This window comes from Lactuca virosa, chromosome 3 (assembly GCF_052849685.1).
Source record: "Lactuca virosa cultivar CGN04683 chromosome 3, Lactuca_virosa_CGN04683_v6, whole genome shotgun sequence".
Classification (NCBI taxonomy): Eukaryota; Viridiplantae; Streptophyta; class Magnoliopsida; order Asterales; family Asteraceae; genus Lactuca; species Lactuca virosa.
This window is the reverse complement of record NC_136428.1, coordinates 101,503,548-101,575,636: the sequence shown is the minus strand read 5'-3', so window position 1 is coordinate 101,575,636 and position 72,089 is coordinate 101,503,548. Positions and strand designations below refer to the sequence as shown.

The window sequence follows — 72,089 nt, the reverse complement described above, 5'->3', positions numbered from 1 at the left end:
GAATGTGAGACGATAATATCTTATATTCTTGAAACCAAGACGTGTGAGTTGTAGTTGCAAGTCGGTTGCACATTGACATATGTAAACACACCAGTAACTTGGTGTTATAAAACATATTGTTGTGTGTAATTTGATGAGTAAGTACAAGCAAGCATTTGAGTCGAAGTTTATCCGTTCCTTTTACCCCATGTGGATAAAAGCGATATTTGTGGGCCCATCGATGATTTAGTGATGACAAACCTAAGTGTTTGGCCAAGCCTGGACTGATTTGATTTGTTCAATTAGTCGGTCGTCATAAATCGGAAATCGGGAAACAACAATGGACAGAGAGAATGATTATAATCCATGTCTCAGTCCATATGATATCTAGAATGGAGGAATATATGATCCCTTATCTAATGGACACGTCATTGACTAGGTCAGAGTTCGACAACGGCTTTTAAGAACGATGATTGCTAGTCGGGATTCTGGAGTCGTACTTGCAATAATAGTTCTTAGATTTATCCAAGTGGGAGACTGTTGGATTAGGTGTCTAAGCCCATAACTATAATTGGTATGTACTTGACCCGAGAGTAGCATGGTCCATTTGGGTTGCATATCACCAGGACAATTTGATAGGATGGACTTTTGAGAAGAGGTTATGTAACATCCCAAAAACACAGTCTGAAAATTTCGTTTTAAATCAGTAATAAAACCATATTCATCAAACATCATATAAGAATCATAGACAATGTATCTCAAAACATCATAACAACTGTCAAATATATCAGAGTATAAACATCCTAGGCTGAACAAATGGTGTGTGCACTGCAATCTTCCCGAGCTCCTCCTTTGAAAACTTAATACCTGAAACCAAAACTGAAAACAGTAAGCACAAAGCTTAGTGAGCTCCCCCAAACTACCACATACCATACAATAACATATAAAGCAACTACTAGGCCTTGCCCACTGCATCAGACCGAAGTCCGGAAACTGCATAGGACCGAAGTCCGGAACTAACCAGGGCCTTGCCCTCTGCATCGGACCGAAGTCCGGAAACTGCATCGGACCGAAGTCCGGAACTAACTAGGGCCTTTCCCTCTGCATCGGACCGAAGTCCGGAAACTGCATCGGACCGAAGTCCGGAACTAACCAGGGCCTTTCCCTCTGCATCGGACCGAAGTCCGGAAACTGCATCGAACCGAAGTCCGGAAACTGCATCGAACCGAAGTCTGGAACTGACTGAACATAGCATAGCATAATCACAAGTACTGGCAAAAACACATGTACTGCATACTGCATCGGACCGAAGTCCGAAACACATAACACAAAAACATGCTTGAATCACAAAGACATCAAGCACACTGAACTACTGCATCAGACCGAAGTCTGGAACTACTGCTAACTAAACGGGCCGGCATTGTGGCCGTAGACCCGTTCCTACTGGAAGGAAACTCACCTCACACTGCTGAAGTCCCGTAGACACAATCTCATACTGCTGAAGTCCCGCAGACTCAACCTTAGCTGCGGGATGACAGATTCCCGAACTGTCACCACCAAAATAACACCCAATTAATACTTGGGTTCTAACACATAACTATAAATACATACTTTGGGTAATTACTACATTACCCCTAGCTTGGCTTACCCAAGCCCAAGGCCCAATCCATAGGCCCAAAGTCAACTAGGGATCAAAGCCCAACATATGGCCCAATTTTCCAAATTGATCCTAAACCTCTACATGGGCTTCCCTTAAGGCCCAATTGTTCAGTCCAGTCCAACATGTCTCATTCTAAGGGCCCAATATCATACAACCATCTTGGCCCAAACTATGGCCCAATTTTCCAAATTGGGCCCAATCCTTCATATGGGCCTTACCCTAAAGCCCAACTAATTACTCTAGTCCATTTAATTATTCTTGGATGGCCCATTAATAAACCAATTAACAAAGCCCAATGGAAAGGCCCAACTCACGGCCCAAGTGACATTAGGGTTTCACATAAAATGACGATTAGGCTTAAGTGTTTCTTACTTAACCCATTAAGGACTTAATCCATTAAGTCGTTTACTCTACTAGATAAATGATATGGTGAAATTGGGCTTAATGCACAATCCAATCTCAATGGCCCAAAAGTGGGTCCAATAAGTCTAAGGCCCAATTACTCACAATTAGGGTTTTCTAAACCCTAATTAGGGTTTTTCACCCAAACGTGGCCCAATAAGCCCAAAACTAATCCTTAAGCCCATTAGGGTTTTGCTAGGTCAATTAGGGTTTGCTTGTGTGGCACCACCCACTACCACCTCGGGTAGTGGTGGTCCATGGTGGCTCACGGCGGCGGCCACCACCTTACGGTGGTGGTTATTTTTATTATTAACCAAAGCTGATTACAATTACAATGTTTAATCCAAACATAAACAGAAACACACTAACTAACACACACACACACAGTCACACCATGGTGGCCGGCGGTGGCGCTTGGCGGCAGCCACCACCTCACGGTGGTGGTGGTGGCTGTTCTCATTTTCCGGCTAAACAAACATGCACTAAACAGAAATCCATGCTCACACACCCGCTGAATGGTCACAAAACGACTCCCCAGCCACCCACCAGCGGTGACTGGCAACGACAGCAACCACTTCAGGACGGCAACGCAACAGCCGACGTCACCGGGAAAAAGGTAGAGGCGGCGACGCTAGACGGCAACACCGCTGCTCTTCAGCGCCACAATGACGGACGTGGACTGAGTCAGCCACCCAAACGCGAACAGCAACGTACCCACGAACGAGCTTCCTAATCCCTTAAGCCTCTTCGTCTTGCCGGCGACGGAACTAGGTGGCTGCTCTGGTGGTTCTTTGGTGGTGGCGAGGAGATGGCGGCAACGGGCCCCTGCTGGTCGGAACAGCGAACGGCAGCAGTCTTCACGCATGGCGGCTGGACTTGGTGGAGAAAGGATGGTGGCGGCTACAACACACCCGACGACGAACAGATGAGAGGAAGAAGAAGTGGCAGCGGTCGATTGATACTTCGTCGGTCGGAAAACGAGAGGGTAGCGGGAATGGCGGCTGAAGATCTCTCATGACGGCTGGAACATTTTTGTAGGTTTAGGGTTTCATGTATGCGACCAGGGTGAGGAAAGGTGGTGACGGGTTTTAAACCCCGATTCCATATAAACTTTATTCTATTTGTACACAATCAGTCCCTGTCCCACAAATTCCTTTCAAATCCATTCAATAAATTACCATTCGGCCCCCAACCATCTAAAACCTTTCCAATTTAAGTCCAATAGTTACTAAACAGCCCCTCTCCCATGATTTATTCTCAAATTGAATTCAACACTTACAGTTTATCCCCTGCCTTCATAATATATTTTCAACTTTAATCCAATTTTACCAAACACACCCTGACTTCTGAAATTCTTCTCAAATCAACTCCGTAATTTACTAAACAACCCTCAACTATCAAAATTCTTCACAAATTAATCCGGGAATTACATTTATTAATTTATTTAAATAAACGGGGCGTTACAACTCTCCCCCACTTAAATTAGATTTCGTCCTCGAAATCATTCCTTACCATTCCTTTCACTTCAAACCACTCTAGTAACATGGTCACCATCATGGGCACACCCTAGCTTTTCTAGGGTAACCGTGACCAACCCTCGCAGGGTTCTAAAATCCACAGATAAATGAATTCCTCGCGATAAGATCACATCGACTCCGTCCGAAATCTACTGTATCGAGATGGTGTGAATCCCTGACAGACCACTCTTACTGAATCATTATTGCCGAATTCGGTCCTCTTGTCTCTCAGCTGCCTACCCATCTCCTGATAACTCAAGGCTCCCACTAGAAACAAAATCACAACTCCATTATCCCTGTGATTCACTTATACTTGGGCAATGCTCAGCTATTTCCACTGTGAGTGACTTGTCACTATCCATCTCAACCAGCTATTATGCCCGCACTTGCAACCTAAACACAATTACTAACACTGCCCAAACACTGAAACTGTACGAACACTGATCTGCCTGAAGCAGTATGTTGCCACATGGCTGCTTCCTGAAATCTATCTAGGCCTTCCTCGTCTCGACTGATTCGCCAATCATCTGAAGTACCGGGTTCCGGCCCGGTTGCGGAGCCAAAGGACTCCCACTTAGTCGCCTCACACGACTTTTGAACAAATTCCTTCTCTAGAACTAGTTGCCACTAGTTACCATGCTACTGAGGCTCTAATAATTTTCTGATCTAAGTGATCGAGTCCATACGTCGAATCCTGACGTCACCAAACCCAAGGCTAAAAGTGATTGCTACATGACCATTGGTAGCCTCATGTCATAAATGACCTTAAGCAGTCCACTGCTTCCTTGCTCTCATCTCTGTAGTGGCGCTTCTACAATCTTATCACTGGCTTAACCAGGTCTAATCCGTCTGGGAAACTCCGAAATCCAATCTGTGGATTTCCATATCCTCACTACTATACCCGAACTGGTGGGTACTACTGTCCTTCCCGCGTCCTAACGATGCACTCACGCTATCTAATAACCTAGTGAATGCTACAGCTACACCCGTAGACTTACAACACTTTATCACTATCTGCTGCTAGTGAATGCTAACTCCCGCAGACTTACAACATTCTAACTCTATCTGACTGCTAGTGAATGCTACGACTACACCCGCAGACTTACAACACTCTAACACTATCTGGCTGCTAGTGAATGCTACGGCTACACCCGCAGACTTACAACACTCTAACACTATCTGGCTGCTAGTGAATGCTACGGCTACACCCGCAGACTTACAACACTCTAACACTATCTGGCTGCTAGTGAATGCTACGGCTACACCCGCAGACTTACAACACTCTAACACTATCTGGCTGCTAGTGAATGCTACGGCTACACCCGCAGACTTACAACACTCTAACACTATCTATACTGGATCGAACACGCGCTTGACCCGCACTCAGCTGAACTCATGTCCTGACTGGAATCCCCAACCGGATTCCTTAAGGCTTGCTAGTAAACATTCCGAGAACGCGATATCATCATTGGCAAGTTTTTCCGAACTTCCATATCACACTCTCCTCGAACCATACAGCCACATGGGCTGTCTTCCTCTCAGACAAGGATGCGAAACTTATCCTAGTCGCAAAACTGCTTCCGCTTCTGAATCCTTGGGCGATTCTCCCCCACTTTGATTCAGCTAATGCCTTACAGCACACAAAACTTGAAGAATTCCCAATCCTTCTCACCACCCATGACCAATCTGCTAGAAACCACGCTTACCATTGCTAGTGTTTTCAACACCAGCTAATCCAAAAGATCACACAACTTCTAAAAATCCGAATAAATCTCCGGTAATAACCTGCAAGACCCAGGAAGCTCTGAATCTCAATTGGAGACCTCGGAATCTCCCACTGCATCACAGCCTCTGTCTTGGCCGGGTTGACTAGAATATCCTTCTGATTAACAAGGTGCCCAAGAAATTTCACCCCGCTCAACCAGAACTCACAATTGAAGAACCTTACGAAAATTCTCTCCCTCCTCAAAGTCTCTATCACCTCCCTCAGGTGCTTCTCGTGCTGCTCCTCAGTCTTGGAATAAATCAAGATGACGCTGTACTCTCCCAATCTCGTATACTGGGTAATTGCTCTACCACTATTCGCTAGTGCTTCTCGGCAGATAATTGGCATATGACATCTCTTGAAAATATAATTCAGACACAAACCAAGGATAACTCAGGGTTACACTTACTCAACCCTTGGAACAAAAGGCTCCCTTGTGCAATTTCCCGCAAGTGTTGCACCGAATCTGACCCTGCTGGTGTCTCGAAAGCTAATCTGAAATCCTGGGTCTCCTCCCGAGACCCTTCTATATAAACAACTGATCTGGTTCCCTTTTCCTAATGTGCTCTAAGTCACTACCTCGTTCTCGTGCTCTAGAACTCATATCATTCAGGGTCTTGCACCCCGAGATACTCACGATCCCCCTGCTACTATTCTACAGTACGTTCTGATAACTTACCTTCTTCATTTCCTCATCTGCTGCATGCTGTGGTACCAACTAAGCTCTCTCTCCCGAGACTTGGCAGTGATCTCTGCCACAATCTCAGTAGTCTGGCGAAGATCTAACAATTCCCGCGCCAACTGTTGCGCCTCAAATGCTTGGGCACACTCTGCTCAGAATCTGGTCTAAAAGTCATCCCATGACATAGCATCAACCGCATCATCACTCAACTCACTACCAACCTCTTCCTATCAATCTCGTGCTCTATCCCTCAGGAGACAGGAAGTAAGCCAGATCTTGTCTCCTTTCGAGACAATGTCTGGTACAAAAGTCTTGGCGACATCTGCCAACCATCTGCTGCTAACAATCGGGTCTCTAAACCCCATGACAATCTGAAGCCTCACAAACTCTGAATTCCCGAAACATCAACGTACGGGTCTCTATCATGACTGTTATCTTAGTATAGAATGCACTCGGCCTCTCATCACAAATCTCTATAATGCCCTCCTTGATCACACTGAGGATCGCAGGAGTCTGGTCAATGATACTGCGCGTGATTCTCAGATGGAATGAACTCCCTCATCTGATCATCAATCTGCCCGGCTCTAGAGTCCAAGCCTGATCCCTCGTTGACACCAAAACTACCATCTGGTCTACCACGTAGCGCCACTATACTCAGCAACATGTCATCACTAACATCACAATACTCATCCAAACTCGAGGGATCTTACACACTACAAGTTCCCTGGGTTCATCTCAGCCTTCCTTGATTCGAGTACGGATCCTCTGCTTTCAGTAGTACGGGCCCATACTACCTTCCACATCTATTCGTACTTTCCTCAAGTACTGCCTCGAATCCACCAAGTCCCTTCTAATACTACTGCTGATCTTATGTTAATCTCATCGTAGGCTTGCCCTAGGGAAATCTCTGACTCCACCCAATCCAGTCTTCAGCTGCTGAAGGCCTCCTTGTAATGCCAATTAGCCATCACCTGAACACCATCACATGTGACGAGGCTCAGATAATCCTTCGAGTAAAAGACTCGTCCCTACAATGATTAGACTCAAACAAGAGTTGTGCAATAAGGCCAAATCCAGCACTCTGAGATTATTCAACCCTGATCACATGTGACGTGATGTATTCACCTAATGGCTAACTCCCATCACTCCGAGTTCTACAAAGCACGAAGCAAGCAGCATTCGGACATAGGAAACTACTCAAGCAAATCTATCCTCATAACGAGAAACTGTACTAGCATACAATGCTAAGCTCATACTATCAGGCATAACCTAAACAGGCTATCCTACTGCTGTCTACTCAATACTAGCATGCAATTCTCAATAAGCTGAAACACATATAACAGGCACATAAGGCATCCTCCTAGATCCTTAGTCCTATTCTAGCATGTTGTTCTACTGAAACTGGAACTGATAATTATAACATAACACGATCTTGTATGAGTAATTTGGGAGTACTTACTTGAGCTCGGCTATTGCATGCACCACACCCTTTTTCTCTTTTCAAAGTTCTTTTCTTTCTAAAAATTCTTTTTGCTTTTCTAAAACTCTTTTCTTTTTAAGCTTCTTTTTGCTTTTCTAAAACTCTTTTCTTTTGAAAACTTTATACCACTTCCTTAGTTTGAGTTCAGACACACTCGGGAGTGCGCCCGAATCCCTCAAACCAAGGCTCTGATACCAACTTGTAACATCCCAAAAACACAGTCTGAAAATTTCGTTTTAAATCAGTAATAAAACCATATTCATCAAACGTCATATAAGAATCATAGACAATGTATCTCAAAGCATCATAACAACTGTCAAATATATCAGAGTATAAACATACCAAGCTGAACAAATGGTGTGTGCACTGCAATCTTCCCGAGATCCTCCTTTGAAAACTGAATACCTGAAACCAAAACTAAAAACAGTAAGCACAAAGCTTAGTGAGCTCCCCCGAACTACCACATACCATACAATAACATATAAAGCAACTACTGGGCCTTGCCCACTGCATCGGACCGAAGTCCGAAAACTGCATCGGACCGAAGTCCGGAACTAACCAGGGCCTTGCCCTCTGCATCGGACCGCAGTCCAGAAACTGCATCGGACCGAAGTCCGGAACTAACCAGGGCCTTGCCCTCTGCATCGGACCGAAGTTCAGAAACTGCATCGGACCGAAGTCTGGAACTAACCAGGGCCTTGCCCTCTGCATCGGACCGAAGTCCGGAAACTGCATCGGACCGAAGTCTGGAACTAACCAGCGCCTTGCCCTCTGCATCGGACCGAAGTCCGGAAACTGCATCGAACCGAAGTCCGGAACTGACTGAACATAGCATAGCATAATCACAACTACTGGCAAAAACACATGTACTGCATACTGCATCGGACCGAAGTCCGGAACATATAACACAAAAACATGCTTGAATCACAAAGACATCAAGCACACTGAACTACTGCATCAGACCGAAGTCTGGAACTACTGCTAACTAAACGGGCCGGCATTGTGGCCGTAGACCCGTTCCTACTGGAAGGAAACTCATCTCACACTGCTGAAGTCCCGTAGACACAATCTCATACTGCTGAAGTCCCGCAGACTCAACCTTAGCTGCTGGATGACAGATTCCCGAACTGTCAACACCAAAATAACACCCAATTAATAATTGGGTTCTAACACATAACTATAAATACATACTTTGGGTAATTACTACATTACCCCTAGCTTGGCTTACCCAAGCCCAAGGCCTAATCCATAGGCCCAAAGTCAATTAGGGATCAAAGCCCAACATATGGCCCAATTTTCCAAATTGGGCCCAAACCTCTACATGGGCTTCCCTTAAGGCCCAATTGTTCAGTCCGGTCCAACATGTCTCATTCTAAGGGCCCAATATCATATAACCATCTTGGCCCAAACTATGGCCCAATTTTCCAAATTGGGCCCAATCCTTCATATTGGCCTTACCCTAAAGCCCAACTAATTACTCTAGTCCATTTAATTATTCTTGGATGGCCCATTAATAAACCAATTACCAAAGCCCAATGGAAAGGCCCAACTCACGGCCCAAGTGACATTAGGGTTTCACATAAAATGACGATTAGGGTTAAGTGTTTCTTACTTAACCCATTAAGGACTTAATTCATTAAGTCGTTTACTCTACTAGATAAATGGTATGGTGAAATTGGGCTTAATACACAATCCAATCTCAATGGCCCAAAAGTGGGTCCAATAAGTCTAAGGCCCAATTACTCACAATTAGGGTTTTCTAAACCCTAATTAGGGTTTTTCACCCAAACGTGGCCCAATAAGCCCAAAACTAATCCTTAAGCCCATTAGGGTTTTGCTAGGTCAATTAGGGTTTGCTTGTGGGGTACCACCCACTACCACCTTGGGTAGTGGTGGTCCATGGCGGCTCACGGCGGCGGCCACCACCTTATGGTGGTGGTTATCATTATTTTTATTATTAACCAAAGCTGATTACAATTACAATGTTTAATCCAAACATAAACACAAACACACTAACTAACACATACACACACAGTCACACCATGGTGGCCGACGGTGGCGCTTGGCGGCAGCCACCACCTCACGGTGGTGGTGGTGGCTGTTCTCATTTTCCGGCTAAACAAACATGCACTAAACAGAAATGCATGCTCACACACCCGCTGAATGGTCACAAAACGACTCCCCAGCCACCCACCAGCGGTGACCGGCAACGACAGCAACCACTTCAGGACGGCAACGCAACAGCCGACGTCACCGGGAAAAAGGTAGAGGCGGCGACGCTAGACGGCAACACCGCTGCTCTTCAGCGCCACAGTGACGGACGTGGGCTGAGTCAGCCACCCAAACGCGAACAGCAACGTACCCACGAACGAGCTTCCTAATCCCTTGAGCCTCTTCGTCTTGCCGGCGGCGGAACTAGGTGGCTGCTCCGGTGGTTCTCTGGTGGTGGCGAGGAGATGGCGGCAACGGGCCCTGCTGGTCGGAACAGCGAACGACAGCAGTCTTCACGCATGGCGGCTGGACTTGGCGGAGAAAGGATGGTGGCGGCTACAACACACCCGAAGACAAACAGATGAGAGGAAGAAGAAGTGGCGGCGGTCGATTGATACTTCGTCGGTCGGAAAACGAGAGGGTGGCGGGAGTGGCGGCTGAAGATCTCTCATGACGGCTGGAACATTTTTATAGGTTTAGGGTTTCATGTATGCGACCAGGGTGAGGAAAGGTGGTGACGGGTTGTAAACCCCGATTCCATCTAAACTTTATTCTATTTGTACACAATCATTCCCTGTCCCACAAATTCCTTTCAAATCCATTCAATAAATTACCATTCGGCCCCTAACCATCTAAAACCTTTCCAATTTAAGTCCAATAGTTACTAAACAGCCCCTCTCCCATGATTTATTCTCAAATTGAATCCAACACTTACAGTTTATCCCCTGCCTTCATAATATATTTTCAACTTTAATCCAATTTTACCAAACACACCCTGACTTCCGAAATTCTTCTCAAATCAACTCCGTAATTTACTAAACAACCCTCAACTATCAAAATTCTTCACAAATTAATCCGGGAATTACATTTATTAATTTATTTAAATAAACGGAGCGTTACAGGTTATTTATGATTTGTTAATATATTATAAGTTCTAATATATTAATATGAAATCATATGATTTAATTAGTATTGATCAAGAATTAATTTGGAATTAATTTTGTGATTTTGTGATAAAAAGAGACTAATTAAATATATGGGGATTGATTTGGTAAATCAATGATTCTTATAATGTAGGCCAATTGTTATTTAGGATGGGCTAAACCAATATGGTAGTCCATGGATAGTCCATGGAGGTTTAACCCATGGATCCTAGGTAATATTAAGAGTCATGGGCATTAGGGTTTACATGGTGCTAACCCTAATCTTGCCACACTATATAAGAAGCCCCTTAGCATCCAAAACGGCACACTAGTGATCCTTGGAGTTCCATGAGCCGATTTTAGGTGCAAGAATATTCTCTCAAAAAGTCATCCTTTGTCCAAAGGTGTGTTGTGATTCCATTTGAGGCGCAACACTTGGGGCACTAAGTTCTTAAAGGCCAAACTCAAGAAGTTCTACAAGCTACAACAAAGAGGTAATTCTATAACTCTATTTTATGTTGATTTTGTCATTTGCATGCTAGTTGTAGGCTTAATGCTTTGGAAACAATATTCCATGTATAATTAGAGAAAACATAGATCCAAAGCATTTAGGGTTGTATGTGCACCATAGGATGTTGTAGTATACGAAAACCCATCAGTTGACCCGACTCGTCGAGTGCAACTATGTGACTCGTCGAGTCCCCTCGTTCCTTCAGAAATGTCGTGAAAATCCAACTTAGCTCGTCGAGTTGTCTCATCAACTCGTCGAGTTACTCATGTCCAGACTCGTCGGGGAAAACCCTAGTCGACTCATTGAGTTGGCACATCAACTCGGCGAGTCCCTTAAGTCTATTTGCTCATTCAGACGTTTTAAGAAGGAGTTACAATCCCAAAATCTAGATCTAGCTTCCCAAGGCTGAGATACCACGTAAAGTTGCAAGCTTTACGTCCATGCATGGCACTTAGGGCTTGAAATGCCCAAAACAAGTTCCATTTTGGGTTGGATGCACAAAAGCTTGCCTCTAGCTCAATAAAGCTCGGTTCTTTGGGCTCACCAGACCTCATACAGTCCAGATCTGAGGTTTCAACCTCATGATATGCTCAAGTGACTCAATAACACAAGATGGATGGGAGAAAACCCTAAGAACTCCCTAAACTAAGATCTCACAAAGAAATGATCAAGATAGTAGCTTTTTACCTCCATACAGAAGCTAATCACTGAAGAACACTGGATCCACAGCCCCTCCTCGATCTAATCCGCAATGCTCTCCAAATCTCCATCCAAAGATGCACAAGAACACTCAATTTAGTCTCTCTTTTTTTTTCTCTCTCTCTCTCTCACACACACACACAACGAGTGGAACTGGTCTAGGGTTTCTCACAGAGCTCTAAGGTGACAAGGGTGACGGAAATGAGGGCTTAAGGCCCTTTAAATAGGACACAAACTCAGAAAATTAGGGTTTCCTCTCACAGCGCCAACTCGTCGAGTTGGTCGTAAAACCCACGCGGCCAAAACCATTCTCTACTCGACGAGTTGGGGCCTCCAACTCGTCGAGTTGCTCAATAAAAATCATGAAAATATAAAAGTATTATACTTGGGAGTCGGGATGTTACAGGAATGGTTTGAACTACATTACAAATTCTATTGTGATTTCGTATCATAAAGACATACATGTGTGGGATTCATAGTTTTCAAGATATTATATAATCTCATCTACTAGGAGGTTCATTGATAGTGGTAAGTAGGGGTTTTGAGTACTTCTACTCAAAGGAATAATATAATTCTAATTAAAGTGAACATTTTAGCTTGGAGGGTTCACTTAGATATATTACCAAATACAGATAATTTACATAAAATGGATATGGATGTGATTATCTTCTTTTCCCCTTTTTTGATCGTTTTTACAAAAATCTGTATCACCGTTTTGTTGGTTGTGTGATGCCTACTAAAGTGTGGAAGAAAATCTATTCATGGTGGGGATTGTTTTTCCTACTTTACATACGATCACTAAGTTGTTCAATTGGATGGATCATTCAAATATCAGGATCTTCAAAGGAAATGTTTAGAGGTTGTGTTCTCACGCTTTTATGTTGAGGTTTCACAATGTCATTCTTTTTCAACCGATCAAACTAAATTAGGAATTGCTTTTTAAAAAACTTCTGACTGGGTTTGTTGGATTTAAAATCCAACATTTTCTTTAACTTCTTTGTAATGTTCTTTTTCTAGCATCTTGCAAGTTTTGATAAAAGTTTTTGTCGTTCAAAAAAGTATTATATATGGGCATTTAAGTTGCGTTTGGTGTACATTTGATCTCCTTAGAGGTCGATTGGCATTGTGGAATGGAAGTGCATGTATAACAAAATCCAAAAGATGAGTATATTTCCAATCAAGTTCGGTGGCTTGACTTTGCTGCTAAGGCGGCTCGGCCTTGGCTTTGGTCGGCTCTTCTTGACCTTGGCAACTCAATCTTGGCCTTGATAACTTAGCCTTGGCTTAAACCAACCTTGGTTGTTGCTTCGAGATTGGTGTGTTGCTTTAAAATCATGTTTTTTCGCTTGTTAGGTGGTGTCCATTATTAACTAAAAAGAAACAATTTGTGAGCCTACATTATCAATGGAAATAAATTTGTTTTACTTTCACAAGTGGAATTAACCAGGGGCAGATTTACTATGTTGCACGGGGTAGCACAGACTATCCCTCAAATTTTTCGTCAAGTGTAAATTTAGTGAAAATTCGTCAAAGTCCATCACAAATCCGTTGGAAATTTGTTATGAATCCGTTGGCAATCCATCATAAAGTCTGACAATTGTGAATTTAGTGTAAATTTTTTGGTTTATTGACGATTTGTGACGAAAACTGCCTTCAGAAATTATTTTTTTATTAATGCAACCCCTAAAAAATTTATACAACCCATGACTTTTTTTTTTCTGAATCCGCCAGTGGAATTAACAACATTCAAAACATTCAAATATGGATAAACAAAAATTTAAAAACACACAAAAAAAATCTTATAAAATCATACCCTTAATAATGTTTTCGTTAATCTCAAGAAAAGTAACCGTCTATTTGTTTATGGGCGCTAAATTAAGCCTACAATGATGGAGATCTTAGCAAAAGTGAATTCAGTCTTTGTATTATTATTACTAAGTGTAAGATCCATGTATTACATGAATTTATTTTAAAGAAAAAAAATGAAATTCTAAACATTTGAGAAGTTTGAATTTATAAGAAAAAAATAGAAAAATATTGAATTATTAAAATTGAATTGTTTGTTTTTTTTAAATTAAACAAATAATTTAGATAAATAAATAAATGAAACTAATGAAACTTTAATTTAGAAAATTTGAAATTAGAAGAAAGTCAATTAATGAAATTGATATGCATTTATTATTATATTTATTGTAATTATTACATTTAAATATTATGTGCAAATTAATAAAATGAAAAAAACCACAAAATGCCGTGGAAAAAAATTAATTGAAAATAACCACAAAATGACATGTGGCCAAATCAATAAGAGTGTGACATGTGGCAACAAGTTCTTTATTTATTATGAAGAATTATTATTTTTTTTACATTCAAGTTATTATTTTACAAAATTTTAAGAAATAAGTTTTTTTATTAAAGTATGACTTGAAATTTGATGATCTGAACAAATAAACTGACTCAACACAAACCGAAGAAACATGAATGACTAATTTGAATGGATAAGTGTTTGAGGTAAGCCGATGGCCATTAGTCCCGAAGCCATACATTGTTATTTCGGATTTTATTCTATGTGACCGACTCAATAGTTGCTAGAGTTTTCGGTTATAAGTATTCGTAGCTAGATTTTATGTGTATCACTTTTGAAATAGTTGAATAATATAAGAGAAATCTAGCTCCTGTGGGCATAGGTCAATTAACTTCTTTTTTTTTTGCCTTGATTACTTGCACAACGATTTTGTATTTCGATGCTAATGTAAATCAGTAAAAAAAAAAAAATTGGTAGTTTTACATATATAATACTTGTATTTCTTGAGTCATATTATATGTAAAATGCATAACACTGAATTTGTTAGATGCCTTTGTGGGGACAACAAAAGTTAGGTTTTGTTTGTCTCTTTCAAAAACATTCTAAACTCTTGTTGCCAAAAGAAAGGAGCATTGAAAAGACATGGTCCTCCTGGGAGTAGGTTTCTTGTCTATTGTTATTAAATGAGTTTTGTTTCTTTCACCATAGGCTTAGAACAAATCACAATTGACAATATAAAATCTTGGGTTTAATTTATTTGAATCTTTATTTTTTTAATAAAAGAAGCATGTATAAGGATAAATAATTAGGGAATAATAAGTACAAAGTACATGTTGATCTTCTTGATCATGTTTGTGAAGTTAGTATGAAGTTTCCTATGAATAAACAAAACACATTGCAACTATTGATATTTGTTCTAGAACTAGTTTTCTGGCACGATGAATGAATCTTGATATCTTAATGAGGAGCTTCATGGTTCATGATTTCATTTCAACAAAAGTTTGTGAATTTTATGATGTTAAAGATCAATCTTAATTCTCTTTGTCTCTTTACCAACCTTCAAGTTAAACTTATTAACTTACAAAAATGGACACACTTCCTAAAGATTCAAGTGTAAGGAACGGAACTTCTTTGTTGTCGTTCAAAAAGTTTACCTTTTAAATGCCGATCATGGTAGGAAATCAAACCTCCGCAAGGCGATGGAGTTTCATATGATAAATAATATACATAATATTATCCAATAGAAACAATATAAAATATAATAGTGTGTGGTTTAAAAGTATAAAAGATTTTTTTTTTAATTTTAAAAATGAAGTTGATGATTATGATTTCTAATTTTCTATATTATGAAAGTCAAAGAAGTGGAATGGTCAATCCATGCTAAGGGTACTATTTCACTAAACAAACCCGATATGTTGCCTTTTGTAGTGGTCTAGTGGATAAGCTCTAAATTTGATTAAAAAAAAGACTAAAATGTAAACTAATTATCCAAAACTTCCCAAAAAAAAAAAGTGGCCTTCAACTAGAAGTACAAATTATTTTGGACAATAAAACTATTGGTTTTTGAGTTTTGAAATAATTTAATGTATGCATAATAATCAGATTTTGGCTCTTTTTCTTTTATATGGCATATTGAGGAATCTTATACCATTTCATTAGAATTATCACAAGATCTGGTGATTGATCTTATAGGTATCATAAGATAAATAATTGGCTTTTTTTAAATGTAATAATCATAATGAGTCAATAAATCATATGGTGCTTGGCTCTAGAAAAAATGTGGTCAAATTTTGCATCATTCACGTCCAATTGATTTATTATATCATGTTTATAGAATGAAACTCCAGGGCCATCAAACTTTTCAATTAAATGTTGTAAAAATTAAAATATACCAATAACATATTTTCTCCAGTAATTGAAACACCTTGCCAATTTAGTTAATTTCTCATACAAAAAGAGCATTCCCTATCTTTAGGGGTGGCAAATCGGGTCATCGTATTGTGTTTTTGTCTGACACGACACGACACGACAAGGTTTTAAGTAACACGAACACGACACGACACGATATCGTGTTTTTTTTAACTAACACGAAAACGGACCGATTAAAAAACGACAAACACAACACGACACGAAAAAGATAAAATAAAATAAAAATTAGTTTATTTAACTAATACTTAAATCATATATAACACGAAAAACACGAAATACACGACAAAAAAAAATGCTAAATCGTGTCAATTTCATTTCCAATTTTGAACACGAACACGACACAACACGACGTCGTGTTTCTTACACTTGACACGAACACGAATTCGAATTTCAGTTTCGACCCAATTTCGTTTTGTGTCGTGTATTTTTTTCGTGTCGTGTGATCAATTGCTATCCCTACCCATCTTAATTAATTCGTTGTATCATATTAGCAAAATTGATAACACGAAACCATAGTAGGGAATTTTATTTTATTTTTTAAACAGCAAACAACCTAAAAAATAAATATGAATTCATCGTGATGAGAAAAGCCACGTCATATTTCAGTTGAGTTGAGCAATTTGTAATGGAATCATACAACCCTTCTAACTATTAACTGTGGGTCCTACTAATTGGACCCCATATTTTCTTAGAGGACCCTTCATTTTTCAGGTATAAATATACTTTTTCCTATTCCCATAGTCAAAATTAGATTTCCAAGAAGTCATTCTTATTAATTATGAGTAATAAACGGATAGTTAAAAATAAAAGTCAAATGTTAATAAAAAAGTAGGAACCCATGCGTTTTTTTTCAAATGCTCTTTTTTTCCATTTCTTCATATTAATTAAATATTATAAAACGTTAATATATATATTATTGTTGTATTTCTAAAATAATAACCTTAAATTTGGGCTTAAAACCGTTATAACTTTTTTTTTTTGATTAAAAGACTTTTCGCAAGCCAAGTAATAGATTTTTGTTGTATTACAAAAATCATCATTTTTATCATATTATAAAAATAATATTATTGTTTTAATATTTAAAATTTTAAAAAAATAAAGATTTATTTGGATGTTCACTGCCTAATACACACACTCCCATCATTGGAAAACATGATATGAAAATACGTAAGTATACACCAATCTCAAATGAAAATCCACACACACCAAAAAATCATATTTTTTCCACCGCTAGAAGCTGCCGGGAAAATAAAGAGAGAATGAGGAAGAGAGAGGTGGTGAGTCGACTGTTAGGGTTGCCGACGGCGGCGTCAAATGGATGGCTTCCGTGGTCTGATGAGGCGACGACACATACCAAAAAATCCAATTGTTCTACTAGAATTTTATGTATGAGTATATCTGAGTTATTTTTATGTACGAATATATTTGAATTATTTTGATATGTATTTACATTAGAATTTTATTTTATAATTATTATATCGTATTTGAATTCATTTATTATTATACTTTCATATAAAATTATTTTAATAAATTGCATATAAAAACAGAAAAAATAATTAATTTTTTTATTTAAATTATTTTATTTTATAGATTTGAAAAAAATAAATATATTTTTATTTTAATATTTTTTTTGTAAAAATGGTATTTTTTTTTCCTATAAACAAATCTTTATATTGAATCCTTTTATTATGTAATGATTAGTTTGTTTATTATGTAATCATGAGGGGTATAATATTATATAATGATAATTAAAAAAAGGTAATTATTTTGTAATGATTAGTTTATTTTAGGAAAAAAATTAAAGTAATTATTAGGGGTCCTTTAAGAATGTAAAAGGGGTCTACATAGCTTGACCCTTAACTGACCCTTAACTGTCAGAGTATGATCCGAATTCTATTATTGTAATTTTTTTAATGCGGCACTTTGACATAATTATTGTTGTTTGCATGATGATTATTTTTGTTAAGGCAATTTCCAAAACTATGGTTGCATAGAGGAATTTCTATTGTTTGGGTAGTTGATTATTTCAAAATTAATAATTCTATGATATTATTTCCTTTTATTTATGAATTTTAGGATTTTCTGGAACATTTATAAATAAAGCCTTTCTTTGTCATTATTTTTTCTGGTCCCTTTATCTTTTCTTTCATTATTATCGACTTTATACATATGATAATTTAGATAATTTAGAGAATATCACCCTTGCTTTGGACTTTGGTGATAGAAAGTATACAAAAGAGATAATATGGGCTAACATCCCTCCACAAGGTACAAAGTATATGGGCTAACATCCCCATCAAGGTGAAATGTTGGGTTTTGAGAGCTTTGATCAAAAGAACAAGAACAACGGACGAAACAAGCCTTTGGTAAAGAGTGGCGGAGCTTCAATCTTTATTTTGGGGGCGAAAATATAATTTTTATAAAAATTTGTGAACAGAGGGGCCATAGTCAAAATTTAATATTTGTTGGCCTAATATGTAAAAAATTAAAAGTATAAGGACTATTTCTGCCAAAAAAATCAGAGGGGGGGGGGCACAGTCCCCCCTAGTCCTATATAAGATCCGCCCATGTTGGTAAAGAAGTCGGCAAGCTGCAGGAGAGACGAACAAATTGAACATTGAGTTTGTCGGAAGCAATTTGTCAGTGTGTAAATGTGTAATGACCCAAATTTTACATTTTAAAAACAGAATAAAACATCAAACCATTTTCATAAAACCTAAGTTTCAATTTGTTTCATCACCTCCAAAACCATACCATAAAAATTGTATCAGAATTATCATAAAACAGCATAAATCTAAATCATAAATCATCATAGATGCATGTGCAGTATAGTCAAGTTGAGCTATTTCCATGATCAATGGAACCACCTAAAGTATATTTAATCAACAACTGTAAACACAAAACTAAATGAATTCCTCAAGATATCACATACTTCAATACACTTACAATGCATACAACAAAGGCTCTCGGCTCCAGATCCGATCCACTTGATCAACAACGACTCACGGCTCCAATGTCGTTCCGTCATCAACAACGACTCATGGCTCCAGTTTCGTTTTGTCATCTATAGTGACTCCCTGCTCTAGTGTCGTTCCGTCATCAACTAGGGTTGTTCATTGTTTTGATAAAACCGAATTAGGCAATTGGACAATTTGTATTGGATTATTTGGTTCGAATATTCAAAATTTTGGATTGGTTTTCAATTAAACCAAATTGTTATTTTAGATTTCGGATTGGTTTTGATTTTGAAAAATAAGAACCGCATAGTCCAATAAAAACGAATTATAATTTATTATTTATTTATTTTAATATATATATATATTTACTTATTTATTAATTTACTAGATTATTTGTCAAATAGATTTAAAAAAATCACTTTATAAAAAACCTTATTTTTCTTATAGATTTTTTTATCTATAAAATATTAAACTATAATATATTTTCCTTATTAGTTGTTTATAAATTATAATTCTAAATTAAATAATATGATTTTGTTTCTTTTATGAAGTTTTCAAATTATATTTGTTCTAAATGTTTCGTTCTTGAAAACCGAATTATAAAAACCAATCCAACTGAATTGTAATTTGGTTAGATCAAATCAAATTTACTTTGAGTTTGGACTATTTAGATTCATGTTTTAAAAACCGAAATCCATTTAGATTCACTTGATTGGATCGGATCGAGCCGATCCATCCAAACGAACACCCAAATGATATATCAACATATCATACAATCGAGCAATGCATATGCAAAAGACTATACTAGCCTACTTGCATAATCAACATACTACAATATATCTAGATCCTATCATGCAACTGATATATACTGTAACACATAGTATAATGAGATAACTCAGTTGATCTGAAGAGTTGAAACAGCACACCAGCAAGCTTCCACAAATAATCAGCTACACGAACCACCTAAATTGAACAGACCTCAGACTATAACTCAATTCCTTAAAGTTTGACCAAAAGTCAAATTAGTCAAAAAGTCAACTATTAACGCGTCGTGACTTGTCTTATGTTCGCGTCGCTAACGCTAAATAACAAAACAACTGTGACACCATAAGGGTCACGTCGCTAATTTCGGTTAAAACAACAATCTCCCATTAAGCTATTAATCTCTTAATTCCAGAGCCTAAAACTTTAGATATGGATCTTCTAAGGATTATAATGGATAAAGTTTCCAACTTTATCCAGATCCAAGGCTCAATCATTCACAAACTCTAACCCTAACTCAAAGTGAGTTCCAAAATGACTTGGTTCCTTGCATGGCTCCAAACGAGCCTCAAACATGCATTAAAAAGGTCCTAAAATGTCCAGAAGTCCATGAATGACAAGTCTACGGCTATGGAATTCTCCAAACTCCAAAAGCTTCTAGAATAAGGGGCCAAAGAGACCAATAACACATCTATATCCTAAATCTTAGCATGAAAACATATAAAGCAAGGATCTTGATCACTTATAGAGGACCAAAATCAATATGGAAGGTTGGATCTTCTCTGAAATTGACTCCTTAATGCCCCGATTGACACCAATTGCTTCTTTTCATCACCAACAATCCACTCAAGGCTCAATATCTTTCAACACACTCAAAGAGGGTTTGGATTTCACTATCTAAGGATGGAGTCTGCAAGATAGAGCAAACCATAAACATCATGTTCCTTAAATAGGGTCCAAAATCAGAGACTTGGGGTTTTAGTCCCTGACAGCCATGCGTCGCGACTCACCCCAAAGTCGAGTCGCTACTTATGACGTGACTATTATCGCAAAGCCTATAACTCGCATCGGTAAAATTCCGAAAACCCCTAACTTCTCGACAATAAAACAACTTAATTTGAGATCAAATCATACTAGGGAATAGATCGTCGTTCTAAAAAAAACCCAGGAAATAGATGTTACACATCATACAAAATGATTATCTATATCAATGTGTATGACACCGGATTTTGGGACAGAAACATAGTGCTTTTTTTATCATAAAACAACATAGGAGAGATATGTAACTTTACACGCATATCTTGTAGAAAATGAACAACCCAAGACAACTTAGAGGCAGTATTAGCAAGAGCTTGATATTCACACTCATAGTTGGAACAAGAGACAATGGCATGTTTTTTGGCGCAAACATAAATAAGGTTATTACCTATATAGATGACATAACTATAGATGGAACGTCGAGTCTCTAGGTAATGAGCCAAAAAATATTAGAGTAACATAAAATTGTTGTGGAGTTAGCGGAACAAGTAAATGTAAAGCCATAATGAATCGTACGCTTAGCATATCGTAGAATGCATTTTAACAACCAAGAATTGTGAATCAATAGGTTATTGGATAAATGGACTAACACGGTTCACTAAAAAGGAAAGGTCGGGGCAAGTAATATTAAGATACTAAAATTCCCCAACAAGAGAGTGATAAAGAGTATGGTCATGAAATTGTCAGCCTTGTACACTGTGAAGTTGAGCACCAGTTGATCACGTAGTAGCAATAGGTTTGGATGTAATCATTTTGAGTGTGATTAATATGTTTACCATTATTGTCTTCAGCATTATAAATGTTCCCGAAATCATATTGGTCGTCTGCTTTAGTATGGTGGTCTTGATCATGTCGATATTATGCTTATTGGCTTCATTTTTGTTGTGATTCATAATAATAACTTCAATGGATGAAAACCTAACTGGTGATGATAATGTAATGTGAAATTAGTTCCACATTGATCGATGTTATGTAAGTATGTAAATGCATCCTGGGGTGAAATAGGAGGAGATGCCAGTTGGATGGTTTGAATTCAATTGAAATTTTTTAAGAAGAGATAAGTTTAGATGAATTTTACTAAAATGAAAAAAATGAAAATGCAATTCTTTTAGAAGGAAAATGAAAAGTAAACCAACTTTTTTTTGGGAGGGGAATTACAAAGGGAAACTTAATTTCGTTAATTAGGCAAAGAAAATTGAAAATAATGTGATTTACTTAAAATTATATATATATATATATATATATATATATATATATATATATATATATATATATATATATAAAGAAAATTAATTTGAGGTAAATCAAATATTTAAAAATATTGTTTTATTAATTATTTATAATTATAATGTTTATTTATATTATATTTCAATGTTCTAATGAGAAATATTTGCAAGGTATATTTTGTGAAGTGTAGGTTGCATTTGGTTGTGGAAACCTGTTTTCAGTTTTATTGGAAAAGTTTTAAAAAAAATGAGTAAGTGTAGTCTTAATTTTCACTGAAAACTAGGAGATATACCCCGCACATTGCGGCGGGAGTTATTTATATGTGCAAAAGGCAAAATGTAACTTATTGTATACATTCGTGTTGTAACTGCGAAACTAAATGTCTTACTACACCCAAAATATATCAACATATGACAAAAGTTGTGAAATTTATCGTCATTCAAATGAGTGAAGACTATTAAGTTGTTCTTTCTGAAATAAGTAAAAAGAAACACTCATATATTCCACGATGCAGCCGAAACTCAGACCACTTATGAAATAAACTTTCATCTTGTAACCTTTTTGTTGTCTCGCCACTCTGTTGTTTTCACTTCAACAACTGAATTTTGACATTAACAAAACATTTCCCACACATGATATTTCCATATTAAAATTCATTTCACATCAAAGAACCATCAAAATATCTATAAACTGCATTAATATCAAATAATAGGGCATACACCGAGTAGGGTTAAAGTCCAAAGGAAAAAATGTTTTTTCTTGGTCTGGATTGTCTATTCAAGAATAAGCGGTTATTTTTATTAAAAAAAATGGTTATATTCTTCAAATACATGTTAAAAAGTTGTTAGATTACTCAAATCGGTAATAATACCCTTTTTTGGAAGGATGTTTGGTGTGATTTTTTGCGTTTTAAATACAAATATCCTAATATGTATGCGGTTGATCAAAATAAGAATTGTACTATTATCGAGAGGGTCAAAATTGGAGATGATTTGAATTCCCACTTTATTGTGCAATGGAGTCGTGATTTAAGAAGAGGTAGAGAAATGATCCAATTTGAAGTTTTGCTTTTCTCCATTGATGCTTTTCATGTTTCCAAAGGCGAAGACAGATGGTAATGGCTTGGAGATAAACAAGGCAATTTCTTGGTCAAGTCTTTGACGAGTTTGGTGGCTGACATTGATTCATGTGTCACTGATTCGAGTTTGTTTGGGTCAGGTGGATCCCGTTAAAAGTTAACTGTTTTGTTTGGCGGTTGCTTGGAACAAGATTCCTCTTTCATCGAATCTTATTAGGAGGGGAGTGCAAGTTACTTCGAATTTATGTTGTTTCTGCAACAGGGATATTGACCATGTCGATCACGTTTTCTTTGGATGTAACTTTGCTAAAGTTATTTGGAATTGGTTGGTTTCGTGGTCGTCTATCTTTCCTCATAGTCCGGTCAATGTAAATGATCTCCTCTTGTTGCTCAACTCTCCTCTTCGTAACAAAAGGTGTTCCCTCAGGCTTTCATTGGTCTACACGACTTTGTGGCTTATATGGAAGACTAGAATTTGGCTCATTTTCAAGAAAGTTAGATTGAGCCCCTTAAAAAAGGTGGATGACATTCAAAGCTTGACTTTCAATTGGATTAAGAATAGGTCTAATTTTGAGAACATTGATTAGCAGCAATGGTGTTGTTCTCCTTTGTGAAACTGTTTCTTGTAATTCCATGTTGTAGCATCTTGCTAATTTTGTTTTTTCTTTAATATATCGTCGGCCTTCTAAAAAAACTTAATATCCCTAGAAATTATGAGTTAATGTGTTCAGCAAAAAAAAGATTTAACAATTAGAGGTCAAATATTAATTCAGTTTTCAACAATTACACGATAAACTTTGATACTACCTGCAACTAACCTAATCATCAAATGGTCAAAATTTCAGTTTTAAATGATCAATTTCATTGCAGCTGCAACAAACCTAACTATCAAATGGTAGAATAAAATAACATGTGTCTATTAATTCCATGGATAATCAGAATTTTCACTCGATCTAAACCATCAAAAGTGATTATTACAACTATCTAGCTAGGCACTATCAACATTGTATTATAGTTATCAAATATCAAATAATCACTCTATAACAGATATGTGTTATGGGATTATAATTATCCAATTTCACAATTACTTCCAAACGGCACATTCAAACACCTTCTATATGTATGTACAGATAAATGTTTAATCTATAATGGTTTCTGGGGCAGACCATCAGAAGAAGAGGATGATGATACACTTTACCAAGTACAAATAGTTTATTGACTACATTTTTCATTAAGGATTTATGTCGAGCACTTTGTGTTCAAAAATAAAAAAGCACAAAGAACATAAGACTTATATTCCATAACTGAATTCTTAGCCTAATAAAGAAAGGTCAAATCCAGATCAATAGTAAGTTACGGAAATATAGGAATTTCACACCTCATTTACAGACTCACAAAAGTAAAAAATAGAAAATAAAAAAACTCATCTTGCCAAAAGGTTCTTTTGATAAAATTTGCTAATGATTATAGAGTACGAATGGCGACTATTTCACTAATTACTGCCGATCAGAATTCAATGCTTCCCTGTTTTCTCCTCCATCTTTTTTCTCGCTCCTCCTAATTGCTTGAGCTGCGGACTTAAGAAACCTCTCTCTCACATTCAGTTCACCGAAAAGTTTTCTACCGAACCTCCTATCCCTATGGTATGCTATAAGGAGATGTTCAGATAATCATCAGACTATAAGCTTCCCAGAAAAGAGGAGAGAGATGACATACAGGAGCAGTCTTAACCTGCAAATTAATGATTACTTAAGCAAAGCATGTATGTATGTTTGGTCAAAATACGTAAATACTAGACATGCCATGTGTAAGGATGAATCTGGAGGGAGCGGGAAATGACATTTTCCGACAGTATTTTTTGCATCAAGCCACAAGTCAGCCTCCATGGACTCCATGCAAAATAAAGACTGATTAATAACTAGAAAAAATTAATGGTAAATTAGTGAGTAGGTAATTTGTGAAAAGTTAGTAATGGAAAATAATAAATATATTTGCTGGATTGACGTGTATAACCAAGTTTGAAGTTCGTACGAGTTTAATTTTGGACAGAAAAACACAAATAGTCCTTGTGGTTTATAAAAAGTATCGTAGAATGTAGATGGTCTTTATGAGGAATTTGTTGCATTGATGGTCCTTAAGTTTGAAAAATCTTTGCACTGTGAGACTCCGGCAACACCTTATAATGCTTGTAAAATAACATAATTTACCAATTACCCCTCTGTTTTTATTTATCTTTATTTTTATTTATTTTTTTGCTATTATATTGTTTAAAACCTTCATCCCATAGACACCCATTCACCCACTTTGTACATACATCACTTAAAACGAAAAAAAAAATATGTTTTCCTTTCAAAAAAAAAATGATACAATTCATGCTAAGAGATTTGAGTATCATTGTGAGGGAGATGTAATCTGCTCTTCAACATTTTGCAAAAGAGGCGCCCCTTCAAATTTCAATAACTTGATTATTTATTTGAAATATATAAATAAAAATATATGTTGATAATCTTAAAAATTATACTATTGACGGGTATTTATATTTTATATTTCTTATTTCTTATTTGGTATCATGTACATTAGTATTAATTTATAAAAATACAAAAATCCAAAATGATTATAAATTTTAAAAAACTATCCCAATAATAAAAACCTTTAAATAATGTAACTTAAAAACGTCCGGTATTTTATTTTTAGTATTGCTTTCAACTTATATCCATTTTCAATAAAGTTTATATGTTACTAAATGACATGTTTTATCATTTTAAATTTATAATTTTAACGACCGATCAATTTATGACATTTTTATCATTACGAAAAACAATCAAGATATGTTAAGTTAAATTTAGCAAGAAAGTTACTAAACTTAATCGCGTTGTCAGCAACTTCAGTTTGTGAAGTATTTCTACTTATAATTTTAGCAAGAAAGTTACTAAATTTATAATTTGAACGGCCGATTGATTTATACGAATCCAACATCCTTATAGACGTAGTATTTCTACCTATATGCCTGATTATATAGGGTTTAATTTGTTCGATCTAAATCAGGAACCGTAGGCAAAACACATACTCTGTTTCGAGAAAAAATATACAACAAAAACATATAATTCATATCTATTTATGATTGAAATTCCAAATGAATTTAGAGGTGTATAAACTTTTTTGAAAAAAATCTACAAAAAAAATGTTTTCGGGTTCTCACAAATATATGAGTTCTAAAAAGATCCTAACCTCTCTCTCTGTATATATATATATATATATATATATATATATATATATATATATATATATATATATATATATATATATATATATATTATTTAGATTTTCGAAAAAAAATCTACAGCATCTCTCCCCTTGCTTATTGCTTATTCCCACCACAAATAAACTAATAAACTAATCCAAACAACCCCTAAATATTATTTAATATATTGTTGTTTAATAGGTTGTCATTTCAATTTGGGTTTTAATCCAAACAATGGTTTTGAGTTAGTGGTTTTGATCATTTAATTAGGTGTCAATACTAACATCCCGTTCACCTTAAAAAATGTTCATTGACGTTAGTTGTTGTTCTCGTAATTTGGTGACTCTTGAGTAAATTACTGAAATGGTCATCCTTCGTTTGGTAGAAATAAAGTTGGGAGTCTTTTGGACATATTCCACAAAAACCATTTCATGAAAAAGATCGATTTTGATATTGAATTTTTTTCTTTTAAATTAGATATTTTTTTATCAATTCGTTACAACTTTGACCATTTAACTGAATAAATTGTCAACCAATCTTGTCACCTGACATAGCATGCTAATGTATCAGTTTTAATGACGTGTTATGCTAACATGACATGATGCGTAAAATTATAAATAAAATATAAAATGTGGTGCCTTTTGAGATAATTGACCAAAATATAGTGAGTTTTATGAAGTTTTTAAAATATAATAACTTTTGTAATATTGATCTAATATATGGTTATTTTTGTAAAGTTTTTATGAATGATTATGTTGATAAAATAATTATGCTTTAAATTAGTTGTGTTTTGTTTAACATCTACAAAATCAGAAAATATTTATGTTTAATAAATCAATGATCATTAGTTATACTGATTGTTATATAATACAAATTTTGTTGATAGACTTATCATCTTTTCTATACCTTTTGAAGAAATTTTTAGTGATTTGAAATAATTAAGGAAATTTTCAAAGTTTGTGGATAGTTATATAGTAGAGATCACATCGATGTGAACTTGAAACCTAAAAAGGTACATCCACTAGCAAAGTTTCTACCGGGTTCTTCAAGATTTTTAAATGACAGACCAAAAAGGGTAATGAAAAAAAGGATGATTTTTTTTAACTATATGAATTTAACGCAGGATCTCCGATGTGTTTCCTTGATTCTTAATCATTCTTTTTTTCATCAATGTTTGTAGCTTTAATGTTTGTAGAAATACATGTTGTCTTCAACTATATATCACAATGCATATCAAATTTTAAGAATATTATCATTTACAAATTAGATAATGTTGTTAATGATTAATGAACTATTTCGAACTTTTAGTTTAATCATTGAATACTATTTATACATATTTACCGTCCCTATATTTGTTGAAATTTGAAATTGTTTATATTACCAATCAAATATTTACTTTAACATGGCATCCAACAATATTAAAAATAAATATTTTTTACAAAAAATATTAATTGATTTTTGACAAAACTTTAAAAATGGTCCCTATGGTTTTCGAAAATCTGAAGTTTAGTCCCTAATTTATAAAAACCTCACAGATAGTCCCTGTGGTTTCAAACTTTTAACAAATGGTCCTTTTTGCAAACTCCGTTAACTTTTGACCGTTAAGTGAAGGGCATTTCTGTCATTTCACTACCACAGGGACCATTTATGAAGTTTTTTCTTGTTTAAAAAAAAAAGAAAAAAATATATAAGGGTCTCTCTCTCTCTCTCTCTCTCTCTCTCTCTCTCTCTCTCTCTCTCTCTCTCTCTCTCTCTCTCTCTCTCTCTCTCTCTCTCTCTCTCTCAGGGAAACATACACACAAATAAACCCCATGTTTCTTATTTTTCATCTTCATCTTCTAAAAAATCAAATTAGAGCTTTGTGTTTCAAAAATCAAATTACAGCATTAGTACAACCATTTGTGCAAAGAGTTCTACAGCTCGCAAAGGATGATTAGTCAAATTTAAATGTGATTTTTTTTATAGAAGTACCCTGTGGTGAAATTCCTTGGAGCGCTGGTGTAGATCAAACTTAGTTTCTCAGTTAAATGCTTGTAGTTATCATCCTCTTCACCTTCAATCTCTTCATCTTCTTCCTCATTTTTTGTTGTTCCATCTTTCAAGTCCTGATTCGGGCTTCAGAGTCCCCAATCCGATAGCAGTCGCTTGAACCCTAATTGATGCGAATCATTCTTGTTGATATCAGGAGGAATAATGCTGAATTTTGAGAAAATATGTGGCTTAACGAAGTAATTTGCTCTCTCGAGCCCAACGGCTTATGATGCTTCTGATGTGCTCACAACTAAGTGACCGATGATCGATTCGTGATCATGATCTTTGAGCTTACAAACGATGGGGTTGGGGTCATCGTCTTCATCAATTCGAGAAGGGAAAAAAACACGCAGGAAACAGAAAAGGTTTGGGGTGGAAGATTTGTTGCCGAGACCAACGATCCCGTTTTTTCGGAGATTTCGTTTCTTCCTCGGTATTTAACCCAACAATGGGACTGTGGGAATGGAGGGAATACAACAATGACCAAGGGAGGGTGCTACGCGACAGTGGTGAGCTCGAAGGGGTGGTATGGGAGGTCGGGGTTGGTCGTACTCACGAAGTGAAGAGCTGGGGTGAGCTAGGGTACTACACCGTCGGGATGGAGGCGGACGACGATGGAGGAAGTCGATTGTGGTCAACGTGCTTTGCCCGTTTTCTACTCTTGTCGGCATCACAAATAGGGTGGAGGAGGCTGGGAAAGGTGAGGCAACTCTGATGGTCGGCAACCTCTTCTTGGCCGGTGGTGAAGAAAAACGGGAAGGGAAGAGAGAGGTGAGGGTAGAGAGAGAGAGAGAGAGAGACCCTTTAATATTAAATAATTATATATTTTTTTGTTTTTTTTAAACAAGGCAAAACTTCATAAATGGTCCCTGTGGCAGTGAAATAACAGAAATGTCCTTCACTTAACAGTCAAAAGCTAACGGAGTTAGCGAAAATGATCATTTGTTAAAAGTTTTGAAACCATAGGGACCATTGTGAGGTTTTTATAAACTAGGGACTAAACTTCAGATTTTCGAAAACCACAGGGACCATTTTTGAAGTTTTCTCTTGATTTTTTAAAGTTGTTAAACAAAACATAGTTAATTTAAAGCATACTTAATTTATCAACATGATCATACATGGAAACTTCACAAAAGGCATTGTTTTTTGGAGAACTATCATAAATGTCGCTACATTTCAGTTTATTTTCAATTTTGACACCGAGAATATGATGTCACCAAATATTGTTATGTCATATTTCATGTAAGCATGTCACGTCATCAAAATTGACACAACATGTCACGTCAGCTTACAACTTGGTTGACCGGCTACGTTATCAGAATTATAACAAGTTGGTAAAACGAGTGTCCAATTTGAGACACAAAAAATGCAGTGTCAAAATCGATTTTTTGTGAGAGCTTAATGATTTTATGGAATTTATAATAAACGACTAAAATGCAAAAATATATAAAATCTATAAAAAAAATATTTTAATACTGAGACAAATCGTAAGTTTAATTAGTTGAATAATCATACCAAAATGTTTTTGATCTAATGGTAAGAAGTGACTCTCTCAAATGAAAGGTCATGTGTTCATGTCTCTTAGGAGGTATAAATGATATTTAGGAGTAAACTTGCTAATTTGTCGTTTAAAACAAAAAGAATAATCATAATAATCTAATTGTGCAATAGTTGTGATGAATACTAAGGTGCTGTTTGTTTTTTTAGAAAAACCTCTTCAAACCACTTTCTGCTGCGCGGCGCAGCACACGCGCAACACTTTCTCTCTCGCAGCAGTTTGTTTTTTGGAAGACTTCAAACTGCAAAACCTCTGCGCGTGTGCTATGTGGCGCAGCACTTGACTTGTCTCTTCAAACCTCTTCAGCTTTTAATTTTTTGAAGTGTTTTTTTAGAATTTTGGTATAACTTATTTTTTTTAAACTTATTTTTTTAAAAAATTTTATTTACGGATTTTATACAATTTCTTATTATAGTTTCCACAAATTTTTTTAACTTGATTTAAAAAAAAAAAAAAAACTTTGATTTTTTTAATTTTTTTAACGTTTCCGTTAATAATATTTTCAGTTTCAGTTTCATCTTTTTTAACGTGTGTAATTTTTTACGGACTTTGTAGACATCGTTTGCAATACTTTCTTAATTTTTTTTATTATTTTCTTTTTTATGTTTTTTAAAATTAGTTTTTTTCTAGAATAAAGCTGTTAGCTTCTTTTATATTTTTGTAAGTTTTTTTTTAAAGTTTTATATTTTTGTTTTTTTACATGTTCTTTTTAGTACTCTTTCAATGTTTTAAGACTACAATTATTAAAATTTCGGTGTTGAGAACTATTTTAAGTTTATAAAGTTAGTTTATTTAAATTTCAGTTTATTGCAGCAGTCTGCAGATGTTAAAAAACAAACATGCTTCTTATTATGGGCTGCAGCCGTTTATTCCACCACTTCTGCTACAGAGGATTGTAGAGATGGTCCGCAGACTTCATGAATTTTTGTTTCGAAAAAACAAACAACACCTAACTCCTCGCTCTCCTCTTCTTCTCTGCCGGCATATTAAGAAAATATGGAGATGCCCTCCTTTCCTTTTTGACCTGTTGGTTTTGATTCTCATCACCGCAAAAATACTTGATGGGCTTTTACGTCAAAAAATCGGCTGCTAAATAACTTAAAAATGAGCTGCTGAAAAGTATGAAAGTTGGGCTGCATATTGGGCTCTTTATATTGGGCTGCCATAGTTGAAATTGGCAGCTATCTGCGTTGATGTTCACGAAGCTAAAAGCCGACAAAATGTCGTCCGAATCGACTCATATTTTGTGCGATCCAATAGATCGGACAACGTTTGCCCATCTATCTAATCGCTTGAAGAAAATTGTGCAATACTCTTAAAATCCGAAAATTCATTTATATCGCTTTGTTTTTCTGTCGATTACGAATTTTGCTACGAGACTTTAATCGTGGTTGCAAGGCCTTCGATGTGCTTTAACGATGCTCCAAAATGTTATCTTGCTCGTACAAATCTACATAAAATTACCTTAAACGAGTAAAAATATCCAAAACAATAAATCCAACAATTTAATACAAAAAAATATTAAAAATGCTAAAATTAAAAATTAATGCTTGCTAACTTAACACAAAAAATCAAGTTATCATTGGTTCAAGTCAATTTCAAACACACAAATCAGAACCAAAATATATATTTAATTAGTTTTAAATAGGGAAAATCAAATCAACAGTTATATGTAATTTCTTTTAAATAGTCATTAAAGATTATATGCTTATTCTGAATAACGACCTCTTAGTTCAAGCATTTTGTTAGTCCAAACGTGTATAAATTTATAAAGTTATTATCCTATGTTTTCCAACACGTGTCGGCTTGTATCAATATGGTTATGGCTACACCATTGTCACCAATATTGATTTCCTCTAAAATTTTGTCAACATAATATATATATATATATATATATATATATATATATATATATATATATATATATATATATATATATATATATATATATATATATATATATAGGGCTAGGTTATTTTGTTTCTTACATTTATTGTGTGCTAGAATGCACCAATAAAAATTTACTAAATTAGATAATTATTTAATTAAATAAATATAAATATTAAATTATTTCCATAATTATATGTATATTAAATGATATCCATAATTATATCTCTTTTTATGGAAACTAATTAAATCTGTCATTTATGTCGGCAATAACATTCTTTCAGAATAAATTCGCATCTAGGTTTTATATATGAGTCCGTATTTTGTTTCAGGACTCACTCACTTAGAATACAATAAAGTTGCACGGAATATGAAGAACGAGAGGGTATTCTACTAGAATACACTCTCATTCTACTAGAAGACACTCTCATTCTTCTAGATATGAATTCATTCTGAAAAAATATTATTGTTGACATTAATGAAGAATTTAATTAGTTTCCATAAAAATGAATTATAAGTAAGGATAGAATTTAATATACATATAATTAATACTAAATTCTTATTGGTGCATTCTAGCACACAATAGATGTGAGAAACATTTGAACCTACCTCTCTCTCTCTCTCTTTCTATATATATATATATATATATATATATATATATATATATATATATATATATAAAGAGAGAGAGAGAGAGAGAGAAAACATCATAAATGGTCCATGTGGCTTCCCCAGATCTGAAGTTTAGTCCCTGTGGTTTACAAACATCACAGATGGTCCCTGTATGCGTAAGAATAAGCATATGCATATACATATGAATAAATATATGCATATGCATATAAATAAGTATATGTATATGCATATGCATATGCATAATGCAATTAAATACATATGATTAAGCTTATCTATATACATATGCATATGCATATAAATGTATACATATGCATATGATGGATATACATATGCATAGTAATATGCATATATGCATATAAATGTATACATATTCATATATGCATATAAATGTATACATATGCACTTATGCATGTCTATATGTATATACATATACAAATATCCATATATAGTAGATTTATCTCATATATAGGATATATATGCAGTAACATATAGATATACATGTTGGATTAGTGTCTAAGTCCATAACTATAATTGGTATATACTTGACCCGACCCGGCATGGTCCATTTGGGTTGCATGGCATCATGCATTTGGATAGACTAAAATGAGAGAAATAACACTTAAGGCTTATTAGTATATTATAAGTTCTAATATATTAATAAAGATTATTTAATTAGTATTGATCAAGAATTAATCTAGAATTAATTAAGTGATCAAAAGAAGACTAATTAAATATATGGGTTGATTGTGTAAATCATCCATACTTATATAGTGGGCTAATGCTCCATGGATTATCAAGTTGGGCTAAAACCCATTAGGACGCTCCATGGATGCTCCATGGTGTATTTGAACCCATGGATCCAAGGAAATGGAAGGCCATGACAATTAGGGTTTACCCTAATTGTAACAACTATATAAGCATCTTATTTTTGTGCAAAATCGGCCACTAGAGAAACAAGTGAGGGCAAGCCGATTTCATGAAGTGATGATTTCTCTCTAAGTTATTCCAAGTGCATATGATGTTGTGTGAACCATTTGAGGTGTCACATTTGGGGCACTAGGCTCTCGAGCTACATGGAATCAAGCACCAAACAAGAGGTATGTATTTCTACTAGAATTTATATTATGTGTACTTTATATTATGCTAGTTAGAACAATACCTTGGAAAATTGATATTTGCATGTATAATAGAGAAAACATAAATCCAAGGTATTTAGGGTTGCATGTACACCATAGGAGTGTTAGAATGCTCAAAACCCAACAGTGCTATCAGAGCCTAGGCTTGTTTTCTTGTTATACTTGCAAAATCTGCTTAAAAATCGAAGGTTTTTGCTGTCTGAACAGCAGACTCGCCGAGTCCATAAAGGGACTCGACGAGTCCATGCCTTAAAAGTGTTCAAAACGATCCAACTCGTCGAGTTGGTTCATGCACTCGACGAGTTGGACCCCCTGACAGCATATCTTCGAGTTTTTTGGCTAGAAATGGACTAGGAACATTACCATAAGCTGTTTTTGACCCTATAAACTTGTTTTTGATGTGGTAATGTTCATGCTAATCCAATTTCAAAGATAATTGTCAATAGATTCATGTTTTGTGTTAGTTTAAAAGTTATGCTAGTTACATAAAAAAGTTTGATGTGAATTATCTTTGTTCATATGAGTTGCTTAGATTAATAGAAAAAGTTAATTGATTATGTGTCTTTAATCCATTTTAATCTAAGAGTTGATTCTAAAATGTGTTTGTGTAACGTGTCCTCAAGTTACATGAAAGGTCACATTTAAGTTTCTTAAAACTCATAAAAGTTGGCAAAGGTTACAAAATGAAGAGTCTTGTCTTCATTAAATGGTTTTATGACTCCATAACTTGTCCTCAAGTTATGGAGGTTCAAGAGTCACTTCATTAAATAATAAAAATGTGTAACCTTAATTAGTTCCATAAGTTACAAAAGAAGAAGAGTTACATTCTTTAATAGTTTAAAGTCTTCCATAATTTGTCCTCAAGTTATGGAACTTGAAGAGTTTTAATTAAAACTACTTTAAACACATAAGTTATGGAATTAAATGGTTTTGAATAGTTTCAAAACTTGCCCTCAAGTTTTGGAATTTGTAAAGTTTCACACACATTAATGCTTTAATTCCAAACTCTACAATTTTAAAAGGTTAAAATTCAAATTTTATGGACTTCATTAAATTAATTAAAGTGTTTAATTAAAAGAGTTAATAATTCCGTAAAGACATGGTTTAAGTTTAATTAAATTAAGAGTATAGTTTAATTAATAGATTAAACCACCAAGTATTTTAAATGTTTAAAATACACCCTTATACTATTATTATAATTTTAATTATATAGATATGTATAAGATAAAGTCAATCTTACCATTAGTAGGCCTCATTCACGAAGCCGGTCTATAAGGGGGGTATAAGGTTACTGCCTATAAAATGGCAGTTTAATGGGTGTCCACTCTCACTCACCGTTTCCTTGATTGGTGGAGGGTCGTTAGCCGAACGGGTAGGAAATGACTATAATTCTCCCTTCATTAAAAGTATAATGATAAATACTAAGTAACTAAACACTTATAAATTCCCAATCTTAGTTACTTAGGAAAATGTGAAATAGGTGCTAACCCATGAAATTACACTTTGTGCCTTACCAAGTCGTTAGTAGAGCGTGTGTGGTTAACCGACATGCTAATAAGGACTAGTAAGAGTGGCAAAGGGTAACTTGACTTTATTATAGATCGGTGGAGCGTGTGTGGTTAACCGGCACATCGATTAGGTGATAAAGTTAAGGGTACCAAGTCAATTTGCATGGTTATTCACACCTTGTTTGTGATCCTCAGCATCCTAGTCACAAACTTGAGAGGGCACAATCGAGATTCAAACATGCCATTGAAAGTTCAATGTATCTCAAAAGATCTAGGAGTTTCAAATCCAATTAAAACTTAATTATATTTCGTTTTTCATGGTGGAAATTGGTAAATCGTCATTTACCTACCTTCAACTATTTTATAACTCGGATTACGGCATCCCTCTTCCAGTTATAAATAGGTTGTTGGATCCTAGCCTTAATATTTCATATTGGGTGTTATATTAAGGACTTTAAATCAACTAACTTGAATTTCTCCCTTATAGATGTCTAGTTTAGACAACTATGGTCTTCCCATATCTTTAGGAACAAGCTTCCTAATGAAGATGATATCCCAAAGGGCAACCAAGGTGAAAGACTAATCCCTTTATTGAGCACTAATGGGACTGGAAATCATACTTCACTTCCTCCACCTCCTCCAATAAATCTCCCTATCCCACAAGTTTCAAGACTTGATAAGTTCTAAGTCACTCAATCCCTATTGGCAAACAAAGTCTATATGTGCTTAGGTCTTGGAGATTAAGTCACATATTGACAAGCCGGGAGAGTCGGGTGTCGAAGTCTCGAGGTAGTTGGCTGTTGACTTGGTTCTTCAGTCACTCCCTGATGACAGATCACGACATGACCCGTTTAATGATCTTACCTATTTGCTTGGTGCTGCTGAATCAGCAATGATTTGGAACACTGGTAAAGCAAATTTGATTAGAAGATCGACTTCCCAAAACTTCATGGACATTGACAATGGTGAAACTGGAAATCCAGAAAAACTTTCTCTTCCCAATGGAAAGGGATCGGCCATAGTCAACTCGGTTGACCAAATGGTAAAGAGAAAGGCTAAGTCTGAGATAGTCCCATGTACCATTCCCAAAGAGTCCATATGTGCCTATTGCCAAAGGAAAGGGGCATTGGTTGCGAAGCTGCCGAATTTACCTGAAACCTCATAAGGATGGTAAAGTCAAAAGTTTGACTCTACTTCAGGTAAAGTCCATTATCTAACTCTATTAAGTCTCTTTTGGAGATTCTTAATACATGATGTAATGTAATTACATTTTGATGTTTTTTGAAGAATCAAAGGAAGCTTAAAGAAAAGGTGTGCTGATTCTGATCGCGTGGTTCGATGACCAGAATTTTGAGCCACTGCATAAGAGTTATGAGATATTTCTTAGGAATAGATAACAACAAAGTTTTCATATGAATTTGCATTGTAAGGATAAGTTTTTCCGCAAGTTTTAAAAATAAAAGAAAATTTTTGATTTTATTTATTTTAAGTATCCTTATAAAGGCATTTGTGAAAAATTGTTGTTTATATGTTTCCATTGATAAGCAATATTGGAAAAAATGAATTTGATTCTTTCGTTTGTGGTAGTGTCATAATTTATCAAATAAGGAAAGATTCTCATCACCCAAGTTTCAGTTGGACAGAAACTTGGAATCATGCAAGTTGTATTGTGTGATGAATGAGATTTTTCATCTTTGGTAAATTAAGACTAATTCCTTGTTCACATTCGCATGTGAGTCAAGCGAAGAACTAAAGGATCGAGTACATTAGGTTGTGCACTAGTCAGGTCCACCACAAAGGTTGATAAGATTATTCGTTATGATTTACTAAAGTTTAGTAAATATGATTATGCTTACAAGTTTAAGTGTAATGCTGAAACATTGGCAAAGTTTCAATATATGGCATAATGAATAAGAAGATTCAAATAAGGCAGAAAGATAAAAGTTTCTCCAATCTGAAGAGATGGGAAAGTACTTGTGTATCCTGTTTTATGATTATCTTAGTGATTATGGAACCATATCACAATTGATCCTCTAAGGACACCTTAGTGCATTTGTTGGCTAAGGAGAGGAATCGTGAATTGTGGAAATGGTTAAATCAAAAGATAAATCATACTTCATTCCAAAATAAAATCTTAGAGTCATACTCCAAGATTGAGCCTTGAGTGACATAATCTTAAGAAATGTTTAAAACACTTGTCAAATGTAGAGTAAAATGTTTTCTTACTCTTGTACATTTGAAATTGTTAAGTTGTGATGTTTTGGATAAAACAAAGACCAACTAAGGCCAATTGTGTGAAGTGTTTGTAAAAGAATCTGCACTATCTCTTGAATATTGGGCAAGAGAGTCTTATATGTCAAGAGGACAGTGGGAGTCTAAAAGATCTTAAGATAGGTTCAAGAACTAATCAAGATTTTTGTTAATCACTAGCCCACGACTTGAGGTTTGTAACCTATCGTGTTGACATATTCTTATTTATGTGTCTATTCCAGTTAAAAGTTGACTATGCTTGTGAGTTCTATGAGTTCTCAATTGTTTGCATAACAACCTGGAAGCAATGGCAGGCCCTTGTGCTGCCGGGTGGCAAGAAATTAAGATTGAACAAGTTCAGTCCATATGTGTTTGGATTTGCCACTAACCTTGTCTTGTGATTATGGTTATGACAAATTCACATGGATAGAAACACTTACACCATAAAATCTAAGTGTCATAAGGCATCTCTCCGATTCATGAAAATGATAGTGAGGAAACTCTTTCACTAAGTAGATTTTAAGTAGATAGCAATTGTGAGAATGACAAAAGGTCTAAACATTATGATTACAGCATCCCTCTTCATAATTGTTTAGACACACAAGTGAGCTATCTAAGGAAAGGTGTATGATTTTGATAAAGTTTTATCAAAGCATCTCGTATCAGAAATCTGAAATTTGGTAAGAAAGTCAATAAATTATTGTTTTCTAGAAGTCCAGCTGATTTCTGAGTACATGTCAAAGCTAGTGGGAGCATAAGTGTTATGCTAGTAAGATAATAATCATTATGCTAGTAGGAGCATGATGATTATGTTGCAAGTTAGCAATGTTAATTATAGAAAACAAAAGTTTCAATTCGTTTTGAAAAGTTGTTTCCCTATAATTAAGGGAGAGGATTTTATACTTCATTCCAATTCTACAAGCTTGGATTGAGATTTTAATCAACTTTAGTCAAGGATATATATGAATGTTATGTTGGAATGGTTCAACATAAGGAAATTATGTATATATTGCGTTCTCCAAAATTCGTTTATGATTACGGCATCCCTCTTCATAGTTCGAATTGTGAGAACATGGCAAATAAAAAAAATGTATAGCATGAATCATGTCCAATATGCTTCGGGTATAGGATCGATTACATGAGCTATAATAGTTATCCTTTCTAAATTTTCCTAATGCTTAGGGCATTAAGAGGGGGAAAAGGATTAGAACTGGATATGACTAAAATGATTAAGCAATTTTCGAGGACAATTTGAGGTTTACCAAAGATTGGTTACTCATGGACAATTGGAAGTATAGATTAAGGACCATAATGACATATTTTGAAAAGAGGCAACTCTTGTTCAAAAGTGATGGTCAAAATGGGAATGTGGAATTGTTTCCATAGGTGGAAGTTATTCTTTGAATCTGTGTAAGATTATAGAACTTAATGCAAAGAAGGATGTTCAAAGGAATGTACTTTGAATTTGAGATCATTTCCATGGGATTGCTTTCCATTGGAATACTCTATAATGTATGTTGCCAAGTCATTGTGACTTTTGGGTATAGTCATTACAAAAGGATCATTGCATATAAGTTTAGAATCTAACATATTATAGCAAATGACAAGAGGGATTGGGATTGTGAAATGAGCATCGTTGGAGTCGTGTTCAATTGATCTATTTCACAAACGAAAGGACCATAAGAAAACATAGTATGCATGCTTGGTGCATGGCATGACTATTGTTTCAATTCAAGTATTAAGTTGATTAATCGAAACATGAATAATGAGTAATCAATATGGTGCTTAGATAAAAGGGTTTTTATTTACACTCAAAGTGTTGGGGCCATACAGGATTAGTATTATTTTTGTGTTTCACTTTGCATGTTTTGACTTCCAGAATAACTAGGTCATTCTTCCCGACTGACTAAGTTATTCAAACTCTCCACAGTCAGTCATACTTTGGAAGTAGGTATTGATTTAAGACTGTCATGAATTTGGCTTGTATGATTTGTCTAATGTGCATTAGACATAGCAGTGGTTGCTACAACATTCATGAGTGCTCATAAGTTCTGAGTATTGGATTCAATCCACGCTCATTTGATTCACTTCATGGATTTTATCACGAGTGAATCGTGAGACGATAATATCTTATATTCTTCAAACCTAGAGATATGAGTTGTTGACTACGAGTTGGTTATACATTGATTGCACGAAAACGCATTGGTAACTCGATGTTATAAAACGTGCCTTTGTGTATAATTCAACAAGTAGTCAGTACAAGCATATGAGTCGAAGTTTATCCATTCCTTTTACCCTCAAAGGGATAAAAGTGATATCTATCGGCCCCTCGATTATTTAGTGATGACAAAATGTAAGTGCTCGGCCGGGTCTGGACTGATTTGATTTGTTCAATTAGTCAGTCGTCATAAATCGGAAATCGGGAAACAACAAATGGACAGAGATAATGATTATAATCCATGTCTCAGTCCATATGATATCTAGAATGGAGGAATATATAATCACTTATCTAATGGACGCGTCATTGATTTGTTCAGAGTTCGACAACGGCTTTTGAGAGCTACGATTGCTAGTCGGGTTATGAAGTAATACTTGCAATAATAGTTTTAGACTTATCCAAGTGGGAGACTGTTGGATTAGTGTCTAAGTCCATAACTATAATTGGTATATACTTGACCCGACCCGGCATGGTCCATTTGGGTTGCATGGCATCATGCATTTGGATAGACTAAAATGAGAGAAATAACACTTAAGGCTTATTAATATATTATAAGTTCTAATATATTAATAAAGATTATTTAATTAGTATTGATCAAGAATTAATCTAGAATTAATTAAGTGATCAAAAGAAGACTAATTAAATATATGGGTTGATTGTGTAAATCATCCATACTTATATAGTGGGCTAATGCTCCATGGATTATCAAGTTGGGCTAAAACCCATTAGGATGCTCCATGGATGCTCCATGGTGTATTTGAACCCATGCATCCAAGGAAATGGAAGGCCATGACAATTAGGGTTTTCCCTAATTGTAACAACTATATAAGCATCTTATTTTTGTGCAAATCGGCCACTAGAGAAACAAGTGAGGGCAAGCCGATTTCATGAAGTGATGATTTCTCTCTAAGTTATTCCAAGTGCATATGATGTTGTGTGAACCATTTGAGGTGTCACATTTGGGGCACTAGGCTCTCGAGCTACATGGAATCAAGTACCAAACAAGAGGTATGTATTTCTACTAGAATTTATATTATGTGTACTTTATATTATGCTAGTTAGAACAATACCTTGGAAAATTGATATTTGCATGTATAATAGAGAAAACATAGATCCAAGGTATTTAGGGTTGCATGTACACCATAGGAGTGTTAGAATGCTCAAAACCCAACAATACATATACATGTTCACTTATGCATGTCCATATATATATATATATATATATATATATATATATATATATATATATATATATATATATGTGTGTGTGTGTGTGTGTGTGTGCATACCTATATGTACTTATACATGTCCATATACATATGCATATATTTATATATAAAAAGTAGATTTGTATAACATGCATATGCATAAGAATAAGTATATGACATATGCATATGCATATGAATAACTTTATGCATATTCATAAGTATATGCATATGCGTATGAATATAAATAAGTATATGCATATGCATAAGAATGTGTATATGTATATGCATATGAATAACTATATGACATATGCATATTTATAAGTATATGACATATGAATATGGATAACTATATGCATATGATAAAGTATATGCATATGCATAAGAATTAGTATATGTATATGAATATGAATAAGTATATGAATATGCATAAGAATAAGTATATGCATAAGCCAATTAAATACATATCTTTATGCATATGCATAAGAATAAGTATATGACATATGCACATTCATATGTATATGCATAATATCACATATTCATATGCATAAGAATAAGTATAGGACATATGCATATTCATAAGTATATGCATATGCATATGAATAACTATATTCATATTTATAAGTATATGCATATGCATAAGAATAAGTATATGACATATACTTATTCATATGAAAAGGAAGAAAGCCAACCCTCAGAGTTAGGAACATGTTGTAGAGCTTCATCTACCATTTCTTTTATATATTCCCCTCTGTTACAACCAAACGAATGTTAAAACTGTCATGATCACAAAAAACTATAAATGATGATTATAACATATCTAAGATATGTTAAAAAGTTGATGACTTTTTATATAAATGGAGTTGTAATAACTTACAGACTTCCCCTACCATTTCTTATATGTAATAACTATTAATGATGATTATAACATGTTTGTGATATGTTAAAAAGTCCTAAACTTTTTAACATATATGAGATATGTTAAAAAATGTAGGACTTTTTATATAAATGGAGCTGTAACAACTTACGTACGAAGTCACGTTGTATAAGCCACAAGAGTTTTGCAGGTTCAAATGCCACATCTTGCCCTTGCCATTATGTTCATGTCTAACCATCCAAAACAAAACTTTAACCTCACTTACCATCTTTAGTATATAAACAAGAAGATATCCAAGTTGTTCAAAAGTTACCTTAACTCTGTTCATTCACAACCAAAAAAACAGAAAACTAAAATCATTTTTGGTTATAATATATGATTTTAACAATAACATCATCTTTTTTAATTTCAAATGAAAACCAACCATCCATAGAACTCTTCAGCAAGCTCAACAACAAATGACAATCGTGATATATCAACTTCTCGTACATGAACAAATAAATGTATGCATCAATACAGTGCATACTTTGTGTTAAATGGAAGATAATCAACAACAATGAGAAGTGTATATGTTTGTATTAAATGGAAGATAATAAAAACTATTACTTGAAATTAATAGTCGTTGTGTTGTTTCAAGATGTGGAATGAAGCATGGAAGTCATTATTTGATTGGTCATAGGGGTTGAAGCATGATTATTATTTGGTTCACATAAGCATTGTCAACATAGAGTTTTGATTTTTGAATTAGATTCGACTGTCTTGCAAGGTTGATGTTGGTAGTTTAGGCTGCAAATTTGGTTGAAATGAAAACAAAATCCGTTAGATCTCAAATAAAAATAAACCTAAAATTGATAGACATAAGGCCGTGTGTTTTCTCATTCTCCATCCTCTAACCCTTTTATTCATGTTAAAAGGGCAAAAATGAAAGTTTCAAAGTACCAGAAGTCGGAATGCAAATTGGATTCTTTAAAGTCTTGATTATCTTCTAGATACCTACTTGGTGGAATCTAGAGCTAATGAAACCAGCCATTAGACTATTTTTTTCATTTTTTAGCTATGTTATTGGTTTATCTTTTAGTTTAGACATTTTGTCAAAAAAATCATATGCATGCCAAATTACCATATATTGATGTTAAAAATTGCAATGTACATAACCCACGAGAAACTGTGTTATTAAGAAAATATAATAATAAGAAGTAAAGTTGTAGAAAGCATAATAGCTACTTGAAAAATGAAAATATTTTAAATCATAACAAACCCATCAGGTTAAGGAATCAAAACGAAAAAAAAATATCTTGTGTATACTAATGTGATTATTCCAAGATCAAACAAGATTCCGTTCTGGGTGAGAAGGAAAAACAATAGAAAAACCAAATCAAAAGATGAATTTAGTTAGGATTTATCAGAAAGATGCAATAAATGTTCTGGTATGTGTGATAGTTTTGTAAACTAAACAAAATAAAAGGTCGGATATACCAGTGTATATGCAGATGTGTTGCTTACAAGCATTTGTTGACTAAAACCAACAACCGGAAGCTTCGTTTCCACAGCTTGAAACAACACAATGGCTATTAATTTCAAGTAATAGTTTTTTATTATCTTCCATTTAAAACAAGGTATGCATTGGATAGAAACAACATGCAGAGGAAAGAAATCATATACGAAAGAACTCACCTAATGAAACTTATTAATTTCAAGTAAATTTTTAAAAATTTCTTATGCATTTGATTGATGCATTGTTTTTTTTCCTATTTGTTTCACATTTACTACAAACTGACCAAATTTCATGACAACTCTTTAAATATGGATTGTTATTGTTGTGTATCTCGTTGGTTTTTGTAGAAATCGGAGGTTGATGTGGTTTTGGTAAGGTTTTGGATGTAATCAACAAATCAAAAGATATTATACACTTCGTTGGTTTGCTCCGATAAATGGAGTTCACACTTGAACTTGATTATATATATATATATATATATATATATATATATATATATATATATATATATATATATATATATATATATATAATGTATGATTGTAACTTCTCAAAATAAGGAAATATATCATATAAATATGAAATGGAACTTCTAAACGAAGATTTACAAGTATAAATCTACATGAAACTACTTAAGTAATTTAACTGCTATTGAAATGTATTTTATGCACTGGTTTTAAATTTATAAATAATAATCTATCACATCTAAAGTAATACACACACTAGGTAGTGAACTTGATCGTGTAACAATATAGTTTTGGTAAGAAAGAGTATCGAACACAAGAAGAATGAGTAGAATTAGATTTGATAATTCAAATGCTAATTAAACATATAAAAAATAAAATAAAGGGGGATGGGGTTGTTTAAATTTAATTAAACTAGAAACGAAAGTAACAAACATAGATATTAGACTTAGAGACAAAAGAGATAAAGATGTTTTCACATAAATTCAATTTCACATTCCGATATAGTAGACTCCAAATAAGTGCAATGCATATTAATTATTATTTACCGATTTCTAATATAATTAGCTATTTTTGTCCGATTAACTAATTTGTATAATTATTAAGACAATTAACACAATGGTCATGCAGTTAACTATCTAAAGAATTATAATTAAGTTCGTATTATGTGAGATTTGATATAGTTTTCGTTTGAACAATGGGTTGTTTAAACACCCCTTGATTCCCCTCGGACTGTTGCACATCGTCATCGGGGAACACCACAACCCCCTTCCGGATTGGAGGAGATCGAATCCAGCTGAAGGGCAAGACCCAGCCTCTGCTGAACACACCAACCAATGTTGGCAGTACCAACACCGGAAGAAGCCTCTCTCATAGCCAAAACCTCTTTTCGTTTAGCCATAGCCCTCCGGACGCTTGACATTATCCCATCATTGTTATCCTATACCACTTCAGCAGGTGAAGGCGGCACGACCACAGTGATTGATTGAACATCAAGAGTCTGCTCACCATTGGCCGCGGATGAGCCATCCAGCGGCCGCGCTACCAGAAAAGCAGGAGAAACCAGGTGGTCGGCACGGCGAGGAGCTGGGAGAGCATCATGGAGATCGGTTTCACGGTGCTCCAACTTTCCCTGGTATCTCTTCCGCAACACGGAATCCATCGACATTGAGGTCTTAACACCTGGCCATGGAACGAGAATCACTCGCAGTTGTTCTTTAAAAAAAATAAGGGGGGGGGAGAAGGAGAATAGAATGAGATCAGAAAAGCTTACCGTCGACAACGGTGTAAAAGACATGCATCTTCCCTCGAGAGCGCCACAAAGGATTCATTCCGACACCGGCAAGAAGGACCTCCAAGTATTTGTCAAGAACAACCTGGATCGTCTTCAGAAGGTTAGCAATCTCCTGGTTGTGTAGAAACAACTTAGGAGTCACATCGGAAAATTTGTTCACCCGGTAGTACCCCCCACCGATTCGCTCATGGTTAAACCACAACCACTTGTCCTGCCAGTTTCTTCGGAGTTTTGCCATCAAGAACCAAGACGTGGCCGCCACGTCAAGCGGAGAAGGTGAACTTATCACCGGTGGCGCTGAACCGAAAGAAGAACTTGAAGACGAAGTATTCAGGAAGGATACTGTTGGCCTGACGAATCATCTCTAACGACACCATCTTGTTTACGGCGTTCAGAGTAAGCATCTGAATACTGCAACCGTTCTTCTGAAGCAATTCTTCCGGGAAATCAGTTAGGGGAAGACGAAGACATGCGTCGAAGGTTTTCAGGTAAACACCGACCTTCCCCGGAGGAGGTGATGACATCAAAGAGTCGGCAACAAGAAACTCCACTCCATCCGCCAAAGTGAATCTATAAGCGTCTCGCAGAAGCTCGGACTCTACGACGGAGGGAATAATGCATATCTGATTCGCCATGAAGATGAAAGGGAAAGAGGAAGAGAAAGTCAAAGAATAAAAAAAGGGCAAAGTCGGAAGCGTAAGCAGAAAAGGAAGAGATCCTCAGTTATAAGGATACAGAAAAGGCGGGATATTCAAAATCCCTAACAGATGATGTAACCGCCTGGCATAATGGGCAGTCACATTGCCGGAAAAATCGAAGCTTCACTCAAACCCCAACTTGATGCGTGTACATGCATTTAAGTCCAGAACATCATAGCTAGCATAGTAAACGTTATAACTACTAGAATGGGGGACTTGATAACGTGCCTCTAGCACGTGCTAGAAGTCGTGCTTGGTCACACTAAAAGCACCTCAAGGAAGGCCGCTAGACCAAGCTAGTCCCAGCATTGCCGCCCCGACAAAGGCTCGCGCCCGTGGGCGTCCCACTAGGGCTGGACGCTCGCATGGAAGTTTTAACCCTCAGCGGGCGCCTTCCACTCCGCGACAAACCCAACGGCTCCAAGGGACAAGGAGTATGCTCAGAGCATTACTACCTGAACTAATCGTTAACTCTGGCACTACGAGGAACACGATTAACCAATCAAGGCGTCAGATCCTGTCGAACCTGACGACCTTGTCCCTCATACAAACTCGCAGGAGGTCTCATTATAAAAGGCCTCCTCTGCCACCTCAAATAATAAGTCGCTCTCTCTTAACTCTTACCATACACTCTCAGTTCAGTCACTAACTTGACCGTCAGAGCGTTTTCCCGGGAGCTCCTTCCGGAGAACGGCTGACAGCTCTTCCATGTTGTGACCTCGTAGGTCTTTCGAAGCGATCAGAAGCACCTTGTATCCACCAAGAACCACCACATCCATCAATCAGAAACCCAAGTCGCATCATATATATATATATATATATATATATATATATATATATATATATATATATATATATATATATATATATATATATATATATGAAACATCCCAAAAATACAGACCAAAAATTTCTTTTTAAAATCATTTATAATAAAACCATAATTCATCCATCATCATAAATAAAACCATAAATTGCGTATCTCAAAACATCGTGTCAAAATACTGTATCAAAATCATATGAAAATAAGTTGTGGTGTGTGCCATGCGATCATCCCGATCCCTTCCCCTTGCTAGTAGTGGAAGTACCTGAAACCAAAACTGAAAACTGTAAGCACGAAGCTTAGTGAGTTCCCCAAACTACCACATACCATACAAATATCATACAACTAGGAGATACGGGCCCCGCCCACTCTCATGGAGATTCGGGCCCCGCCCACACTCCGCTGTCTAGGAGATTCGGGGCCCTCCCACACTCTGATGTCTAGGAGATTCGGGCCCCGCCCACACTCCGCTGACTAGGAGATTCGAGCCCCGCCTACACTCTGCGGTCTAGGAGATTCGGGCCTCGCCCACACTCCGCTGTCTAGGAGATTCGGGCCCCGTCCACACTCCGCTACTAACATGCATACACGTATCACACAGACAACAAGTATATCTACCAAACAATCACATATCTATACTCAAATAATACTATAAGAATCGGGCCCCGCCCACTCTAGGCTGCTACGAGTTTCGGGCCCCGTCCACACTCAGCTACTAACATATCATATATACAGGCTGGCCTTGGTGCCGTAGACCCGTTCTACTGAAGGAAACTCACCTCGCAAGACTGACTACTGAAAACTCGAGTGAGAAATCCATGTCTGCTGCTCCGGCGACTCTCCGGCTATCAATTCCATAATAACACTTAATCAAAATTTGCTAATCCTCTCTTAGGGTAAAATGACAATTTTACCCCTGGTTAAAGTCAAAGTCAAAGTAAAGGTCAACTCCCACTTAACCCAACTCGTCGAGTTATCTCCCAACTCGGCGAGTCCATGAAATGCTTAAACTCGTGGTCAACTAAGTCAACTCGTCGAGTCCCTTAACAGACTCGTCGAGTTCTTTCTGTCATAATAATCGGGACAGCCCGCTTCAACTCGTCGAGTTCCCATGTCTGATTGAGCCATCTCAATGGATTAAGCTCCTACCATTCAGATCTATGTTCCACACTCTTAAGGGTAAAGTTTCCAACTTTACCCGTCCTTAGTCCTTCCTAATGGGTTTAACCAAAACCCTAACTTCTTTAAGACATAAATCTTGGTCCACAAGCCATAATACCCTAAACCAAGGCACAATGTACTAGATCTAGGCTCTTATCATCTGTGGGACATGTAAAGTCCCAAGCTTTCCTCCCATGCATGGTCTTTTAGGGCTAAAAAAGTCCATGTGCTTTCATATAAGATTGCATGGGGCCTCCATGGTTATAAAGTTTGCACCTTTATGCCATAGAACCCTTGCTAGACCCCAGATCTGAGACGTAAATCACTTGGGACGTCCCAATCCCAAGGACTAAGGTTCTTGAATCAAATCCTTCATAAAATGAAAACAAATAGATCTAAGAGAAGAAAGATCAAGTTAGGGACTTGATTACCAGAATATGTAGTAAATGGAGTGTAGTTCCTGGATCTACTTCTTCCCCTTTGAGCCTTCTATCTTCTTCTTCTTCCACAAGCTTCAAAAGGCACAAATAACACTCAAAATGGCAAGAAATAGCTCAAAATCACTCAAGGTGGATTAGGGTTTGGAGGTGATAGAGGCTGGGGTGGAGGCTAGATATGATGTTTAAATAGGGTGCAAACCCTAAAGGTTAGGGTTTCCTCTTGATGGACCTACTCGTCAAGTCAAAGCTTGGACTCGTCGAGTAGACCACTTAAACCCCGCATCCAATCTAGCATCTACTCAACGAGTTAGGGCTACCAACTCGTCGAGTAGCTCTTACAAAATGAATACTTTAATAGATTGAATGCGTACCATGAACGGGGGGTTACAATATATATATATATATATATATATATATATATATATATATAGGTTTAGGTTCTATGGAAAACAAAAAACCCTAAAAATAAAAAAAATGCATAAAAAAATATTTAGACATCACAAAACTTTTTTTTGAATTTTTTTTTATAAAAAATCGCAGCTTTTATTTAAAATTCGCTGGAAAAAAAAATCAAGTTTTTTTTTTTTAATAAAAAAAATATTTTCAAAATTTTTTTCAGCGAATTTCTTTAGAAACTTGCGATTTTTTCATAAAAAAAGTAAAAAAAAAGTTTTGTGATCTTTAGGTATTTTTTTTATGATTTTTAGGGTTTTTTTGTTTTCCAAATAACCCTTCCCTATATATATATATATATATATATATATATATATATATATATATATATATATATATATATAATTCTTAAAATAAGAATTTGTGAATAAAAGTAATCATTGCATTCTTGTGTTTATAATTCCTTTGTACTTCATATGTGTCGCCTTCTTATATAATTCTTAGGATAAAGGAGTGGTAACAGCTTAGCATGTTGCCACATAAGATTTTTTAAAACCAAATAGGATAGAGAAAGTGATAGCAATCAAGTTGTAAAAGGTAGGGAGTGGTAACATTAAATATTTATGTTATTTTAATTTTTTTTTAAAAGAAAAAAAGAAAAAGAAAAAAGGAAGCCAATCACACTCATTTGTCTTTTCCTAATTATCTCTTTCCTCTTGTTGTAGGCTTGACGATATATTTTTAGCGACCTCCTTAACAATTTGAAGGGAATGGATTTGGCGAGCTTAACATGCTGGAGGTAGGGGTGTTCATAACCGGATATCCGAAAATTCGGATATCCGAAATTTCGGATAGGTTATTTTTGGTATCCGATTACGTATCCGAAATTTCGGATATCCGAAATTTCGGATACGAAAGCGGATACCAAATCGGATATCCGAAAATTTGAAATTTTGTTAAAATTTGAAAAACATATGAAGTTTTTAAATTAAAAATACATATTTTTAAATTAGAAAGACATATGAAGTAATATAGGTATTTAATTAAGGGTATTATCAACATGTTTTAGTTACTAACATTCATATCATAAGACATATGTGACTAAAATAACAAATAACGTATAAAATAAAATCAAAATTTTCGGATATCGGATATCCGAATTATCCGAAAAATCTGAAAAGCACTATCCAATTCCGATTCCGAAAATCGGATATCCGAATTATCGGATAATTCGGATTCGGAATTTCGGAATTTCGGATCGGAATTTCGGATACGGATATTTTGAACACCCCTAGCTGGAGGCAAGTCCTAGCGAGGGCCACTCCCTCCGGCCTTAAAATAAGAATTTGTGAATAAAAGTAATCATTAAATAAGAATTTGTGAATAAAAGTAATCATTGCATTGTTGTGCTTATAATTCGGGGGATTTTATCCGCACACCTAAGAGTAAATGATAGCCTAAGGACGTTATTTAAATTGATTTTATGATGCGAATGATTGTTTATTTTATGATTATTTTATTAAGTTATTAATAATTAATTTTTTTTTTCTTAACTACATTGAAACGCTGATTGAAATATTATAATTTTAGCCCTTCCATTTATAGTTTATATTTGATGTTCCGCCTTTTCATTTTAAGAAATTAAATATCTTCCTACATTTAGTTTTTATAACTTAATCCATAATGACTTTTTGAAAAAAAAAAATCAATTAGTTCTAGTAACACAATTCTTAATATATATTACACATCTTTTAAGGCCCGTTAGTTCTCGGTAAAACAATTCTTAATATTGAATTATCCAAATTTTAGATGTTTATTGGGTCACTTTTTTGGGTTTTAAAGGCTCGTTATTTCTAGACAGAAACATTGTTATCATTCAAAATAGAAAAATATGTTTTGCGATTGTTATAAAAATTTTGTCAGATAATGTAGAAAATGAAGGGAATGATGCAACTCGAAAACATAACAAATATAATCGAACGATACAACCCGATCCGATTCATATTTTGATAACATGTTGACTGAGGCACATGTTTTCCACAAAACAAGTTTCACTCACACAATTTGGTCGTTTGTCGCTCATGATACAACAGGCGAAGCGGTTCTTCAAAACCATTACAAGTTGCTAGACCTGAACTTTACATTGGTATAAAAGCTTATTTTAGGGTAAACACATTCATCGGTGTAAAAACTTGAGATTATACGTTATCATTATGAAAAAAGTGAATGGAAAAGCGAAATAACAAATCTTCAGTTAATTATTTCTTATGTGATTTGTGAGTAAATTTATATACCAAAACCGTTATGGTTGCCATTATTGCGATTAACTTGGTTTTACATACATAATTTGTAACCGGAAAATGTTTTTAACAATGACAATGATGCGTGTAGCTTAATTTCAAATACACAAATTATATCTTAAAAATAGTTTTAATTCATTTTTACGTGAGTAGAAGAATAAGTAGGAAGATATTTAATTTCTCTTATTTTTAAATAGGACATATGAAACCGATAAGGTTGTGCGGAGTGGAGTGTGGCAAGACTCGACTTGTCAGAGCTGGCTTCGGTGAACACCGTGCCACCAACTCGGCATGCCGAGTTCGGTGGGTATACTCGGTAAATATGGTCGCCGATGAGAGAGAGTGTTATATTTTGTTTTTTGTAGCATCCGAGTCTTCAAGGTATATATTTATTTAATTCTTTTTATTTGGATTGGAAGGCCATGATGTGGTGTATGCACCACCACGACGTGGCGAGACCCAAATCGAACACATTCATTAAGTCTCCCACGATGTGGCGTTATGTTGACCACGACATGGGGGTTGTTTCAGGCTAAAACCCTAATTTGCAGGGTTAGTGCCATATTTAAGGGCACTAACTCCTAGGGTTGCCTCATTTGGTAGCCTCGACCCTCTGAGAAATCACCCCATCCAAACCCTAGCCCCATTGTGGAAGATCTCGAGCTCTTGTGATCATTTTTGGTGTTTTGAAGGAAAATGACTCATAGAGGAAGCATTGATCTAGCTTGCAAGTCTCATGATCATCTTCTTGTTTACTTTCTAAATCATTGTAAGTATCCAAGACTCAACCTTTATGTTAAGAGCATGTTAGATCTAGGTTTTTGGTAATATTTCTCTATGTTGAGTTGGGTAGAATGCTTGAAATCCATGTAACTTTATGGATTGTTGAGGTCCCCTAGTGGACATATGTTCCAGATCTGAAGTTTTTTTTTTTTTTTTTCTATTTTGGACTTCATGCATGTGACCTTTGGTGGTATTTCTTCATTTTGACATAAACTTTAGTGTTAGACTTGCATTAGACATGCAAGAATGAAAAGCACCGATATTTGTGAAGTATTAGACCTTAGAAAGGGTTCTGGAAAGTTTGAAGGAATGACTTAACAGATTAAGAGTTAAACATGTTAAGTTGTTGGAACCCAGTTCCCACGACGTGGTGTTTAGGTGCCCACGACGTGACAACTGGGGAGAGTGCCGACTGTTTTGTCTCTTAGTGCCCACGACGTGGCCTTGGGTGGCCACGGCGTGGAGACCTGTCAAAGTTGACTTTGACCGTTAACTTTTTAGGGTGTAAACTGAGTGGGTATTTCTTTATTGTTGTTTAGTGTTTTGTAGTACCAGTCTTCACCATGTGAGTCTTCTCATTATACTATAGGACACTAGGTGTCGATTGTGCATGTTGTCTTTGTGACTCTTGTCAATGTGTTTGTATGTTGTATGCATGGAGCCGATCTGGACTCGGAGTCAATATGGACTCGGGGTTGATACTGAGCCGATGGAGCTGATTTAGGCTTAGGGTCAGTATGGACTCGGGGTTGTTACGGACCCAATACAGTTACATGTTGTTATATATGTTGTATGTGACTATGTGGTATTTTGGGGGAACTCAGTAAGCTTCGTGTTTACAATTGTTGATTTACTGTGTTTCAGGTACTTCAGATGATCGCGGGAGGGCGAATGCTTGATTGTACACATTCATCTGCAGTTTATGTGATTCCGCATGTTTTGATACTTTGATATTTTGGGATGGTTGTGTTGATACTCCTATTTTGTTTGACTTGGGTTTTGTGGAAATAATGATTTTTACCTTATTAAAAATGAAAATTTCATGTTGAAAAATGAGACATTTCATTTTTCCTCTTTTTACCATTTAATCTAATTTTACATTTTCAAAACACTATATTTTCAAAAGAAAAAAAAATACCACATTTTCAAAATATAAGCCTTTTTTTTTCAAAAATTCAAATTTTAAACCTTCAATCAACTACTATAAAACCACCATCCTTCTTCATTTTTCACCACATTCAAACCTTCTTAATTCAACTCTTCTAACCTTTGTATTTTCCATCTTCTTCAAATTTCATCTCTAAAAAATGACTCGTCTTTGGTTAACGGATGAAAAAATCATATCAGCTCGTTCTTGGGTCGATGTAACAGAAGAGTCAATCAACATTAACGTCGATACGCCTACTTTCTGGAGGAGAGTCGCCGAAAGATACAACTGCAAAGCCGGTCAACCTCGAAGTAAAGATTAACTCTTCTCCAAATGGAAAAATGCAAACACAGTTTCAGTGCAGTTTAACAATGTGTTTCATAGGGTGAGGCGTGAAGCAGTGCATGGTGAAAATGAAAATAGTTTGTTTGTGAATGATCTTGAGGCTTTCCGTGAAGAAACTAACAAAAATTTCCGGCTTGTTGAGTTTTGGCAAATTATGAGACGGTTCGACAAATGGCGTAACATTGCGAATGAACTAGTGTCTTGTGTGTCTTTTAACTTTAAGTATGTTGTCTTTTAATTTCTAATGGTTTGTGTGTTTTAATTTTTAGTTGTCTTGTGTGTTATTTTACTTTCAAGTATGTTATGTTTTTTTAAGGGTGTTTGATTTCCTTTCAAGTTAATGAAATTTACGTTTATATTAAAATAATTTGTTTAAATTGATTATTTTTTATATAAATTATTTTTTTTTAAAATAGCATGGCAAGCGTTACAACTCTCACCCTCTAAATGACAAACTTTTGAAGCGGTGTGACAAATCTCAAATCCTACGTGACGCCTACGTGGACTGTAGCAAGTGTGACACTATTCCCTCAACAATTTCATTTCCAATACCTAACATTTTCAGCCTCGTAATTAATTACACGTTCATATATATTTTTGTTTTGAGTTTGACAAGACATGACATTTATGTTCCAAAAGTGATAAAAACTCATCTTAAATGTCGTAAAACAGGTAAAAACGCAAATTTCCAACCAAAAGTTACATAATTTGCCTACGATTGAAGAAATAAGTAGTAAACAAACTAGAGACGGCTCATCGACCCACACCCAAACCATTAAGAAAATGACAAAAGACAAAAGACTAATTTGAAAATGAATTATTACAACTTTCAAGTGATATTATCATTATCAGTAACTTTTAGCCAATTCATTGGGTCCATACAAATTTTTCCTACGTATCCCTCCTTTAGCAAGCTTTATATCTCTTGTCCTGGTCGACATTGCCCTAAAAAGTTGACAACACTTTGTTGTAACGTGCAACCAAACCTAGAACCTGATGGTTTATAAAATATCAAGCGTCTGTAATTGACCATTCTATTTCTACGTAGTGTATACAAATATAAATGAAATGTTACTTATCACATAACTTAATAAATATGTTTAATCTTTCATCACATATCTAAAACTTCAGAGAGTACAAAAAGAAAATATTGTAAGAATAATAAAAACCTATAATTTTTTCGATGATTATTAGAAAAAAAACATTACGTTTTTTAAGATAATTTATAAAAAAAAATGTTATGCAGTGTTTACTTTAGAAACTAGATTTTTTTTTATCTTGGATGATGCTAAAGAAATGCATTTATACCCTTTCTAGTTGCTAGAAACATTTTAATCCAATTTATACATTACCAAATAACATATATAGAGTATTTGTTGGATTAATTTTTATACATTTTTTTTCTAAATCTCATAAAGGGTTAATTTAATAAAGGATTATACCGAAAGATATATATTATTAAATGTTACACGGTGCCGACATACAGCAGAGTCATAAAAGTCATCAACCGCACGATTTAAGAATTCTCTCATAAATAACCCCTATACTTGATGCAATTGTCAACTACTCCCCCCATCACTTTAAACCTCACATTTAACCCCATAACCACTACCAACCACTATACGATATAAACAAGAAACAACTAAATAAAATGCCCCATAAATGACCCTCACACTTAATGCAATTACCAACTACCCCCTGTCTAACTTTACACCTTGCATTTAACCCCATTCTCCCTATATATAACCAAGTCCATATCAATCATCATAGGTATTCTCCATACCTTCACATTCTGGTTTTTCAATTTCGTTTGACTTCTAAATTTTGACTTTTGACAACTTCTCATCAATGGCAACCACAGGAAAGCTTGATGTTGAAGTGAAGGTGAAATCCGAAGCTGATAAGTTCTGGAACACCATCTTGGACTCCGCTACAATTTTCCCTAAAGTCTGCTCTGATCTCTACAAAGAAGTTGAAGTTCTTGAAGGCGATGGACGTAGCGTTGGATCCATCCGATTGGTTCATTTTGCCGAAGGTATAACAGTCTTGTAGACAGCTAGCTGACAGCCGGTTGTTAGATCTGGTTAGAAACATCTAACAACCGGCTGACGATTGTCTAACAAATTTAATTATATAAGATTACTAAAATACCCTTTTACGTAATCAGGATCGCCAATTGTGAAATCGGCCAAAGAGAAGATTGAAGAACTTGATGAAGCGAAGAAGAAAGTGGCGTATAGTGTGATTGATGGGGATATGATGAAATACTACAAGACTTTCAAGGCTACTCTTGAGGTGATTCCGGAGGCAGAAGGAAGCATTGTGAAGTGGATGTGTGAATATGAGAAAGCAAGTGATGAGGTTCCGGATCCAAGTATGATCCGAGACTTTGCTGCTAAGAATTTTCAGGAGATTGATGCTTATCTCCTTAAAGCATAAAGTATGTTTGTTTTTTATCAACTTGTGTTTGCTATAAATAATGAAATGTGTGACTTCACCTTTTGTACTTACATAAGTTGTTATCTACTTATGAATAATATTAATCAGTGTACTTCCTTTTCTTTACTTAAAGTTGATATTGGAATATTGATATCAATAGCAATGGGGTAGTTGAATGTTGATGGTTCCAACTAGATACCTCAAACTTTTTTTAAGAGGTTTAACTACTCAGATTCCAATTTCGTTTGATTTTTTATTTTTGTTTTTCACATGTGGACATATGATGTCGCATGTTTATTAAAATAATTTCATTAGATGTGACATATGTCAACAAAAAAGACAAAATTTTATAACAATGGAACAAAATAAAAATACAATATGCAACAAATATTGACAGTTGAGTGGTTAAACCTCTTGAAAAAAAATTAGAATGCTATAATACACAAATAAAAGAAAATACAATGTTCTATATATGGCTTTACATAAAGAATATACCTTTTTTTTCCTAGAGAAGAAGCTTTAAAAAAGGTTTGTTTTAAGTGATTTGCTCCTCAACAACATCTTGCAAGAGAGGTGACTCTTCATTCTGCAACTTTAAGCTCCCTCCATTGTTAACCACCACACTTTTTTCTTTAGCTTTTCCCCACATCACAGAATAAAACCCAATAACAACAATAACTGATCCCAACAAACTGCAAATAAAATAAAAAAATTAGGGTTTCGGATTACTAATGTGTACAATCACAATTTATACACATAAACATAAAAAGAAAACATGTTCACCTTCCAAGATAGACACCATCACCTAAGAAAATGACACCAATGAAAGTTGCGATCACAATTCCTATTGGATGAAACATAGCAACAAAAACTGGACCTCTTCTTTTTATGCACCATGATTGAACTGTGACTTGAAAAGCAGACCCAAAAATCCCCTGTTTATTTCGTTTCAATGTAAGTTGTGTTTGAAAGAAGTTAATAGATTGAGCCAAAAAAAAAAAACTAAAACTTACTGAGTAGAGGATATACATAAGCCTTATTTTAGGCTTTAAACTAAAAGAACCCAGGTCAGCTTCCACAATGAAAGAAGCTAGAGCTGCTAAAATGGTGCAGACAAAGCAGTATGAGAACATTACAATCATCTCTGCAGGGTATTTCTTAAGGATAAATGCCTGGAAACATTATAAAACAAGTAATTAGAAAGAATATGTTAATATGTTAATATGTTATTATGCAAAAGTGTATCATAATTCATAATACCTGTGCAATAATATACATTGAACCAAAGACGCAGTCAATTGCTAGAAAGATGCCTCCGAGTACCCAATTTGATGGTTGCACAAGAAGATTCTGAGAGATTTCTGATTTTAAGAGAGATGATAGAATTGTGGGGCCTTTGTAAAGAGTCATGATGATAGCTCCTGCAATTGACACTACAGTGCCGATGAACTTTGCCTGTGTGGTTAAGCTTAAGTCAACTGCTTCCATCCTGAAACCACCAATCTGAATCGAATGAGATTTGATGTTTCAAGGTACAATAAACGTAAAGACAATGATGGTGTCATTAAGTATAACATACAAAGAAGATAAATGGGGGGGAGAATTAGATAGCAGAAGCATAAAGAGATTTTTACCTGAATAAGATGGCGAGTATGAATGTAAAACCTGGGATGAGGTTGAGTAAGGTTGTTGCAAGAGTAGCAGAGGATAACGAGATACCAGAATAGCCAAATACCTGTGCGAAGAAACTTCAAAAACTAACCAGTCAGTGTTTCCGTTTTGGTAGATCAGATCAGACTGGAATTCGAGCAACATCAGGTCAAACGATGAGAAAAATCTAGTTATAATGTTCATTCTGGTTCCAGAAACACGATGTCGGTGTTACTAAACACTTCCTCCCACGAATCAACAGAAATGTTTTTGAATTCGAAAATGTAGTCATTGAATACACAAGAACACCACAAATTTCAGGTTAAACTACAGGTTACATACCCTAGTAGGCCAATAGTGAAAAATCCACAGACGACGATGAAGGTAAGTGGAGGACGATTGGCCGATCTGCAACCAACCATAGAAACTTATTAAATTGCGAATCAACGTAGTCCTATCAAGTGAAAATTTTGAGGAGATTGACCTAATTTACCTGTGGAAGATGAGAGAAAGGGGAAGAAGGATGAGTGAAGCGAGGGCATTGGAGTAGAAAATGAAGGAGTAGTTGGACATGCCATCTGCTATGGCGTACTTGCTTACTATAATCAGTAGCACTTGGGCGATCTGTGCTCCCACCATGCCCACGTATTCCTTCATCTCTCTCACGCCACCGGTACCGGCGGCAGTCAAAAGTGTATCTTTGCTGGCTTTCTGTCGATCAATGGAAACGGCGCCTTCCCCTTCACCTATAGGCTATAGCAGCCGTAAGGGGCAAAATTGTCACAAGGGTGTCTGGTGGGGTTGGTTGTTGTTTGATGTTCCGGTAGTCCCACAAACTTACAGGTTTCCTATTTATTTTTTTGTGCATTTTAAGTCTCTAAATTTATATTTTAGGGATAATGACTTGATAGGGTAAGATATTTTTTGAAATGTACACATTTAGTCTTTATTCTTTTTTTTTTAAATAAACCCTTATACTTTATTAATATGTACACATTAGGTCATTTTCACCGGATTCTACAGGTTTTGCTGACGTGGAATAGTTTATTTTACAAAAAAAAAGAATAAGGACTAAATGTGTACATTTCAAAAAGTATCTTATCCTATCAAGTCATTTTCCCTTTCTTTTATTTTGTTGAAATGAAATATCCAGGTGGCATCCACATATCCACAACGAGATTTTTTCAACTTTTATTCATCATGAAAAAGAGGGAGAACTCCGATCTCCGGCGACTCCTTTATGTGTTCCTACACATCATTGGTAGCAAGGAGGAATGATGGCAAAAACAACAAGGTCGAAGGGGGAGGCAGGAGGAAGTAGAGACGGTAGTTGGCGGCGAGGAGCTGCTCTGGTAGCCCCCTCGTCGATTCTTTCTTCTTTTTCTGGCAACATATCTCAAAGATGGAGGCAAAGAGAGACAGATCGGAGAAACACAACAGGTAAAGGGTGTTTGGCTGTTGCTGTTCCACCGGAAGGAAGAGAGACGAGAAAGAGAAGGGTCGCCGCCCTTTTCTTGTTGCAGGAGGATCACCCACCTCCGGTGACTAAGCTAATTAATTGTTATTTAGTGCCACTTGTGCTTCCACATCAGCAAAACCTGTAGAGTCCGGTGAAAAGGACCTAATGTGTACATATTAATAAAGTATAAGGGTTTATTTTACAAAAAAAAGAATAAGGACTAAATGTGTACAATTCAAAAAGTATCTTACCCTATCAAGTCATTTTCCCTAAAAGAAAATTCGTATATGACCAGTATACCGGGTATAGTCGGTCACAAGGATTGCATTGTTACAAAAAATAAAGTATAAGGGTTTATTTTACAAAAAAAAAAGAATAAGGACTAAATGTGTACATTTCAAAAAGTATTTTACCCTATCAAGTCATTATCCCTATATTTTACCTATTAAAATAGGAAATGTATTTGGTTCCGGAAAAACGGTTATGCTCATGTGACTTTTCTAAATAAAAACTGAAAATCATATTGAAATTGGTTAAAGGTTTTATCAAGGTTTTGAAAGATGTCTAGTTAGTTTTTACCACAAAAATATGGTTTATTACCACACACAATAAATGATAGTCATATTTCTTTTTTAACAATTTAACTTAAATAAAAACTTCACTTTTAATAAAAAAAACATAACATATCATTATTTCAAAAAAATAAAAACATTATTCATATTACCATATTAACATAAAACCATACTACATACTTTATATATATTAAAAAGATTCATTATTATTGACAATTTTAATATATATATATATATATATATATATATATATATATATATATATATATATATATATATATATAATCTCAACTATTACTAATAACTTATGTTTGGCAATTCGATTTAACTAAACGGGGATGTTATTTTCTTAATTGTAAGAATATAAATATGAAAATAATCATTTTATGTATATGTATTATAATTAATATCAGTCAAATTCATATTATCCCGATATCTATATATTAAATGAAAAGAAAAAGAAATAAAAAAAATAGAAAGCAAGATATAAAGGAGAAAGAGAAGAGTTAAATGGAGAAAAATAAAATTAAATATCCATATTTATTGGAAATAGACTTAAAGGGTTTTGTTTTAATATAAAAAATTTGGATTTCTAAAGAAAAATAAATAGGAAAAAAATATGAGAGAGAGAGAAGAAGAAGAAGAAGAAGAAGGTGCAGCCAAACCTAGCTTTGTGCGGTTCTACCGCACCCAAAACAACATAGGGGGCGGTGTTTCCCTGCCACCGTGGCAAGGGCTGTGGCCAAACCGCACCCTACTCCCTCCGGTCTAAGATTGATTTTTAAACTTTAAAATTATTTTTGGACAAAAATGATTATTCATTTGGTGGAAAATGAGTTTAAAAAAATCAATTAACTTTTGTGTTTTTGTGGTGGCAAAATGAGTTTTTAAATATTTAGATTAGTTTTTGTGACGGCAAAAATGACTTAAAATATCTTTTTTGAAGTTATTGTGGTTCATATAGGTAAAATGAGTTTCAAAATATCAAGTTTTACATGCTTTTTGAAATCTCATTTTTAAAGCTTATGAAAAACTATTTTGAAAAATGTTTTTGAGTTTGCATTTTTTTTTAAAACTTACTATCTTTTCAAAAAACCAATAAATCAATAAGTTGTTTTGAAAAACAATCTCAAACACCCCCTTCAAATGGTTGGTTATCGTCGAGATCTTCAAACCAACAATGCTTTTTTTAGTTGTTTGTCGATTCACAAACATGCAACGCTTTTTCATCATATTTTTTTAATCTAGTGTTTTGATTTGTGTTTTCATCCACTTTTGTGGGTTTGAGTATCCATTTTCTTTCATCGGATTTTTGGGTAGTCTGTGATTTATGTTTTATCAAATTTTATAGATTTGAAAATGGATTTGAGTTTCATTAGATTTTGGATTTGAGCTCCATTTTCAATTTCATTGGATATTGTTGGCAACGGGGACGCACTATAGGTTATGGGTAATGGTTTCTGTCTTGCCAGAGGTGACGAGTGGTGGTTACCAAAGGAGCTCAATCTTTTAACATGAATGAGGGATGATGAGTCCCAATAAAAGAAATAGAAAAAGCAAAAATATTATTAAGGGTAAAATTACATTTTGACAGAGGACGACAATGTAACATAAAAGATACAGTAGGGATGATTCGATTGAAAAAAATAAAATATATGGATAAAACTTGCAGATTGAAACATATATATTTAGTTTATTGAGTAATATATTTATTGTTCAATGAAAATTATTTACATACAACGGAAGATATTAGTTGGTACTTTCATTTTTATTTTTAAAACTTATAACTCACAACTATACACATCTATGCTTATAAAGTATAAACCCATTAATAACTTATTTTTTACTTTTATGTGAGACACATTCCACAACCACTTTATTTACTAACTTTATTTTCAAATACTTATTTTTGAGCATCGATATCTCATTCACATATTTTCCGTTTTGGACACAACATATATCGTTTCCAAGCTCTCACAGAGAAAAATATAATCCACTAAGGATTAATAAAATATATAATATATATTTATTTTTAAATGTGTCCAAGGTTTAATAAAAACATATTTTTTATTAAATTTTCCAACATATCTAAAGATAATCTTCTTCCTAGCTTTCCGTATGTACCAAAAAAAACCATACCAATAATTGTGTTAATAAGTTACACCTTCTTGGGCTGATTTGAGGAAAACAAACGACAAATCTAATATCGAGTTTAGATTTGAAAGTCATTGTTTAGGCTCGAAACCCACTCCAGCCCATCTAAGCAGTTGATCGACATCCTGTGCTCCACCCTAGCCTTGTGAAACAAGCATAAACAAGATCGAACATTCAAACTTCTTTAAGCTAATAGCGAGGTTACATGGATGCAATTTAACATAAGCTCTAAATGAAGCAACTCACTTTTATAGTAAGCCACCCATTCCATTTTAGTGCAAATGGTTCTGTAACGATTGTGAATTTTCATTTTAACGTGAGTTAACCTTCTAATTTATCTTGAACTTTCAATATTTCTTACATTTATTGGCTTAATTTAAACTTAATTTCATTTTATTTAACTTTTCAAATTATTTCTACTTAAAATGCTAAAACTTGCAGCCCCGAAATACGCATGATATATAAAATGTTTATCAATAGGGTTGGTCCGTTGATATTGAGATTTTGTGGGAAAAGTAAAAATGAGTCATAAATATTTCTTTGTATATAAAGAAAAATCATTGATCAGTCCATAATCACCCCACACACGCCTACCGACGACCCTGTTTATCAGCGATGCTACGTGTAAGAAAAAGTGTTCTCATGAGTTTGCAAATATTTATTCACAAAATATGTGATTAGTTTTTTAGAATTAGGAAAACAAGGAAACCCACTATATAAGGTAATAAACTATCATTTTAACACGTTTAGTCATTTTTTCATATACAATTTATCATTAAACTCATATTTGTTGTTCAATAAATACCAATTCAATAAGTTATTACAAATCTAATGGGTTTACCTATTCAAGAAACAACATTATACTCATTTATAAGTTCATTAAAAAACACTACAAAGCCTTTAATTTACTCATTTTCTTTTATGTTAGAAACTTGAAAATGCCCTCACCCCCTCTATTACCATTAACATCCATTCATTTCCCTTTTCTTCTTGACTTTCGTGCACCTTCATTGAGTGATGCAATTATATTGTTGGAATATGATTTCAATTGATTGAATGTTTGAGCCAATTTTTAGGTTTGATTGTCGATTAGAATTGATTAGATGTTCGATTTTATTGCATGTTTAATGGTAAACTGCATATAAAAATAATAACAGTAAATCGTGTATAAAAAAAATCAACAATACCCATTCATAATAATATATTTTAAACAATTAAGATAAATTTAATGATAAAATATATAAAAAATAACTAAATACATGCAATAATAACAATTTATTAATCTATAAAATCATTAAAAAAATACATTTCCATTTTATAGTTATTAACACGCAGGACTAGGGATGCTTACAAAATGGACCAATCATCTTAGAGCCACACACCAAGTCACCAACCAATACAAAGCCGTCGCTACTGGATGTTGATCAAGTATTTAAAATTACAAGTTCTTCGTTCAAGGACTACAAACTCGAATCATTGTCCTGAACCAACCATGTTATCCTCGCCCCCACCCCAATACATGTCACAACAAATTTCCCATTCTAATTTCTATCTCCCTATCAAACACACACGTCATTCTATCTTCTTCACCTAGTGAACTAGCAATAATTCAATATTATATGAAAACGATAAGAAATCATCAGAATATATTCCTTCAAGATTCCGAAGTTGTTTAACTTGATTTCAAGACACCCAAAATTGATTGCTTTCAAGATTTTTAAACTAGGGTTCTTGTGGGTTTTCGATTGTTTGAAAGAAATTAGAGATGGATGACGATGGGATCGAAGAGGTTAGTAGTAGCATTAGTGCTAGGTTACTAAGAAGGAGGAGCGGTGGTGGTGATTCAAATTCACGGTGGGTGGATGGTAGTGAAGTTGATTCAGAGTCACCACCATGGTCATTGGTTAACGATGATGAAAATCGAAGTGAAGGACATGGATCTATTCGAAGAAGGTTGGTGAAGAAGGCCAAAAGAGTTGACTCTTTTGATGTTGAAGCCATGGCTATCTCTGGCTCCCATGGCCACCATGACAAGGTTAGCTCAAACGTAATTACAAACTCTGTTACGAACTTTAATCGCTAATTAGAAACTTTGATCGTATGAAAACACCAGGAGGTATCGATATGGCAGACTCTTGGATTGGCTTTTCAGACGCTTGGAGTCGTGTATGGTGATATGGGGACGAGTCCTTTGTATGTGTTCACAGATGTTTTCAGCAAGGTCAAAGTCGAGTCAGACATTGATGTTTTGGGAGCTTTATCACTTGTTATATACACGATTGCTCTTGTTCCATTAGCAAAGTATGTTTTCATAGTGCTTAAAGCAAACGACAATGGTGAAGGTATGAATTATGAAACACCCAACTCATTGGTTGACTTTGATTTTTCAAAGAACGACACGATTACTTCATTTAACTCCTAACAAATTGACGTAAAGTTTTGTTTTTTACTTGCAGGGGGAACATTTGCACTGTATTCACTGATCTGCAGATATGCAAAGATCAATCTTCTACCAAATCGTCAAGTTGCAGATGAACGTATATCAAGTTTCAGGCTCAAATTGCCAACCCCAGAACTCGAAAGGGCTTTGAAAATCAAAGAGAAATTAGAACACAATTCGTTTTACAAAACCCTTCTCTTGTTACTCGTTCTAATGGGAACTTCTATGATCATCGGCGATGGCATTCTAACCCCTGCTATCTCAGGTAACAATAGTAAATTAGTAATCATCTTCTCCATTTCGCCACTTAGAAACCCATAATCGAAACATAATCTTTACCTGTTTGTAGTCATGTCGGCTGTGAGTGGTCTCGAAGGTAAAATTGAAGGATTTGGCACAAACGCTTTGGTCATCGTCTCAATTGTGATTCTTGTGGGATTGTTTGGGATTCAGAGATTTGGGACTAGTAAAGTAGGGTTGACGTTTGCTCCAATGCTCGGTTTGTGGTTCTTTAGTCTCGGATCGATTGGATTATACAACCTAATCAAATACGATGTATCAGTCGTGAAGGCGATTAATCCTGTTTACATTTACCTGTTCTTCAAAAAGAATTCCGTCAAGGCCTGGTCGTCTCTAGGTGGTTGTGTTCTATGCATTACAGGAGCGGAAGCCATGTTTGCCGATTTAGGGCATTTCACTGTTCCATCAATTCAGATTGCTTTCTCGTTTGTGGTGTTTCCATGTCTTCTGTTAGCTTACATGGGTCAAGCTGCGTATCTTATGAAACACCCTGATTCCGCCGCTAGAATATTTTACGATTCCATTCCCGATGGACTTTTTTGGCCGGTTTTTGTGGTTGCCACCATTGCGGCTGTGATTGCTAGTCAAGCTATGATATCGGCTTCATTCTCCTGCATTAAGCAATCCATGGCTCTTGGATGCTTCCCAAGGTTGAAAATTGTTCATACATCGAGAAAATTCATGGGTCAAATCTACATTCCTGTAATCAATTGGTTCTTGATGATTATGTGTGTTCTCGTTGTAGCCACATTTCAAAGCACGACCGACATAGCCAATGCATACGGTTCGGTTTCATAAACTATTAGTAAATGACCATTTTAACCTTTCACATTCAGAGGTTTAAAAAGATCTATAATTTGTGCAGGGATAGCGGAAGTCGGGGTAATGATGGTTAGCACGACATTAGTAACCCTAGTGATGCTTCTAATATGGCAAACAAACGTATACTTAGCCCTATGTTTCCCTCTCATCTTCGGATCAATCGAGCTCCTATACATGTCAGCAGTCCTTTCCAAAATCACCGAAGGTGGTTGGCTTCCTCTTGCTTTCGCCTCCTTCTTTCTTTGTGTCATGTACATTTGGAACTACGGAAGTGTCTTAAAATACCAAAGTGAAGTCCGAGGCAAAATTTCAATGGAATTCATGAACGACCTCGGGTCAACTCTCGGAACTGTTCGTGTGCCCGGAATTGGACTAGTCTACAACGAGCTGGTCCACGGGGTGCCCGGGGTTCTCGGGCGGTTCCTGTTAGAGCTGCCCGCAATCCACTCCACACTCGTTTTTGTGTGTATAAAGTACGTTCCGGTGCCAGTAGTCAATCAAGATGAACGGTTTCTTTTCAGAAGGATCTGCCCGAAAGATTACCATATGTTTCAATGTGTAGCGAGATATGGGTATAAAGATGTACGTAAGGAAGATCATCATGCGTTTGAGCAACTTTTGGTTGAGAGTTTGGAGAAGTTTATGAGGAAAGAAGCTCAAGAACTAGCGTTGGAGAGTGAGGTAAATGATGCTGAATTTGAAAGTGTGTCGGTGGGTGTGGGCCCGAGAAGCCCAAGAAGCTATTCTGGGGAATTGGGTGTGCCATTGATGATGGAAGTAGAGGGAGAGGGTGATTTGGTGTTGCCACCGAGTGTGATGGGTGACGTTGATGATGATCCGAGCTTGGAATATGAGCTTTCGGCTCTTAGAGAAGCTACGGAATCTGGGTTTACTTATTTGCTTGGACATGGTGATGTTAGAGCGAGAAAGGATTCGTTTTTTCTGAAGAAACTTGTGATTAATTACTTTTATTCGTTTTTGAGGAATAATTGTAGGGGTGGAGCTGCGACAATGAAGGTTCCGCATATGAATATCATACAGGTTGGGATGACGTATATGGTATGATATATCATATATTTATGTATGGTATGTGTAGGGTCAAGGATCTCAAATGAGCAAGTCAACGATCTCTCACTTGTTCAGAAGTATGAAGAAAATTTGTTTGTTTTGTTGTAGATGAAAACGTGTGGGCAATAGAATGAAGCTATTAACTACCTTGTTATTATGTTATTAGGAGAGTATATGAGATGGTTTGGTTGGTCAAAACTGAACCATAACCATTACAATTGATTAATGTATTTCGATAGTCATTGGATAATGTTTATATTGGTTTAGGTTAATGGTTTTAATCCGTTAATGGTTAATATCGGTTAACCATAATATAAAAATAAAAATATTTTTCTATAAAAATTGAAAAACATAAAGTACATTGCTATAAAAAGTAAATGATTGTGTATATATAATCGTATTGATAGAAGATTACTTATCGTATCTAATTTCAAATTATTACCCTTTAAAATTTTAATTCCTAATATAATTACATACATATATTTAATATTATATTATATTAAAAAACATTTATCAATATTATTCGTTCGGTTCGGTTTATAATGGTTCGGTGTTAGATGAAAACCATAACTGAACCATATGTATTCGGTTAATCAAAATTAGAAACCATACAACATCTTTTAATAATGGTTTGGTTATATCGGTTTATCTGGTTTTGGTTCAGTGTTTCGGTTAATATGCTCACCCCTATTTGTTAGCTTGTCATATTAGTAATTCTTAAATTATATTAATAATATTGACAATTTATACCTATTGAACAATAATTATATTAATTTTTATTTATTTAGATAGTACGTAGAGCATCCATAATGATGAGTTGAATAGGGTGACAAATTTAAGTGTCATTCAATTGATGAAACTCTATCATTGCGATATGTCATCTTGACATTCAATAGATTTGAAGTTCATTGACCATTAAACTCTTCAATGGAAAAAAAAAAGTTTTTAATTCTTCAATATATACTATAAATTACGTTTTGTAATATTTTATTGAACTTTGTATAGTTCAATGCATCTTAGGAAAAAAAAAGTTCATAGAGTAGTATAGATTATAAAAAGATGATGTGAAACTCTTTGAAGTTTAATGTATTATGGACATCCTTAGAATAACGCTTTTTAAATAAAATGCTATTTAATATTGTGATTAATAAAAAAGAAATAAATAGTTTATATGTTTAACAGTTAAAAGGAAAATAAAAGAAAACTAAATTCAAGTCTTATATCCTCTCTAATAAATGAAGGTTTTTTTTGCCACTTGTTACAATCTCATTCAATTTGCCAAATGTCATTTTGTGGTTATTTTGAATTAATTTTTTTTCACATGTCATTTTATGAGTTTTTCTATTTTATTAAATTGTACATAATATTTTGATATAATAATTGCAATAAATGTAGTAATAAATGGATATCAATTTCATTAATGAACTTATCTTTCAATTTCAAAATTCTCAAAATTAAAGTTTATTAGTTTATTTTGTTTATTTAAATTTAAAAGATAAAAAATATTTTTATTATAATAATTCATTATTTTTCTTATAAATTCAAAGTTCTCAAATATTTTGACCTTTATATATATTTTTTTAAAATTAACCATGTATTACATGAGTCTCATAACTAGTAGCGTCATATACGAAAGAGAACTCCACCCTCTCTTAAAATCCCACCATTTTGCATTAGAATATCCCATTATATTCGATTTTATTTGATTCGACACTCGTTTAACATCCACTGTGTCCTCATCTTTCCAATTTATTTTATTTAAAAACTTGGGAATGTCAAGTTTTTTTCATTTCATTTCAGTTCTTCCTTACCTTTCACTAATCTTTTTAAAAGGGGACTCATGAACTAAGTGCAAAGAGTTGTTTGGGGTTTGAATGTTTGATTCCCACCCTTCATTTTTTCTGCGAGTCATTTGTTCCACCTAATTATGGATCCAAATCCGACCCAAGTCCGCTACTCAGTTTTCTATTTATATAGTTTGGGCTTTATATATATATATATATATATATATATATATATATATATATATATATATATTTTCGTTACGAAACTAGTCCAGATTTCTTTTAGGAATTTTCACAATTCTATTTTTTTTTACAGTTGTCTCTTTATTTGTTTTATGGAATATAGTCTTTTTTTAATAAAATTACTTTTTACGACTTTGTTATTTATAAAATCGTTTTTACAAATAACACATTTTTTAGAAAATTATTAGTTTACAAATGTAACACCCGGAATCCAGAAGGTTAATTGTGGAATTATGCAAATTGCAGGTTGAAGAGCCTCAACTCGGCGAGTTGGAGGAGCCAACTCGGCGAGTTGAAGATGAAGAATTGCGGGGATTTAAAGGGTCTACTCGACGAGTTGAAGAGCCTCAACTCGACGAGTATAAGTTGTTCTGGTCGCGGGGTTTAATGAGAGAACTCGACGAGTTGGATGAGCCAACTCGACGAGTTGGGCGCTTTTTAGGAAACCCTAATTTTGGGGTTTTGCACCTTATTTAAACACCTTAAGTTCCAGGTGTTGGCCTCATTTCCAGCTTCCATAGCCCCTAACCCTAATCTCGAAACCCTAGAGCCTACTTGAGTGTTGTGAGCTCATTGTGGGTGTGTTTTGGTGTGTTTAAGGCTCATTGAAGGAAGAGAAGCTTGGTGCAAGGTGGTGGTTCAAGTAGGAGCTTTCAAATTTTGGTTCTCTGCTCCATTTCCAACACATTTCGGGTATAAAGCTCTAACCTTGCTTAGTATTAGCTTAGATCTCTTCTTGGGTTTATTTATATGCTTTTAGCCATGGATGAGTGGCTGTTGGGGAAGTAGAAGTCCCAAGTGTTTATCCTTTCCAGATCTATGGCCTTCATGAGTTCTTTTGGCATAAAGGTGCCAACTTTATGGTCTTAAGGGCTTCATGCATCTATTAAGCTCTTCTTTTAGTCTCTTGTGAGCTTTTGAGCCTCTCCTAGCCATTCATGAGGGTAAAGTTGGAAGCTTTATGTGACCATGCAGTCTTAAAGGACCAGATCTGTATTTTAGGGCATTGTTTTGGTGGTTAAGTGTTTATTGATTAATCCCTTAACCTTTTAAGCCTAGGATTTGGGTTTTGAGCCCACTTGGTTGGTTCCTAGGGGTAAAGTTGGAAACTTTATCCTTCTAGACGCTTTTTTAGTTAAGATCTGAGTGGGGAAGCTGTTAGTTTCAATTATGTCGGCTTAATGGATTAAGATGTTTGGTTCCTGATGAACTCGGCGAGTTTTTGGGGTGAACTCGGCGAGTTGGATCAGTCTTTCTCGATTTTTTTCAGTCTGATGAAGGAAACTCGGCGAGTTGGGTCAACTTGGACCGTTGACTTTGACTTTTGAATAATGACTTTGAGCAAGTTTGTCCCAAGGGGTAATTGAGGTAATCTGAATTGAAATTTAGGGAAGTATGGGCTTAGGATAAGGCCCATATGGGATTGAGCCCAATTTGGAAAATTGGGCCATTAGTGGGCCTTTGTGGATCTTTTGGTTTTGGGCCTTTTTGGTTATTGAAGTTGGGCCTCAGTTTTGTTTCTTGTTTGGGTCAGGGGTAAAATGGTAATTTTACCCCAAGTATGGTTAATTAGGCCTTGGAATGGAATCCAATTGTTGATTTGGTGTTATTTTGATCTGTTAGTTCGAAGGTGTCGTCAGGGCTGCAACTAGGGAATTCTTTCAGCGAGCTTCAACATTCGAGGTGAGTCTCCCTTCGCATAATTCGTGGGTCGAATGCACCAATACCGACCCACTAGTTGATGTTTATTGTAAAATGATTGTCTTTGTGATAATTGTCAGGTTTGCTAGTATTTGTTGATGTTTTTGTGATTATTTGCGTATGTTATTATATGGTAGTGGTAGGGGTGAAATAGACCGAGTATACGGTTGAAATAGACCGAAGGGGAGGCCAGCACCCAGATATGCTCGGCAGTATCCGGTTGAAATAGACCGAAGGGGAGGCCAGCACCCAGATATGCTCGGCAGTATCCGGTTGAAATAGACCGAAGAGGAGGCCAACACCCATATATGCTTGGCAGAATGTTTATTGTATGGTATGTAGTATTTGAGGAACTCACTAAGCTTTGTGCTTACGGTTTTCAGTTTTTGTTTCAGGTACTCTAGTTTTCAAACGAAAGAGCTCGGGATGATCGCAACGCATACACCCGTGTTTTTCGCAATATGTGATCTTTGGGAATGAACTCTGATAATTGTTTTTATTTAAATGTTTTTTCAATGTTTGGACAAAGTCATAATGGTGTTTTGATTAAATAAAAATGAAAATTTTACCCTGGATTTTTGGGATGTTTCAACAGATATTTTTTATCTTCTTTCTATGCATTTTTTGTAAGATTCCTTTGTTTTTATATATTCTTTATATGCATGTTTTCAAAGTATAGCTCCTCTACGTCGAGTCGTAAATATCTAATAATCTCTTACAAAACATGTAATGCATAAGCAACAAGTCACCTTACAGATCGTCGAGGACCTCAAGCCACCTCATTAAGCATGACTATATGAAAAACATCTCACATGCGGACATGCCAACGATAGTTCATAGTTTCATAAGAATTTTCTTACACATGTCATGTTAGCATGCCATGACCATTGAAACAATTAATACACGGTCATCCTAAAATAATAGTAAAACAGATTAGCATAACAAAATTTGAAAGTACTATTTCAAACAAGTTAATCGTACTATGAATATGGTTTGTATTCTAGACAATTATTCCGGACAAGTTATTCGTGTTCCCGATAGTGACGAATTTAGAACAAAAAAACGCATGACCCCTCATAGGAAATTAGGTTGGTCCTTAATTTTTCTTTTCAATACTACAAGGTAGGTCCTAATATAAGTTTCTATATAATTTCTAGAAAATAATAAAATTTAGGTAGGTCTTAGGATCCAACTAAAGTGTATGTAGCTCCGCCCCTAGTTTCGGACTGAGAATAATATTACAAACATGCCTTTCTATTGAAGTAATGATTCATTTCCTACTTATTAATGGTTATCAAAGCCAAACTAATAAGAAACACTCAATTAGTATGTATGTAAAACATAAAATGAAATATGTTACAGACAAGTTCATGGCTTTTCAAACTAGGGTTTTTATGTTTAGAAAATGTTTTTTTTTCACAATATAACACCAAAAAAGTTAAACAAATATATAAGTTACAAAGAACATGATAACACCTGAAGCTTTTCACAATTCGATCCTATTTCTAGGGATGTCAACAGGGGCAAACGGGACGGAGATTGCATCTCCCGCCCCACCCCCGAAATTTCCCCATTCCCCCACCCCTGCCCCCGCCCCCAAAATTTCCAGCCTCCTCACCCCGCCCTTGCCCCCAATGTAGGTACCGCATTTAATAATTTAATTAAATAGAAGGAACCACTTACTCGATAGGTGTCTAACGAATCTCAAGTCGTAAACAATCTGTTATGGAGTGGTTGGTCATTTCAGAAAAATCTAAAATACAATATATTTATTATTTTCTTTAATACCATATTAATATCCCTACATAAATTCCGTACACTTACACTAACAAATATAATAGTACAGTGCAATGCCTAAAGCCACCGACAAGTTGAGACAATAGTCATTGAATTTGTAGAAATGGATACCAAAAACAAATATCTACGAAGAAACAAGATAGGGGCCCATGAATTTATTTTTTTACCCAACCATTTTTAAGACACTTCTCAAATTTATTATTCATTATCGTTTGAAAAAGATCAATAACATATAATACAACCGTTAAATCATTACAATTTTGCTCTTTGAGTCATGAAAGTTATAGTAGTGTCTAATATGTCATTAAACATCAAATTTTGTTATAAGGTTACTATCTTTTGAAATCGATACTCGTTAATAAAAACAAATATAGGAAAATACCCATTCTTTGGTTTCTAACTTGCCATGCCATCAACTAAGAACCACATGACATGTTTTTCTTATGTAAACAATCAAAATATTATAATTAAGTTTAGTTCAAGACCTAATCTTGCATCGATCGCCTTAATGATGTCCAATACTCTAGTAATCTCCATTGAGTCTCTGATGAGGTCTCATCATCAAGATACCATGCATAAAGAAGCTTGTAATTGTCCTTAATCTGATGTACAATAGGGTGCAATACAAGAACCAAAAAAAAGTGGTCT

The 72,089-nt window shown here is 35.1% G+C and overlaps 3 protein-coding genes across 3 annotated transcripts; 2 read left to right on the top strand and 1 right to left on the bottom strand.

The window, feature by feature from the left end:
- Window positions 1-54,762: 54,762 nt before the first annotated feature.
- LOC145166302 (MLP-like protein 423) lies at window positions 54,763-55,577 on the top strand. The gene is made up of 2 exons (XM_079085242.1): window positions 54,763-55,047; window positions 55,180-55,577. Exons 1-2 carry the CDS (start codon window positions 54,861-54,863, stop codon window positions 55,449-55,451), a joined length of 459 nt encoding a protein of 152 aa, XP_078941368.1. The 5' UTR covers window positions 54,763-54,860; the 3' UTR covers window positions 55,452-55,577.
- Window positions 55,578-55,841: 264 nt separating this feature from the next.
- On the bottom strand, window positions 55,842-57,873 carry LOC145166301 (WAT1-related protein At5g40230-like). The gene is made up of 7 exons (XM_079085241.1): window positions 57,595-57,873; window positions 57,444-57,509; window positions 57,086-57,199; window positions 56,712-56,940; window positions 56,465-56,623; window positions 56,235-56,386; window positions 55,842-56,143 (listed from the first exon to the last, which is right to left on the bottom strand). Exons 1-7 carry the CDS (start codon window positions 57,756-57,758, stop codon window positions 55,987-55,989), a joined length of 1,041 nt encoding a protein of 346 aa, XP_078941367.1. The 5' UTR covers window positions 57,759-57,873; the 3' UTR covers window positions 55,842-55,986.
- Window positions 57,874-62,723: 4,850 nt separating this feature from the next.
- On the top strand, window positions 62,724-66,188 carry LOC145166300 (Potassium transporter family protein). Its single transcript, XM_079085240.1, has 5 exons — window positions 62,724-63,321; window positions 63,400-63,628; window positions 63,743-63,991; window positions 64,076-64,810; window positions 64,892-66,188. Exons 1-5 carry the CDS (start codon window positions 63,052-63,054, stop codon window positions 65,911-65,913), a joined length of 2,505 nt encoding a protein of 834 aa, XP_078941366.1. The 5' UTR covers window positions 62,724-63,051; the 3' UTR covers window positions 65,914-66,188.
- The last annotated feature ends 5,901 nt before the right edge of the window (window positions 66,189-72,089 follow it).

What these genes read in the sequence shown, in the direction of transcription:
- LOC145166302 (XM_079085242.1), top strand. Translation starts at nt 54,861, where the DNA reads ATGGCAACCACAGGAAAGCTTGATGTTGAAGTGAAGGTGAAATCCGAA. An exon ending in ATTGGTTCATTTTGCCGAAG is followed by an intron (nt 55,048 to 55,179) that starts GTATAACAGTCT and finishes TTACGTAATCAG; the next exon opens with GATCGCCAATTGTGAAATCG.
- LOC145166301 (XM_079085241.1), bottom strand. Translation starts at nt 57,758, where the DNA reads ATGAAGGAATACGTGGGCATGGTGGGAGCACAGATCGCCCAAGTGCTA. An exon ending in TTCACTATTGGCCTACTAGG is followed by an intron (nt 57,200 to 57,443) that starts GTATGTAACCTG and finishes TAGTTTTTGAAG; the next exon opens with TTTCTTCGCACAGGTATTTG. An exon ending in CAATGTATATTATTGCACAG is followed by an intron (nt 56,624 to 56,711) that starts GTATTATGAATT and finishes TAATGTTTCCAG; the next exon opens with GCATTTATCCTTAAGAAATA.
- LOC145166300 (XM_079085240.1), top strand. Translation starts at nt 63,052, where the DNA reads ATGGATGACGATGGGATCGAAGAGGTTAGTAGTAGCATTAGTGCTAGG. An exon ending in CCCATGGCCACCATGACAAG is followed by an intron (nt 63,322 to 63,399) that starts GTTAGCTCAAAC and finishes TGAAAACACCAG; the next exon opens with GAGGTATCGATATGGCAGAC. An exon ending in CGACATAGCCAATGCATACG is followed by an intron (nt 64,811 to 64,891) that starts GTTCGGTTTCAT and finishes TAATTTGTGCAG; the next exon opens with GGATAGCGGAAGTCGGGGTA.